The sequence below is a fragment of the Aulonocara sp. 'chitande type north' Nkhata Bay genome, linkage group LG2 (assembly GCF_057382095.1).
Source record: "Aulonocara sp. 'chitande type north' Nkhata Bay isolate Kocher_YH1m ecotype deep benthic linkage group LG2, A_spYH_male_GT1.1, whole genome shotgun sequence".
In the NCBI taxonomy this organism is placed as follows: Eukaryota; Metazoa; Chordata; class Actinopteri; order Cichliformes; family Cichlidae; genus Aulonocara; species Aulonocara sp. 'chitande type north' Nkhata Bay.
Window position 1 is genome coordinate 10,863,453 of NC_141345.1, and position 60,948 is coordinate 10,924,400.

The 60,948-nt window shown below is 40.8% G+C and overlaps 3 protein-coding genes across 3 annotated transcripts in view; 2 read left to right on the forward strand and 1 right to left on the reverse strand.

Annotated features, from left to right (window-relative positions):
• The window catches only part of LOC147337440 (uncharacterized), a 1,858-nt gene extending 1,589 nt beyond the window's left edge, over positions 1-269 (forward strand). Inside the window, exon 4 of the mRNA XM_086262516.1 lies at positions 1-269. This exon is cut by the window's left edge and continues 665 nt beyond it. The gene's annotated coding sequence lies outside the window, so the exon portion shown is untranslated.
• Positions 270-45,720: 45,451 nt separating this feature from the next.
• LOC147337441 (uncharacterized) lies at positions 45,721-49,242 on the reverse strand. The gene is made up of 4 exons (XM_086264902.1): positions 49,004-49,242; positions 47,730-48,102; positions 47,560-47,640; positions 45,721-45,774 (listed from the first exon to the last, which is right to left on the reverse strand). Exons 1-4 carry the CDS (start codon positions 49,240-49,242, stop codon positions 45,721-45,723), a joined length of 747 nt encoding a protein of 248 aa, XP_086121028.1.
• A 274-nt stretch (positions 49,243-49,516) lies between these two features.
• LOC147337442 (uncharacterized) lies at positions 49,517-57,964 on the forward strand. The gene is made up of 9 exons (XM_086305041.1): positions 49,517-49,642; positions 50,505-50,629; positions 50,905-51,238; positions 55,437-55,459; positions 55,548-55,767; positions 56,090-56,313; positions 56,489-56,636; positions 56,742-56,851; positions 57,084-57,964. Exons 1-9 carry the CDS (start codon positions 49,603-49,605, stop codon positions 57,390-57,392), a joined length of 1,533 nt encoding a protein of 510 aa, XP_086161167.1. The 5' UTR covers positions 49,517-49,602; the 3' UTR covers positions 57,393-57,964.
• The last annotated feature ends 2,984 nt before the right edge of the window (positions 57,965-60,948 follow it).

Sequence of the window (60,948 nt, forward strand, 5' to 3'; positions counted from 1 at the left end):
AAATGTTTATTAGTGATTAATAAATGTTGACATGTTTTAAACTTTACGACAAAGCTATCTTTTGTCATTTATAAATGTTTATTAGTGATTAATAAATGGTGTTATGCTTTACACTTTACAATAAGGCTCCCATTTGGCATTTATAAATGTTTATTAGTCCTTAATAAATGTTGACATGTTTTAAACTTTACGACAAAGCTATCTTTTGTCATTTATAAATGTTTAGTAGTCATTAATAAATGGTGTTATGCTTTACACTTTACAATAAGGCTCCCATTTGGCATTTATAAATGTTTATTAGTCCTTAATAAATGTTGACATGTTTTAAACTTTACGACAAAGCTATCTTTTGTCATTTATAAATGTTTAGTAGTCATTAATAAATGGTGTTATGCTTTACACTTTACAATAAGGCTCCCATTTGGCATTTATAAATGTTTATTAGTCCTTAATAAATGTTGACATGTTTTACACTTTACAATAAGGCTCCCATTTGGCATTTATAAATATTTATTATTCATTAATAAATGGTTTTATGCTTTACACTTTACAACAAAGCTCCGATTGATAGTTGTGGATATTTATAATGCATTTCTGAAGTACAATTTTATATGATAAAAAATATGTTTACAAATGCTGATTGTGCTTACAGGATAGTAACTTAGTCTAAAATGTTTAATATAGCAACTCTAGATGAAATATATAGGTGAACACATTTGGCTCACTATTTGGCAAGAAACCGGTCAGTTTTTTTCCTCTTTCTCACCCTCAACTAATGCATAATAAACCATTAATAATGGTTTATAAAGCATTTACAGATTAATTAATAATATAGCTATAAACTATTTATTAGCATCTATAAGGGGAGCCTTATTGTAAAGTGGTACCAAAAGTTTGAAACTGCTCGTTTTCAGTCATTAACAGGGATTCGTAAGAAGCACAGAAAAATATAGAAAGACACAAAGAAGCAAACATGCAGTGCAGGTTTGTGTAATAGCTCTTTTTTTATTCCTCTACATGTGAAATGCTCTTCTTCTGGGCATTAAAAATAAAGTGAAGATATTCTTTCTTTTTGCTGTTGCAGAAACTCACAGATAGACAAAATGTAAGCTCTTGACCCTGGGAACCAATGCTTTTAATGGATTTCATTTTTATAACTGAGCATGTGACTCGTCAACAGTAGTGACTAATGTCTACAAATAAAGGTGCAGACATGTTGTATTGAGCCTATAGTATTGGTTCATCTCTCTGGCTTTCCAGAACCCATGAGAAGCTCTGGTATTTTTGTGTCATTAAGAACCAAGAAGTTATATGGCCTACTTAATAGGGTAATAAATACATCTAATCAAAATATCTGCTGTTGGTTGGACCTGCGGTTTAAGTGTGAAGTTAGAATGATGGTTTATTCTGGAGTCACAGTTTTGGCAAGAAGTCCAAATACAGTTAGCATTAAGTAAGCAGTCTACAGTATGTGGGACTGCTTGACCATATATTCTGTGTTATATTTTGGCTGTCCATGGTGCACACTGTTATCCACAGTGCTTGTGATCCCCATTGATCCAGTCACATTAATTCCTGTCTCCTGCTGAAGACAATATTGCATCTATATATCAAATAGTGAGGCTTTGGCTGTGACAATAGATGCCATAGAGACTGTTGGACCGTGCATTTGGGGATTTGTGGAAAAACCTTGAAACCCTGTCAGGTCGATGAAAGAGGCAGCACCAGTCATCATTCACCTCTGAGAGCCACTGGAAATAAAAGTAGGATAGGAGAGGGGGAAAAAACTATCAGTCAATCAATATAGAAGTCATCAGATGAGTCAGAGACACATGGGGAGACATCACATATTATCTTATAAGCTTTTGAAAATGCCTTTTGAAATTGTTAAATTAAAAGTTTAATATGCGGTTTTGTTGTCACGGAATGACGATTAAAGTGATTATTTCACCTCATTTCTGAGTACTGCTAAAAGCTTTGCCAGATCCTGAAAAATTCCCATCATGTAATTTTACCACTGTCATACTAACTGGCATCATTGCCCACTACATACATGTAGCATGTGCTTCTTTGCTTTCTTAAATTTTGACATTATATCATCTTTGTAAGATTCTATTTGCATTTGGAACCAGTCTAAGTCCCTAAAAATTCAATTTTATTTTAACAGGCGTCTGTGGTGTGTGTGTGTTGCAGAAATAATACACATAGATGCATTTTAATTAATTAGATTAAATGCAGCAGTCAGTTTCATTAGATTTTGATGCAAGAAAATGGTTTGATATGGAGAAGTGCAGTTTGATCAGGCTGTTGTTTTTATCAGTAGCTTGCACAGATTAACACTTTTCAGCCTCTATATCTGTTAAGAAAAACATACCTACTGCCAGTTATCAAAGACAGTCAGTGTAGTTTTAGCATTAATCTGCCCAAGGCTGGTGTCTGATTTGTCCTTTAGGGTTATTTCTAGACACATTAAAACACATTGTCCTTGTCCAGCTTTACTTTGAACAGCATTTTGACACCATAAGTTAATGAGTAATTAGGTCTGATAAGCATTTTAATACACAATAATAAGGTTTGTTCATTTCTAATGTGCCGCAGCCTGGTGTTGCCAGGCCATTCAGAAAGTAATGCCATTCCACAACCTGCTTAGACCCTCAATATGTAGTTTTTCCTTCTCATCTGTGACCTGTGTTTATCCATACATCTATCCATGTTATTCTTTTATCATCTGCAGCTTGGTAGGTAACATACACACAGTAGGTCTTTGGTTGAATAGGAACAGGCATTGAAAAGGAATTCCCAGAGGATGCTCCCAGGTGATTTGGGTGACAGAGGAAGCCAAGTGTAGCTTATCCTTCAGGGACATGTGTAATCTCAGCAGGTATTTGGGTTGCTAGTTGCTAGTAAATCACCTTTTGTCCTGTTCCCCTCCCCTTTCCCCAAACAGTTACAGCACATGTCTGCACCTCTCTGAGCCTGGTTCTGCCCGAGGTTTCTTCCTCTTAAAGAGGAAGTTTTTTAGATAGAAAGCATTTAGGCATAGAAAAAAGTCGAGTCGGGGGTTCAAATCTGGTTTTCACCATTTGCAGAGTAGCTGATAGATAAATAAGGAAAGTCTCTGATGCTTGTACTTTCTCCCTGTGATTTCTGCATTACTGTCCTTGTACTGGTGCATGCTCTCTCAGCCAGTTCATCCTCATAACTCTCTGAAAGAAAGGCAGCATGAACCTGATCATGAGATTCTTTCCAGATTTGAATTTTGTGACAGACAACATCCCACTATGTAGTAAGGAGCACTCCATCGGTCAGTGAAGGAAATAAAGTGACCTTAAAAGCAAATTGAATTATTTGCTTTTTTGTGTGTTATTCAAATAATATGAAAGTGCTAGACTGTTTATTGACTGCTAAATCAACAAATGATTTGATTTAGCAGGATTATGTGACGTTTTGATTTATTCATTATACTGCAGTGGTGCAATCATTTGAACCAATGATTTGATTGATACAAATTGAAGGATCAGGAGTTTTTTTTAGCTTCTGAAGTGGGAAATACATGAAAAAGTTTGAAAACCACTGGGCTGGATCAAGGGTAACACTCATCAGTTTGAATTTAAGCTACTGATCCTGTTTAGCTTCACTTTTTACATTTTACACAGGCTTTGTACTGGCTGGGGGTGGTAATGCAACCATAGTATCACATACGATAAGTCAGGCTCCTTCGGAGCTCTGGGGGGTTTTTCCACTTGCTGTCAGGTGGAGTTTCTAATGTTTCACCTGGGCCTAATTTGCAAACAGTTAACAGGAGGGCTTCTTAAACCAGCTCTGCCTACTACTCCTTGCCAGTTTGTTCTGCTATCTACAGTGGTTACAGACTGGTAACACCTGTAGCCACTCTTGTTCCTTCACTGTGTTTAACCTTGTTTTCCCTGTTTAGATCTCCTCGTTCACCTTCTGGACTCACCTTCTGTTGTGATCTCTCTCCAGCACTGGGTCTCCCATTCCACTTTCATGGTCTGTTTCCTATTAGGCTCATCATTATGCCTCCTCACCTGCCTGCCACAGCACTTCTGGAAACGCAGAGAACAATCCCTCTCCTCTTGCTTTTTCCCTCCTCGCACAGGACACTTCCATGAATACCCTTCCCAGAGTTTTCCAACCCAGATCTGCAAATAAGCAAATGCCACCTCCAACATTCTCAACATAGCCTCAAACTCCCTCACTCATCCAATAACCTCTTCTCCCTCTGTTGCTGAATTCCCGTTCCATCGTTCCCATCGTTTCCATCACAACCCCTGAGATCAGTCACTCAGTGGCAAATGCTTTTCCTCCGGATTCTGCTCTCTACTAACACTTAGGGGCGATTATGGCTCAAGAGTTAGCAGTTCGTCTTGTAATCGGAAGATTGCCAGTTCGAGCCCCAGCTCGGACAGTCTCAGTTGTTGTGTCCTTGGGCAAAACACCTACCGCCTACTGGTGTTGGCCAGAGGGGCTGATGGTGCGATATGGCAGCTTCGCTTCTGTCAGTCTGGCCTAGGGCAGCTGTGGCTACAACTGTAAATTGTTTCCACCAGTGTGAGAATGAATGAATAGTGGAATTGTAAAGTGCTTTGAGAGGTCCCGAAAAGCGCTATATAAATGCAATCCATTATTATTATTACTCCTAGCTCTAGCCACATTCTCCATTCCCCCTGTGTAAATAAAGTCTTGTAAATACTTTAACCAAGTGCATTAAGTCTGCATTTGGGTCCAAGTCTGCATTTGGGTACATCTGTTAACATCTGTTAAAACTAGAACGCCCAAGAGGGTCAGAATGTCCCTAAAAGAGAACACTTCATTTTTTATTATTGAACTCTTTATTTTAGCACAACTAATAATAACTAATAATTTTCATATAAGCTTTTGCATTGTTTTCTGTACCCATTTGTTTATTAGTGAATTTTAAGCGTTTTAAGTTTATGGACAAAAATTAAGTTCTCTTTAACTTCATCTGTCCATCCATTTTCTTCCGCTTATCCAATTCACAGTTGTCAGCGAAGGCTGGAGCCTATCCAAGCTTTCTTAGGGCGAGGGACAGGGTACATGCTGGACAGGACACCAGTCTATTGCAGGACTAAAACCAAAAGCAAAACAAAATTTAAAAAAAAAACAACAAGAAAGGAATTTTTTTTTCCCTTTCTGTGATTTCAAATACATTTGTGTATTTCAGTAAATCACAGGAACTATTTCCCATTTTCCTAGCAACATTAAAAAAAAGAAAAAAGCAGAAAGTTAGGTGAAGAATTTTGCACAGTACTAAACAATATACGCTATATTTTTTCATATTACTGATCCTGACATATTTCATCCATGTATATATGCCCATCAATGGTTCCCTGTCTTAAATGAAGGACAAATGGTGCTGATAGTGGAATTTATGTGTTGCACCGCACCATGAAGTCTATAAACCTGTGCTCACTTCCTGCTTAACTCAGCCTTCAATGATCCTTACAAGTTTTTGACTGAAATCAGGAGAGGCTGAAGGTCATGGTGAAGTCACACTCAGAGATGACCTGATTATGTGCACAAAAGAAGACCAGGCTAAATTTTGCTAGGTAGACACTCACATCCCAAACCAAAGCTGGATGATTCTACACACTCACACAAACACACACCCATCCCCCTGAACAGTGTTTTGGCTGTGGGCTGTTTTACTGACAGCCTCGTCATGCGCACTGCAGCCAGGGCAAGCAAATAAAAAATAAACATGAATAAACTAAAGTGACAGTCTCTATCAAAATTCACAGCTCATGAATTGAAATATATTGTATTTCCAAGAAGCGAGTCACTTCTGAATCAGAGTGTAGGGGGTCTGGGGTGATTAAGTTCCAGGAAATAAAGTGGGTCAGCTTTAAATGACATTTAGATTGTGCAAGCACCTCATTTGGGGCAAGAGTTCAGATTTCTGAGGCATTATTCAAAAAAGTAGTAAGGGTTATGTTTGTACTGTGAAAGAGTTCTCTGAATGTTCATTTCACTCATAATAGATGGGATTGAAATGTTAAAAATAGAAAGAAAAAATAAAACAAATGCATCTCCCAAATCAACCGTACAAACTTTTATCCTTTTATATTTAATAGAAATATTCGTATGCAGTGCTGTATAATGATCCTAAAAGATGTTGAAAAAATATTTACACAAAGGAGTAAGCAAAGCCAACGGTGACTATGCAGTGACAGCATTATAGGAAAACCTCACTTAGAACTAGAACCCCAAGGGACTCTTCTTCTCTGGTCCCCTTAGGGGCTACTTCAGAGGATCATGTACTTTACCTTAGCATCCTCCTGTGTTACACCAACCCCCTGCATGTCATCCTTCACTACATCCATGAATCTTTCCTGCAGTCTTCCTCTTTTCCTCCAGCTTGGAAGAACATCTTGAATATCTTTTGTCCAGTATATCTGCTATCCCTCCTCTGTCCAAACCATCTTAACTTTGTATCTTTAAATGTTTCTTCAGCTCTGCCACCTGTCCTTTTGTCAGTGCCAGCATCCTCAACCTACTCAACATAGCAGATCTCATTATCATATTGTATTTAGCTCATTGCAGCTCATATTTGCTGATCACATATCAGCAAACATTATACCTCATGCAGACTCCTGCTGACCTCAGCTGTCAGCCTGTCCATCACTACTGCAAAAAACAAGGGACTCAGTGAGAAAATGGTGAGGTGTGCAGCAGGGTTCATGTGGGGATGGGACTACATCAGGCATCTGTCCTCATACATGTCCTGCCCCAGCAACACATTTTTGTTTAAAACTGCCAGGTTCCTCATGCAGTACCACATTTCCTCTTTTAGTACTCTATCATATGTTTTCTTTAGATTCACAACGACACAGTGAAACTCCTTCTGACCTTCTCTATACTTCTTCTTCAACATCCCAAAGTCAAACCTTGTATTGTAGTTGTCATGGGCCGCGGCCCGGTGTCCAAGGAGCTGATGGGATGCCCACGCCCACGGGTGTGGCTGTCGACTCCACACCTGTATCCCATCCCAGGCGATCATCAAGTGGACTATTTAACCCAGCTCAGCCAGCTGCTCCACGCCAGTCCGTTAGTCACCTTTCAGCGGTAACGTGGCCCCACGTGAAGGTGGTTGTGAAATTCTGACTTGCTTTAAACAACGCTAATTCTTTCCTTGTGCGCTCAGGTAACCATTTGGCGTGTTTTGAGCCCTCACCTGCCTGTCCTCCTGCCCACCTGGAGTTCGGATCACCACCGGTCTTCATCTCCTCTGTTTTCCCTGGAGCTCTCCTGCAGACCTTCACCCCTCCCTCCGGTTCCCATGGCCCAGCCTTGATCGTAAGATTAACAACTCTACCCTGCTTATGCTGTTATTTCCCCGTTCCCTAACTCTCTTCCTCTTTCTGTTGCAGCTTACCACAGTCCCGACTACGGCGTTCCTGAGTTGTTTACCTCCCGGTCCCTTGGTTTTCCAGTTAATCGGCATGTTTTCCTTTGACCCTTCCAGGACAACCTTAGTTAAAAATAAAGTTTATTTTGCGTGCACCTTGGCGTGTTGTCTCTGCTTCTGGGTCCAGCTTGTGTGCTGAACTACGGTTCATGACAGTAGTGATATTTCTTGGCAAGTCAAGTCACTCCTGATCATCACACTGATCATCTCGTCTTTTTAATTTATATTTTCGACAGCGCTTTGCCATAGATTCATGGTATAGACCGATGTTATCCCCTTATTCCAGCTTTACTTCATCCTTGTTCTTGAAAATCAGTACCACTACATTCTTACACATACTCTCACTTTCTAGGACTGGTTAAAAACGCCATCGTCTACTTTTCTAGGAGTTTCTATACTTCCACATGTTCATCATGTGGACCAGCTGCTTTTTTGCTCTTCATTCTTAGCTGCCTTCACTTCCTCCTTACTAATCCTCTGATGATGTCATGAATGAACTCAGAGAAGCAGGAAGTACAAAGTACTCCTTACATCTTCTCAACACACTTCACTTGTTAGTACAGCTGACTCATAGTGTTATAAATGTAAATTTTTAAATTTCTTCAAAATATGTGTGACTGCATTTGTTGTTGTGAATACCCCTTGAGTGAAAATGTTTTAAAATGTATTTGATGTCATATTTGATAATATGAATTATGCTAGATATAGATCAGTAAGGGAGAAACACACAGAAAATCAAAATTAACATTCATATAATATTGAATATGTATAGAGAATGGAGAGGACATTTGTACTTCATTTAAATACACTATATGGGCAGAAGTACTAGGCCCCATATAGACATTACACATACAGCAGCTTAATTTCTTTACAAACATACTCACACATGTGAAGAGAAGGTGACTGTGAAAGGATCAGGACCTCACGCAGTGTTCAGGTGACAGTTTGCAGTGCTTTTGTTTATATGACAACGTTTTTTCTTAAATTTCGATGTCAGGTCAGTCAGCTCTCCAGCTGCTTCCCCTCTCCACACCCCCTCTCCTCTCAGGTCCCTGTGTCACTGAAAAAGGGGAGCTCATGATTACTAAGTAATGTCAACTGCTTTGCCAGCCACCCTGGCACTGCCCCTTGAGCCTGCTCCCCCACTCTTTCACTGCAGCAGAGCCAGAGACCACAGCCCTGCTACATATCCCTACCGCCTGACTGAGGCCGGGACCACATCTGGCTGAACCGCGGGTAGGAGAGGAAATCGGCCACAACCACCTGCATCCCTGTGGACCACCTTGAACTTGAAGGGCTGCAAAAACAGATACCACCGTAGAAAATCCAGTGGAGTCCTGTGGCACTGCAAACAACAGAGGGTCAAGCCAGCGTTCCCAGTTACGTACGTCGTGAATGAACCTATGAATCATGGATTTTAAAGTCTGATTCAGCAGCTCCACCAGCACATCAGTCTGAGGGTGATGATGGTCTGAACAGATTTAACGCCCAATAATTCGTACATCTCTTTTAGTGTGCGAGATGCTGACTTGAGAGATGACCTGGAACAGTACCACACTCTTTGCTATAGCAGCACTGCTTCTAGGTATCAAGTTGCATAATCCACCAGAACTAATACAAAGCGATATCTGTGTGTACTCCAGTGAAATGGCAGATGAGGTCCACAAGTGCTCAAACGGGACCTCTATTAATGGCAGTGGGTGCAAAGGCGCTTTTGGAATAGCAGCTGACATGCCAGGCAGTGTTTTGCCTTTAAACTTTATAAGAAGAATGTCCCCATACACACATTTAATCCAATAATGCCCAAACCAAGGTTTGGTGAACCAGGGTCTGTGTGCAGCCCTTGTCCACCAAAGCTTGGCATATACCCCCTTGGCACCTTACTTTGAGGGTGGGGTGGGTGCTGGAGCCCCGGCCACCAGTCCCACCTCCATCAGCCGATACTCCTGCCTCAGGTGCCCCAGCTGCCTGTACGTCCAGCATTCCTGCCCTGGCGTCTGTGCTGCCCTCTGTGGCTCATGTACAGTGCTGTTCACTCCCGGAACCTGGGGAGGCAGAATGAGCAGGAACAGGTTAGTTGATTGCAGCTGAGGCGGGGCCAGGGAGCTTCCTCCTCGGTGCTGGCATGGGAGGCTGCCTGCTGGACAGTTGGCCAAACCCTCCGCTTCCTCCACCCTGGCGGCCAGCTGATCCTCAGCCAGGGTGAACACAATTTCTAGGCCCCCTGGCTGATGGCAGCGAACCCATCATGGCGTTTCCCTGGGCAGCCCATCCATGAACTGTTCAAGGACCACCTTTGCCAGCAGGCGGGCCTCATCCTCCGTTCGCATGGGCCTGGAAGCTCCAGGATACAGCTGCAAGGTGGCTGCAGCCCGGGCCATCGGCTAGTCCTCCCCCTGTCATCCTACTGGCCTTGAACCGCCGGCGATGATTTTCCAGGAAGAGCATTTAGTATTGCCTGTGAGACATCCCCGACCACCCCTCGCAAGGCTAGCGGTAGCCTCAGAGCCACCGTCTGGGCCTACTCCAACAGTAGGGACAGCAGCAGTGCCCACTCTGTCACACGAGCCGCTCCAGCACCTGCACCTGCCGCTCCACCTGGTCCCACAGCTTGTCCAGCTGATCGCTCTGGGTTGCCGCCATCTCTGCCAGCAGCTGAATTGGCTGTGCAGGTGGTGTGTGCCTAAAGGTTGGACATGGCCAACTGGGATTCAACATCAGGACTGCAGGTGGAGTCACAGTGACAAAAGACAGAAGTGAAATAATAATTATCAGGTTGAAAACAACCACTTATGACATTTCCAGTGGCTTTGCACAGGGCAGCTGTCTTGGTCCATTATTTTTCTCATTATCTGTGCTACCATTTGGCATAAGATTCATTTCTATGGTTATGGAAATAATACACAGTGATTTTTTATGTCACTGTTACCAAATGAATGAACAGATCATTTGATTTTAACTTCACAAAAACCAAATATCTTTTTTTTTTGACGTAATAACAATTGCAACCTGATTGTTCTTTCGTTAGTCACATGAACTGAAGGGATAAAATATCAAAGCTTTCCTAGGAAAATAGCGAATTATCTTTCACAGTTGATTTTTAGGCCAACTAAAAAGTCTTAGACCTTGTCTTGAGTTGCAAACCCCACACTGATTTCATTACCAAGCCATCCTTTTTTATGTGACAATTTCATGATTCTCAGTATTTTGTTAATGCATGTATTCTAGTAGGGTTAATTATTGTTGGATTAATGCAACGCTCGCTCTGAAATGTCCTTCTATTACTCCCATGTTTCTTGTCTTTCTCCATGTCTAGATTTGTCTCTCTATCCTTTTCTCATATGATTTATGTTTTACAGGGTTTTTAGGATGTTTTATTTTATATCACTTCTCCTGTCTTTAAAATTTTATGGTTCTGAAGTCTTACTCAGATTTGGAATATCTGAATAACGTTGACTTGACTTGACCTTGTAGCGGAAGTGCAATAAAATATTAATGAAAGGTGTTACACCAAACACAACAACACACTGAGTGTGTGTATGAGCCAGTTAGAGTGTGTGTGAGACAGAGAAGCCAACATTAAAGCAATGTAGTCACCATATATTTTCATACTTGTTGACTCCCTTGTTTACAGTTTTCACTTAGGTAAAACCCTGCATAGCTAAGATAAAATACCTCCAAACTGTGGATCCTGTACAATTAGCTTCTTCTATGCTATGTTAGTGCTTTGCTAAAAACCAGTTCACAGCTAGCAATGTTGATGACATAAATAAAGAACAACATAATCTTTAATAGATCGGCTGATTTTTACAGAAAGGCAAGCAGAGAACATGTATTCAAATATATTAATAACAAAATATCACTGCTAAATTAAAAGGGTTGAAAAACATGTGGGAGGGTTAACTGTCAATATCTACAGGGGCATTCAAAATATTAACAAACAAGGAAGGTTGCTGTGTGTGAAACAGCTGGTTAAACTCAATACAACTGGTCTGAGTTCTTCTCACAGACACTAGCATAATTTATGGTGTCTGTCTTTGTATTCGTTTTCATTAGGACAGGGATGTGCTGCCAGCTGCTGATTGAGTGAGAAATGAGCTGGAATAATGTAGGAATTGCCAGTTCATTGGGAATGGGGGGAGGGGGGGAGGGGGGACTACTGGCTAACGTACCAATAATAGCACAAGCAAAAGTTGTCCAAAGACTGGTTGTCCCGCATACTTTTCACACTGCCTCCACCTAGCAACAGAGCTCCTGACAGCCAGTCAGCCAATGAGACTGCCAGTATACTGTAAACACGCTCACAATCTGTATTATAAACTCTGATTGAGCCTGTACTTGTTTACCTTACCTCTTTTATTAAACTGGATTTGACGTGTCCTTTATACACCAAGATTTTCCTTACTAACATGCTAAAGGAGTTATTAAAAACCTTTTCTTACTGCATATCATCTAATCTAATCATACGTGCTGGCCAAGGTCACCAGTAAGGAAAAACTCTTACGATAATAAATTACTGAAGCTGCTTTATTTGCTAATGGTAGCACTGTTTTCACAAAGCATGATAGAGCCCGTGCTGCTTGTCTTGCTTGTCCCGACATAATGCCACTATTCGATGTATAGATCCTAATACTGGAGTATTGATCTTATTTAGTTATATTTAGGAGCTAACAGTTCGGAACCTCCGTATCTTATTCTAACCTGAATACCAAGTTGCAGACAATCTGGCAACAGGCAAAGAAAGACAAGAATAAATACACAAAGGATAATGAGAGGATGGGAAACAGGAGGGAAACACAGGTGGAGTCAATCAGACAAACAAGACGGGGCGGGAGCAAACTGAATACACTGACATGGGACACAGGATTGTCAAAGTGAAACAGGAAATGTGAGACACACGCTAAGACATGGACTTGGTACTGTGACCGGAAAAAGAAGCAGACATGAGAAAATTGGCGACTGGGGAAGATAGAAAGGAAGGACAGAAGGCAGACACAGGAGACACATGAACATGAAGACAAGGGAGACAAGACATGAAATGTGGAATACAGGGAAGGCACAGAGTAAACACGAGGACAGAGAACTAGGATAACTATGAACCTAAGATAACTAAAACCATGAATAACAATAACCAAAGAGTAATAAATCAAAAACACAAAGAATGGGTCACCAGACTCAGGGACATGACACTTTCAGGGTCTAAGGAGTACATGAGCACACAAATACACAACCATTCCTTGATACTCAAGTAAAGCAATAGGTTACTTCATGTTTTTATTCTCACTAGACTAAATATTTATTTCAGTTGGCTCAAATTTTTACTGGAACACTATGTCTGAAGAAGGACAATGTAGAAAGCCACCTTCTCACACACTCAATTAACCCTTCGTAACCCATAATAAATTGTTTGTGCATACATAATTGACTCTCTTTTAACCCTCCTGCCATCCTTTAAAAAACTCACACCCATCACCCTAGGGACCATTCTCAGCCACGCCATAAAAAGACCATATATCCATATTTTATTCCACTTTAAATTAGCCAACCTTGTAAAACTACTTCTCCCTGAAATATTCATGTAAAGTTTTAATTATATTTTCGTTGTTTTAACCCTTCAAATCCCAGTGTTATTACATGAGCGCCCTGTGTTATAAGCCCCAAAAACCAAAAAACGAAACTAAATATTTCCACAAAAAACCAGTTGAAGTAATATGTGATTGTCATTATAAGTAGGCCTTTAGATGGACCAAAGATTGGCACCAACATACATTTTGACCTGCCATTATTTTTTTTGCATTTTTTTTGCAATTTAAAAATTAAAACTTCAAGGCCCTGAGTCTTCATTGACATCCAAGAAAAGAAGAAAAAATAAAATCATATGATGATAATTTGGGGTTGAAAAATAGCGTTTATAATGGAAGTCAATGGGCAGAAAATGGTCCCCAGGGTGATGGGTGTGGGGATTTCTGCTGCTCAGCCATTTTAGGCTGATTTAAGGAATTCACACTGGAATATTAACATTGACAGGTAAAAACTATCCTGTGGCAAGTTTGGTTATATTCCACTGAACACAGTGGAAATGGCAGCCATTTAACACATAGCAGTGGCACAAAAAGGTCCCAAGAAGGCAGGAAGGTTAACACAGACACAGTTGCTTGGATGGAAATTTAATTAATGCTGATTATTGGAGTCATGCAGGATTATTTGTTAAATGGGGTGTTCAAAATGAAGAAATGAAACTTTGAGAATTAAACAAGTTAAAGGAGGCTGCAAATCTATGTCAGATAAGCACCTGTTTAATGCTTAGCTATAGAAATCACTGCTAAGCATTAAGCTGTTTTTGCAATTACTGTTGTTTCTGTTCAATTCAATTCAGTTTTATTTAGTCGCCTTTATAATGTAAGGTAGACCCTACAATAATACATACAGAGAAAGACCCAACAATCATATGATCCCCTATGAGCAAGCACTTTGGCGACAGTGGGAAGGAAAAAGTCCTTTTTAACAGGAAGAAACCTCCAGCAGAACCAGGCTCAGGGAGGGGCGGGGCCATCTGCTGCGACCGGTTTGGGGAGAGAGAAGGAAGACAGGATAAAAGACATGCTGTTGAAGAGAGACAGAGGTTAATAACAAGTATGATTCAGTGCAGAGAGGTCTATTAACACACAGTGAGTGAAAAAGTTGACTGGAGAAGAAATACCCAGTGCATCATGGGAGTCCCCCAGCAGTCTACACCTATTGCAGCATAGCTAAGGGAGGATTCAGGGTCACCTGGTCCAGCCTTAATTATATGCTTTAGCAAAAAGGAAAGTTTTAAGCCTAATCTTAAAAGTAGAGATAGTGTCTGTCTCCTGAATCCAAACTGGAAGCTGGTTCCACAGAAGAGGGGCCTGAAAACTGAAGGCTCTCCATCCCATGCTACTTTTAAATACTCTAAAAAAACAACAAGTAAGGCTGCAGTCTGAGAGCGAAGTGCTCTAATAGGGTGATATGGTACTACAAGGTCATTAAGATAAGATGGATATTTTTATTTTTAGAGATGTTGCGCAAATGGAAGAAAGATAACATAAACATAAATATTCATTTACATTGTTTTTAAAAAAATAAACTCATTTATTTTATAAATGAGTTTGTTTGTTTTTTGGTGTAGTGACAAATTACACCATGTCAATATTTATTTAAAAAAAAAATCAGAAGCAGTCTGTGAGAAATGAATTTACTTACTTCCCGTTAAAAGCTAGAGATAGTGCCACCTCACTATCTCTAGCTGTCCTTAAACCTTTCTCTCCTTAATGACATACCTACCAAAGCTTCCTCATCACCTCTGCACCTTTGAGCTACATGTCCACTGAAGTCTGCTTCAATCACCAGCCTCTGCCCCTGGGAACACTCTCTATTACTTTACTATCTATTACTTCATTCAATTTACTCCAGAATTGTTCTTCTGATATCAAACCTTTATGCACTGACAACATTAAACACCACCCCTTTAATTTATGCCTTCGATCTCATGATTCTGTCTGACACTCTCTTCATCTCCATAATGCTCCACAATGCTCTCTTTCTTTAGTAGTCTGTGTCTCTAAATTTAAACTCCTACCCTTCCTTCTCTCTCTCTGCCTCTTGGCTTCCCGTCCCCATTTTCATTTTCTTTGTCTTCAGGCAACATGACCAAATTTTCCATGGGCACCCTGTTGGACAACAACTGGCGATTGTTATTGACACGAGCCCTGACCAATCCCATACCGATTCAGTACGAAATGTCATTCCTGATTATTTGTATATTTCATTTGTTAAAGACTTGAGGCCGGATACCCCACCCCCAAACTTCTGAAGTTCTTTCAGATTGACTGTTGAGTTCTTTGTCACCTCTCTGACCAAAGCAATTGTTGTGCAGTTCCTCTATTTGACACACGGCTGTGGTCAAACAGAGGTGTGTCTATTTTTTACCTGTGACATGCCCAGGATGTATAAAAGCTTTGATGGTCCCTGCCACCCACCCACCATAACCCTAAGTTAAATAAGCAGTTAAAAATGGTTGAATGGATTCTGAAATCACATTTTCACTTTGTTATGAAATGTACCGAGAGGAAAAAACATCAATTTATAAATGAACCTTAAACATTTATAAAAAGTTAAAGGACTCTGAATACATACAATTTTACATATCATTTATCACCAGCAGTACCTTTATATGAGTACTAGAAACCATTGCATATCTGAGAAGAAAATCAATTGAATAGCTATCCATCTTCAGTGTGAGATAAAAATGAAAACATGCTTTCTGCATTTTACAAATGTGCATGACCTCCACACCAAAAGGGAAAATGGCCTCAGCCCTCGCCTTAGTAGAGGAAAAGGAAATGCTCAGTCTTTGAGAAACTGAGCCTGATTTGTGCGTACCTTTACATAATCACATCATACAGCTAACTGAACTGCAACCTCAGTGCTGCATCAATGAGAAATATTCAGGAAAAAGAGAAAATCGCATTACTTGCCACCCATATTTATTGAAAGAATACAGCTACTACTTTGTAGTTACAAATAAATGACTGGAGGCAAAAACCAAACACCATGACACTACCATCGAATTCTGTGCCAAACTGGCATTCTGTCACACAGCAGTAGCTCAAACAGTGTCTTTGCCAAGAGCTTGGTGTATTTCTTTAAGAAACATCAGTGAAACATCGACTGGAAAAATAAGTTAGAACGAACAGGGCCAGTAGTCAGTACATGACCTTCTTCTGGTCCAAATAGATAGCTCTGTCATCTACAATGTGTGTGTGTGCTTGCAAACATGTTTGTGAGAAAGTAGTATTACCCAGTATTCTGCCACCTCTGTTACACCCCACCCACACTCTTTTTCTCTTTCTCTCCATAATAGGTCTCATATTCAAGTGTTTATTCAAACTGTGAATGGTGGAAGTTAAAGAGAAATGGACAAAGTGAAAGTCAATGCATTTTGCTCGATATCACAAAGCAGTTACAATGCTCATTTGAGGCAGCAAAGGTTTGAGCTGATGGAGAATTGATGTAATAAATGGTGGTCATAATGCCTTTGTCGAACACCTAATGACACAGGCTACATGAGATCAGGCCAGTGAGCACCAATGGAAAACACTTGAAAAGTGTTGCAGCACTTTTTCAGTGAATGTGTGAAATGTGCAGAAGTGCTAGTTGATATAAATTATGAGGGTATCTTTGCTGTTCCGAGGATTGCGCTCTTCTGGACAGATTTTGAATGTTGTTGATCTGCTGGAGCCACTCACCCAGCTTGGGGGCCACTGCACCGAGTGCTCCGATTACAGGATATCTCTAAAAATAGTAGTAGTAGTGGTAATACACAGAGTACACTGTGGCGGGGTGTGGTTTGTGGTGTCGGAGGAGGCTGACTCACACACCTGATCTCATCATTTAATCATGTCTCCCCTCTAAAAGATGTTTTTGCTGGACCTGAGGTGAAGGGTGTGTGTGGCGTGTGCTACAGAAGCAGGGCAGCTGGGAAGCTGCACAGCCAATAAAGACGTGCAAAACTGCAATGCTGCTGTTGTCGAATTCGTTATTGTCACATACACACAAACACAGAAACCAAAGGAAAAAGAAATCCTGCAATAAAGCTTCTGTAAACATCCCTGTATGTCTGATTCACCTACTTCATCCCTCTGCGTGACATTTCTTCTTTAGCTTAAATACACCAGCCTTACGTGGATCAGTGTTAATCCATATAGGAGTGTTGTCTTCCCACGTTAACACATAAAACTGTGCCATCACAAGACCTATAGCATATGTCTGATAAAGTGGTGCAGTCAGTCCTAATGACAAGTTCACATGTGCCACAGTCAGCTGTCAAAAGGCTTCTCCAAGCATTTCTATTTATCATGTACATGACACTTCCCCCACTAGTAATGTATTCTACCCCCTGCTGCTCTGTTTATGCAGTGTTCGCATTCATGGTGATTTCAGATCGCTGCTTTCTGGGTGTCTATCACAGGGGACAAAGAACAGCTAAACTGGATTGTTACTCTCTGCATCAATTTTCTCCTGACGTTATCATTTCAGCACTGCTCGGCTCTTTCATATTCCCGTTCCCTCTCCCCCTCTCCCTCGTGGTTTCATTTCCTCTCCGTCATCCCTCAAACACATCTCTTTTCTTTGCCTTTTACGTGTCCTGACCTCTTAAAATTTCCCAGCATCTATGTCTGCTGCCACCACAGTGTGTGTGGGGGGGGAGGGGAATTGGAGGGCTGTTCATATATATATATATACACACACACACACACACACCTGCTGTGGCTGTGTAATATTTAATCCAGTACAGTTCAACTGATGCTCACTGCTGGCACTTTATCTCTATACATGGCTTGTTACACTGTTGACTAAGCAAAGAAAAAAAAAGACAAAATAAAAAAAACAGAGGCACTAACATCGTGCCAGTGCACTTGAAAGTCAAAGAACAAAGACTTGAGGTACTGTTGAAAGGTCTGTCAGTGGAAGATATAAGGGTGTGGGTGCAAGACGAGGGGAAAAGGCCTCTGAGGTAAAAACATCTGATTGAAGGTGAGACTTGAAACACAACAGTCAGGGTGGAAAAGACAAAGCATAGCAGAAAAAAAGCAAGAAACGCAGAAGGAGAAGGCTTTTTTTTGGGGTGAGGAGTCGACTGGAGGCGAAAGCTGTGATCCTATTTCTCTCTCTTCATGACACACTTCATGAGTTGCCAAATTAGACGTGGAAGTTATGAAAAAGCACTTGAACAGGCAATTATTTTCCCCTCGTGAAAATCCCTGTGTTAGTGTCGGCTTATTAGGAGATGAATGTGCCTGGCATTTAGCTTGTTGTGTGTTGCTCAAATGAATGGAGAGAGCTTTGGAGGGACTTTATTAGTCTCTGACACGCAAAACGCACTCACATGCTGCTTCAGAGATTAAAGGGTGTGAGAAAACTGGAAACCCATAAGCACCTGAACGTGTTCAGAACCCATTGTCTTCTAAATAAATGTATATACTCCTCATTTGTTTTCCATTTCTAAGAAACCATAATTACTACCTGGATTAAATTTACTAATGGGCAAAATACCTGACACCACAATATAAGAACTACTTCCTGGTTATCAGATTTGTGCAAAGAAAACCCTTTGTTTATTCTCACCCCCAGATTGAAAAATGATCGTTAGGTTTAGGTTGTGCTTTAGCCACATGCTATTCAAATCAGTTCATTTCACTTTCATATATATATATATATAGCACCAAATGATAACAATAGTTGCCTCAAAGCCTTTTATTCTGGTATAACGGTAAAAACCACACAATGATAGAGAGAAAACCTCAGTCAAATAACCCCTTTTGACCCCCACTTGGCGACAGTGGCAAGGATAAACATATTTTTAACAGGAAGAAACCTATAGAAGAACCAGTCTGAAGAAGGAGTGGCCGTCTGCCATGACCAGTTAGGGGTGAGGGGAGTAAGACAAGACAAAAGACACACTGTGGAAGAGAGCCAGAGATTAAAAATAACTAATGATTAAATGCAGAGTGGTAAACAGTTTAGTTTCAAAAACTAAAACATCTTACCTTTGAAATCCAATGTCTCACTGGCATCTTGTTCTCAGAGTTCTGCTGTTATAAAATATTGCATCTGGGCAAATTAAAGAGGTGAACGTTTATATAAAAGCATAAATGTAAACCTAACCCTATCCCTATTTCTCCTATGTGTCCAGGCATGTAGGTGCAGAGGTCAAAGCTGCTGACTGAGTTCAAATTCCTATTTTGCCTTGCATGTTAGGGAAATTGGTGAATGCAGATGTGAGAATCATCAGTAAGAAATAACATAATAAACAAGTAGAAGTCAAATTCAAATTAAAAGTGTCTGAATAAATTGGAATGTACACTTTTACACCTTTTTGGAAATTGTCAACAGAGGTTCAGGGTTTATTTGTTTAAGGTACAAACCACATGTGTACAAATAGATACCCCCTTCAAGGGTACCAGAGCATGGCACCCCACCTTATATTGTAATGACCCACTGACAAGAAGTTGTACCTGTAAAGGTATAAAAACTTTGTAAACATTTCTTTAGCGTTTTGTCCATTTTTCTGCAAAAGGATCAACAACAACATGAAAAATCTGAGGAACTCCTTGCACAAACCATAAAGCATATATTTCTTTGGCAAATGTTAGCTTGACTAACATCATTAATCACTGCATTTGAACTGCTGTAGCCAACAGACTTTATTGAGGTTGCTGGTGGGTCTAAAATAACCGATCCAATGCTGAAATGTCCTAAAATGCAGTGGTTGAGGGTGATAAAGCCCATGCTTTGTGGTACACATATCTTGTAACTGAAAGTGGTATAGCTATGTTATATTCGTTCTTCAGCTATAGTGTGCACAGAAGTATTGAAAAACCTGGAAAATACTTAAATCATCCTGAAGATGCTTATGGTGAAACAAATACCTGCTTATTTAAAAAAAAATGTCTATGGGGACCCATAATAAAGCTTACAGTAGTGTAATAGGCCCACTGGGAAGGTGTAGCATATTGAATAACGTGTTTTAGATCACAATTTCTTCAGTCTGGGCAAAAAGGGAAGACATTGTTCAGAAAATTGCTGAAAGCTCACAGAGGGCCTTTCTGCCTCTTAAAACTTGACATTTAGGAGAATCACTAAAAAAAAAAAAGATGATTGGAGTCTTTGTTCAACTGATTTGTATGATGCGAACATGTTCCTTTATCACAGAACTTATGGGAAACCTTGCCATACACATACAGGTTATGTAATCACAACCCTCTATAGTCATATTATAAGCAGAATAATTCCCAGGTTGTGATGTCAGAGAGACAATTCACTTTTGGATTTCTGCCTGAAAAATAAATAGGTTCTGTACCCCCTTTTACTGCAATTTCCATTTCTAATCATTTTGTTCAGGAGAGCTTATGCTGATTAATTTAATACGATGCAAACTAAGTATGTCAGACACTTTGAATCCAAGAATGAAATTAAGAAATCAACAGGGGTCTAAAAGAACCTCAGGAAATGTCATGCTGTAATAGCGGAGAAAATAAATGGGAACTGCATAATCATAAAAGTGCAGGGCAATATTTCTGAAGTACACATACTATTGTGTGTGTGTGTGTGAAGGTAGGGTTATTAGTCCCCAGAAATCATATGTGGGAAATACTTTCTTGGAAATAAACTGTTTTAGGAACTAAGTACAGTTAAAAAAGGTCATTTCCCAATGAAATCTGTTAAAAAAATATTTGATTAGCTGCACAAGTGGAACTGAATGATCTTACTTGTGTTCACAAGGATTTCCTACATAATATAAACTTAGGACAAAAAGTAAGGAAATGTTTATTTGGTTAAATCTTTCTTTGTTGGAACAACAATTCTTGGCATTAAATCTTTTAAAGCCAGTTTATTTCCCCTAAATCTATAAGGATCATTTGGAATGACCAAAGCAGCAGTTCCACTTCCATTGCTGAGGTCAGCAATATTAGATCTATAATATAATGAAGAAGTTATAGTTTTCACTGTGGACTGTAAATGAAGCAATCAAGATGTCAAGATGTGCAGGCTTTCATATTTAATTCAAGTAGTTTAACAAGAGTATTAACTGTTTTGAAGTTACAGCCATTTTTATTGCTAGTCCCCTGTTTCAGAGGCTTGAGATGTTCTGCTACACCTTCATGCAGTCTAAAAAGTTAATTCAAGGGATATTATGAACATTTTTCATTAAGTGAAAGTCTGAATTTCAATCACATCTTGATTGTTTGATTTAAAATCAAACAGCAATGGTGTTTAGAGGGAAAGACCTCAAAAACTGTGTCGTTGTCCAACAAACAAAACTGTCTTGACATCCATAGAAGACAGAGGTGATGGATGATTGTAGGATCTTTTTTTTGCATAGTAAAGAAATATCCCTTCACAACAGTCTAGCAAGCGAAGTGAAAAACACTCTTGTCAGCATATTATCATCCAAGTCTACCACAAAGAAAAGACTTAATGAAAGAGAATTCGCCACAATCAGTGATCAGCTTGACATGCAGAAACACCAGATTAGACCAAAAATGACCTAAAACCATCAACGTGGTTCTGGAACAACATTTTTTGGAAAAATGAAACTAAGATTAACCTGTACTAGTTTGATAGGAAGATAAGGCTAAGGAGCTAGCTTAGAAGCTGACTGGCCAGTACTTTATAGTACAGACGAACAATGAGTGCAAACCAGGGTTTTTCAAGGTGAAGAAGCAGAAATATTCTGCAGTGGCTAAGTCAATCCCCTGAGCTCAACCCAATTGATTATGCATTTAATTTGCTGAAATAGAAGCATAAAGCTCTGTCTCTCCAGAGAAGCCGGGGCTCTTAAGTCCATAATCTTTGTTTAAAGCTTTTGTTTACATTACATGAGTTCATGATACTGCTCAGGAAAGGAACTGAGCTGTTGCACCAACAAGAAAGACAGCATACAGTTAAGGAGAAATCAGGGTTACCCAACAGTTGTAACATTAAATAATATGAGACAAATGGACTTAAGAATGAATGAGATTAGCAATAGCAGCAATTTCTCAGCTGACCGTCAATATTAAGAAGGCATTTTTGTGGAAATAACAACCCAGAACAACAATGGAGCATAAGGAATGCTGGCTAAGAAAGGAGGAGAGGAAATGTCCAGTAATGTTAACATGCTGAAGCACAGGGTGTTTCATTGAGAATGTGGAAAATACAGTTTAAAAAAAAAATGCAAGCCAAGGCCCTTTGGTAACATTGCTTTCCTGTACTCTAAATTACATTCCCAGTTTGCTTTTACAGAAGCAAAGGACAAAAATGTCTTTTGAATGACATAAAATATGGATCCTGAAAGAGAATAGAAGACATTAGTGCAGTACTGAAAGTAACTGTAATGATGGTTGTAAATAAATTATTCTAGTTACAATGATAGAGGGAGGACATCTGAACCATTCAGATGGAGTAGTTATTTTTAGCTCCAGCTTTGTGAGACAGAGAGAGGGACTCATACCCATCCAATGACAAACATTACATATTACAGTATTTGTCTTACATGTCCTTGGTCAGGAGGCTGTCTCATGCCGTGCTTTTAACACACACACAAACACACTGCAAGCACAAACTACATCTTTGCTCCCTGCATATGTCCTTGGTGAGCAGGCTCAGCTGTTAGATCACAGGGCTGGAGGATAACATGACACACAAAGCCTTTAAGTCTATTTAAATGTTCATAGGGTGCCTGACAGTGGAGAGACGGTGTGTACATGTAGGAAGTGTGAGTGTGCGTGAATGACAGCGCATGGGGCGTATGTGAGAGAGAATCTGCATGTTGTCGCTGTCTGAGTCAGCGTGAGCATGCTTTGGTGCCGACTTTGAAGCTTAGACTTAGTAATTCTTGTGTGTCAGGTGTGTGTATGCATGTGTGCATGTGCATATGTGTGTCTGTGTGTGTGTTTATGACTTCGGAGCAGACCGCTGGCTCAGTCTCAGTGGACTTCTGAGCCACTGAGCTGGCACAGTGTGTGTCAACGGAATATAGTGATTTGAAACACTGGAAGTTGGTGGACATGTACACACAGGTGCAATCTCTTGGAACACACACACTTCACGTGCTTGGAAGTGTGTGCTGTATTTACAACAGTCTTGAGATAGTCACAATGTTTTATTTATGAAAAACAAACCTGGAAAAAGTTTGGGCGATGTATGAAATGTAAATAAAAATAAACCTCATAAACCTACAAACCAATACTTCATTCAGAATACAACCTTTAAAACAAACCTAACATTCTATGTGTGAAAAAGAAAGTCTCATCTTTATAAAAAATAAAAAAGTTCATGGCAGCAACACATCTAAAAAAAAAAATTATGGAACCAACGAAAGGAAACAGCATCTAATTAGATTAACTGGCAACAGGTAGGGATCATGACTGGGTATAAAATGAATGTTTTTCAGAAGATAAGATGTACTTAGGGTCACCAGTTCACATCAGAATGATTTTCCTTGATGTAAAATTGTGGAGACTGTAAGTATTTCATCATGTACAACACATAATATCACCTAAAGATTCCAAAATGTGGAAAGATCTCTGTGCACAAACAACAAGGCCAAAAAAATCAATATTGCATGATGTGATGAGCGCCTGATGGTATGGGGGCATAACATTACCCATGGAATTGGCAGACTGCACATCTGGAAAGTGCTGAAAGGTATATGCAGGTTTGGAGCAACATAACCTCCTATCCATACTAATAAAAGTAATGATATCTTAGATTTGTATACCATCTTTTTCAGGAAAGGCTTTGCGTATTTCACCAACACAATGCTAAACTAGTCGCATGCAGTCTAGACCATTCACCAATTGAAAACATTTAGCCCATCATGAAGTTAAAGAAATATGACAAAGAGGACCCAGGACTGTTGAGGAGGTAGATCCCTGTATTAGACAATATCCCGTTCCTGGAAGTCCAGGAACTAGTCTTCTCAGCTCCCACATGTTTACAGACTTTTGTTAAAAGAAAAAAGAATGCTATTTTACATGAAACTCATTATTTACACTTAATATAAGGTCCTTAATATAAGCACAAGACAAATTATTTTTATATTAATTTTAGAATTATTAAAATAAATCAACTACTTGGTAAAAGTTAAAGAGCAAGTTACTCTCTTAGATTTAGGGTTTAAGCACCAAAATGACACAAATGATGTAGAAAACAGAAACTACTTTGGCAGGGTTAGGCAAGAGAAGCTATACCTGAACTGAGAGGGGTAAGAAAACCCGATTTAATTGCCTGCAATCTACAGAGGTGTGATTTCACACACTGTAACTACAGACACTGCTGTTTTCCAGTCTTTGTTTTCTTGGTTTCCAGACATTTAAAACCATCCAGAACATGTGTGGTACAGATACTTTGTGAAATACACTAGATCCATACATTGGTGGTGCTGGTAACAGAAACATGTCGTTGTCTACAAACAGACAGATTTATGTCTAACGTTTTGGTTTGAAAGGGGGCTGAAGCCTGCACATTTGTTGTGCTAGTATGCATGTGGGTCTTCCCCTGCTTACAGGGAACAGCACTTACTCAGTCAGCCTGATAAAGAGAGCATTATGGAAGCAATCCATTTGTCTGGAAAAGGCTTGCAGATGAAATAGAATAGCCGGGCTGCTGGGGGAAAGAGAATACAATTTGATGCATTAGTCAACGTGTCAAAAATTATTTTTCCAATTTGTTCTGTGGAACTTTAGGGGAGTTAGAGTGGGCATTTGTTTTGAGAGCAGCCAGTGAAGCCCAGTGGTGCTGAGAGAGATGGAGGGAAGAGAAGAAAAGAGGGTGAGGAAAACTGGCAGAGACATTATGCTTGAAAAGTTGCACTAGGCAAGGTTTTTATGTTAAAAACGCCCAAGTCATAAACTAGGGCCTGGAAGAAAAACTAAACAAGCTTATCCTGCTAATAACACAAGATTGACCCTGATTAGAGCAATTTGCATACTTTAAATTTTTCTATCTTTGTGTTAATATTTGCATGTTTTTGTCACGGTTTGCCGGGGCAAGCCGTGTGGAATATGAAATAGGACCCAAAATGCGGCAGCTCTGGTGCAGGTGAGTGTTTATTTGACAACCGAAAATACAAACAGCAATGGTGTGGGTACCATGAAACAGGAAAACCTAAACTGGGTAGAACTAATAACACAAACCAGAAACGAGGATGCAGGGAGGTCCGGGGAAATACATACGGGAAGACGCAGGGAGACCGAGGGGAAACAACACAGACGAACCAGCGATTACCAAGACAGAAAATACAACTTAAATACACTCAGAGAACACGGAGATTACACACAGGTGGGAGACACAGCTGGGAGTGATTAACATGATGAGACCAGGGAGGCAAACTGAAAACACTCACATAAGACGCAGACCTTCACAATAAAACAGGAACACACGGGGGGGAACAGGGTAAACACCAATTAGAGAACCGAACCAAAATCGCGAAGAGAAAACACAAAACGCTGGGTCAAAAGGACCCAGGATCATGACAGTTTTATTTTTACTGCCAGATACTGTTGAAGCGCTAGTTTTTGAGGCACTCCATGAATTGAGATCATGTCTTTGAAGCCTTGTTTTATTTATTTACTATCATGGGAGTAGGTTTCATTTGAGCATTTAGAGGGACACGTTAAACTGGTGGTCTGGGAATCTTGCCCCGGGAATTTTTTAAGCTTCAAACACTTTATTTTCTGCATTCAGGTGATTTCTTTAACAGACATAAGTACCTTTCCTACATTTATCTGCATTTCCCACATTTCTTATCTGTGGAAAAAGAAATCATAAAAATCATGCACAAGTAAACTTTATATATACGTGAATAGAACACAGCAAGTGTCCATGTCTAACTTTTAAGAACAAACTGAATCTATCTGTAGCCAAAAGGATGCTTCATATCTCAGTGTCATTATAAAAGTGTGTGCTTTTAGAAATGACTCAGTGAGGATCCCAAGTTTAACACACTTCTGCACTGAGCTTATATATGGCTTATTCCGCCTCAAGTCAACACAGTTGTAGAACTTTTTCTGCTTGACAGTCTTTGATTTGCATAAAAGTTTAAACATATAAAATGAGTGATGTGAAATCTTAGCTTCATATATCAAACACTTATATATGTATTTTAAAAATGGTCCGTCAGCCTGAAATTTTCACTGCCCTTTCTTACCATTAAAGTGAGTAAAATCTCCAATTCACATCGGAACACACAATCAGTGACAATGACTGAAAGGTATATTTCACAAAAATACAAAAAGAAGAATTTTATGTTAAAATCGTTTTAAATGTTTTCGTCAGCTTTCATGTTGAATTGAACAAATCTTACAAGCTGTACTACAAAACCCAAATATCCATAGATACTATAATATCAAATAGATCTGGCTGCAATTTCTTGTTTTGACAGTACATTTCACAGTGATTCATCGCTCTCTTGCTATATATTTTCTCTAAAATGTGTAATAACAAAGAAGCAGAGAAACAGAAAAAGAGCAAGGTGAGAACAAAATAGAATTCAGGCTATAACTGTATTTGTTCCTTATTTCATTTAGTTACTCTCAGCAGGCGGGCACAGAGCAATTACGTTGCAAATATTGAGCACGTTTGATGAGGACACATCTCCCTCCAGATACGACTGCAGCAATCAGGAACAGCAGGGCGCTGACCTTCTCCCAGCAGGGCGTCGATGAGGCATCACCGACATGTGAAGACTGACTTTTTTAACTAGAACACATCTGGAAGTCACATTTTATTATTTCAGAAATACTAAAGCACACTCAAGCACTGCGAGTGATTTGGGCCTTTTCAAGTTGTGTGTTTTGCTTTGAAGAGCCAATCTAAAACCACCGTACAGCATGGAGAAACGTGCTATACTACAGGCCTTCTTCACAGAATTTTTCTCTGTCGTTCTGTGTGTCACATCTGTGTTTGTGTTAGTTTTGGGGGGTTTGTGTTCTGTTTTGTTCATCCTTCTCAAGTATGGTTTTTATGAAAGGATGCTGCAGCAGCTTACTGTTATAATGGCCTTATGTCCAATTATTTTTGCACTTGACTATGAAATAGTAGATCACTACTGAGAGACGAATAATACATACAGTGCATGAAGTAATAATAAAAACTCTTGATGTCCTACTACGCAATCCTGTGAGACAAAGCCTGATCCAACTCTCTGTACACTAATGACCTTAACTCTAAATGTCTTTATACACCGTGCGTGTAGAGGCGTGTTTTGGATCAAACTCAGATTTTCCAATTTTTTTGTCATGTCTGTTGTCCTCTGTCTGCCTCACATTAAAGGGTGAGTATGTCCCAGAACAAAGTCACACTGTTGGTATACAGTGGGGCAAAAAAGTATTTAGTCAGCCCCCGATTGTGCAAGTTCCCCCACTTAAAATGATGACAGAGGTCAGTAATTTGCACCAGAGGTACACTTCAACTGTGAGAGACAGAATGTGAAAAAAAAATCCATGAATCCACATGGTAGGATTTGTAAAGAATTTATTCGTAAATTAGGGTGGAAAATAAGTATTTGGTCAATAACAAAAATACAACTCAATACTTTGTAACATAACCTTTGTTGGCAATAACAGAGGTCAAACGTTTACTATACGTCTTTACCAGGTTTGCACACACAGTAGCTGGTATCTTGGCCCATTCCTCCATGCAGATCTTCTCGAGAGCAGTGATGTTTTGGGGCTGTCGCCGAGCAACACGGACTTTCAACTCCCGCCACAGATTTTCTATGGGGTTGAGGTCTGGAGACTGGCTAGGCCACTCCAGGACTTTCAAATGCTTCTTACGGAGCCACTCCTTTGTTGCCCGGGCGGTGTGTTTTGGATCATTGTCATGTTGGAAGACCCAGCCTCGTTTCATCTTCAAAGTTCTCACTGATGGAAGGAGGTTTTGGCTCAAAATCTCACGATACATGGCCCCATTCATTCTGTCCTTAACACGGATCAGTCGTCCTGTCCCCTTGGCAGAAAAACAGCCCCATAGCATGATGTTTCCACCCCCATGCTTCACAGTAGGTATGGTGTTCTTGGGATGCAACTCAGTATTCTTCTTCCTCCAAACACGACGAGTTGAGTTTATACCAAAAAGTTCTACTTTGGTTTCATCTGGCCACATGACATTCTCCCAATCCTCTGCTGTATCATTCATGTGCTCTCTGGCAAACTTCAGACGGGCCTGGACATGCACTGGCTTCAGCAGCGGAACACGTCTGGCACTGCGGGATTTGATTCCCTGCCGTTGTAGTGTGTTACTGATGGTGACCTTTGTTACTTTGGTCCCAGCTCTCTGCAGGTCATTCACCAGGTCTCCCCGTGTGGTTCTGGGATCTTTGCTCACCGTTCTCATGATCATTTTGACCCCACGGGATGAGATCTTGCGTGGAGCCCCAGATCAAGGGAGATTATCAGTGGTCTTGTATGTCTTCCATTTTCTGATGATTGCTCCCACAATTGATTTTTTCACACCAAGCTGCTTGCCTATTGTAGATTCACTCTTCCCAGTCTGGTGCAGGTCTACAATACTTTTCCTGGTGTCCTTCGAAAGCTCTTTGGTCTTGGCCATGGCGGAGTTTGGAGTCTGACTGTTTGAGGCTGTGGACAGGTGTCTTTTATACAGATGATGAGTTCAAACAGGTGCCATTCATACAGGTAACGAGTGGGGGACAGAAAAGCTTCTTACAGAAGACGTTACAGGTCTGTGAGAGCCAGAGATTTTCCTTGTTTGAGGTGACCAAATACTTATTTTCCACCCTAATTTACGAATAAATTCTTTACAAATCCTACCATGTGAATTCATGGATTTTTTTTTCACATTCTGTCTCTCACAGTTGAAGTGTACCTCTGGTGCAAATTACTGACCTCTGTCATCATTTTAAGTGGGGGAACTTGCACAATCGGTGGCTGACTAAATACTTTTTTGCCCCACTGTATATTATATAGAGCCACTGAGCAGCAGGGAAACGCAAACTTCCTCAAAGACAAGCCAGTAGAAGAGGAGATCGAAGCCAGGTATATAGAATCTTCAGTGAGCCTCACATATGAATTACAGATAATTAAGACATTCAGAATGATATTTTTGTTTAAAATGAACATAAATAGAGGTGACTGGAAACATGCCTGTTGGCAGTGTAAAACTAGACTAATTTTGTTCATGACTGTAACGTGGTGGTGCTGTGAGGTTCAGCACCAGCAGGTTATGCTCATACACACTTTATGACGATGTGTATGAGCGTATGTGGCCATTTCCTTTAAAATCATTGCGGCACGGCTTCTTTCTTTCACACACTCCCACTTCCTCCCGTTCTCTCCTTCACACTCACTCACACACAGTACACTCAATTACGCAGCACTTGATCATCAAGGCTTCACATATAACACCCTCTCATCGCCTCGACACTCGCTCTCCATCACACGTACACACTGGCACTACTTAATCATCACATACCACGCAACACACACACACAAACCACACACACTTATCAGCCTCTCATCATTTAGAGTGGTGTAAAGTGGGTTGGAGTTGTGATATTAGTTTCATTAAAGCAGCCGCTAATTACCGAGGCCTGAGAGACAACAGAGGAAACAATAATATGAGGAAATGTGGACATGAACTCTTCGGAGACTCTGAGATTGCTGCGTTCTACACCAAGTGGCAGCTGATGAGCGCACAGACATAAATACAAAAGCTTGGGAGCTTACACAAATTCAATCATTTACATACACTGTGCGCCACCTTTAAAATATGCACACACCTCCTCCTATATCCCATATATATTAGGAGTCTGAAAATTAAAGGGCAAAACGGTCTAATGTTCACACGGTAAAGTGTCTGTTCCTGCCTCATTTAAATAATGTTGAACTGACATATTTTTCTAAACATAAAGTTACTGCTTCATAAAGTTGATACCACATACAGCATGGACATGGTTGGTTGGTCTCTGCAGTCCCATTTCGAAAGCTCAACATGAGGATTTTTTTTTCCATTGCCATCTTGGCAACCTTTGGTACCTCAGCCAAATCTCCATTATGAACAAGACTTGCAAAATAGACATTTTATTAAAAACAACCCCGAATGAGTGACTGGGCCAATAAACTCAGCAGGAAAGAATTCACAAAAGTCAAGCCAGAAAGCTGTGTTCTAATGGAAATATTTTGAAACTATAGACATTTGATGGCTTTCAGATAGAAAACAGGTTACTTGATTTGACATTTCATACTGGTTACGGTTGGTATCTACATACCGATGTTACTACCAACCAGTGTTGGGGAGTAACGGAATACATGTACCGGTGTTACACAGTTAAAATACAAAATATGAGTAACTGCATTTCGTTACAGTTAAAAAGGTGGTATTCAGAATACAGTTACTTTGTTGAAATAAATTGATTACATGGCAGTCCTTTCCTATTTCATATGTTAGGCTATGTACTCTTTTGAAAAATTCCACGCCGGTGTAAACCTGAACAACACACAAATTAAGAGGCTCTAATGCCTGTGTCTCAATCTCGCGGCCCAAGTCACCTCTACCCGCATAATGACGGAAGAAATATTTTTAAAAATTATTGTTCAAAAAATTATTTAATATGAAGGCACTAGGCAGTGTGTTACAGACATAGCATGTATGAAGCATGTAAATATAAAAATAACCACTTTAGCCAAAAAGAGTGCCTGACAAGCCCAGTTATAAGATTTGTAAGATACAGTTGTAAAATATTAAGACTCGACTGTACACTGTGTTCATGTTTTCACCAGAAACAATAAGTTCTGTTGGAGCAGCCTTTCAACGCCCCTCTATGTCTCTCGCTAGCAAAGTTGACCCAGACAACAAAGTAAAGCTAGTTTTTGGCTATGAGCCCGACACGAACCCGACGTATTAGCCAGAGGTTGCTTATTAGCCAGAGTGTACCGAAGCTCCCTGAAATTAGCATGTATTACTAGCAGTGATGGGAATAACAGCATTACAAGTAACGACACTACTTTTTTCAGTAACGAGTAATCTAATCAATTACTATTCCTATTGTTACAAGTTACCGTTACTAACAAGGAAATGTGGTGGCGTCGCGTTAGTATTTTTCAACAAACAGACGGTTGAAGCTGTGTTCAGCTTACCGTATCTTATATCAGTAGCACGGAAGTAATCTGGGAGCTAAAGCTTTAAGCAGCTGCGCGCGCTCCTACTCTCACTGTATTTGCTACAGTGTGTTTCCCTCCCAAGCTAAACGAGGATTTTTGTTGTTCTGTGTCCTGTCATGTTATTTTGCTGGGTGACTTTAATATACATGTGGACAATGTCACTAATACTCTTATGAGGGATTTCTCCTCATGTCTTTGGTCAGCAGAGTGTTGATTTTCTCTGGCGTTACTCCTCAGAACTGTCAGCACCAAATCAGGAGATGGTAACCTTTGAAGTCCAGTTAATATTATCTAAGTTCAACTCTTTTCACTCTATAATATTAAAAACATTGTAAGTTCCATGGGAGAAGGCAGTTATGCCAGTCTTCCCAGTAGAGACAATGTATCTACTCCTGATGAACCTGTGTCTCACTACAGTGATGGACTACACAGACTTGCTCCCTGGTTCACCCCAGAGTTACCCCAACTTAAAGGTAAAGGTCGTCGCTTGGAAAATTTATCAATTTTCCTTCTGACGATGCTGTCTGTGTTGAGCGCTCAGTGAATCTGTGTTCGACTACTCCGCCTAGGCTGCACTGTCGAGCGCAGATCCACTGAGTGCTCAACACAGACAGCATAGTCAGAAGGAAGAACGCAGGGCACCTCCCCCACCCTCATTCAGTTCTGGCGTTTGGAATTATTTTGGTTTTCATGTGACGTATGACCCTGAAGGTAAGCGAGTCATGGACTAAAGTAAATCAGTATGTTGGATGTGCCATGCAATGCTCAATTACATTGGTGTGAACTAGTGTGCTAGCGCAGTTAGCTCGTTAACGTGTTGGCCGTCTAGCCCCATGCACGGAGCGATCGGCGGTAGCTCGTTAACGGAGATTTGCCGTGTTGTGGCGTTAAGGTCATTTCAACGAGATTAACCTGAAAGCACTAGTGGGAACACGACGAATATGACTGCACATTTACGCCGACATCATCCTAGTGCAAAGACAAATAGATAACTATCATATCTGATATCATATCTCACAGTACAATAATATTGAATGGGTTGCATTGTTGTATTTTGTCATGTTTCTCAGGTCTTTGTCTGAATTTCTACGAACATTATTGCTAAGGATTGTCTTATTGCATTGGAGTCACACTGGGTTAAATATGTACACTTGGGTTTTAAGGGGTATTTATTATTTTCTTCTTTTTTTTGGGTTGTATGGAAGCCCCAAACGCAATTTCATTGTTCTTGACAATGACAATAAATAAATAAATACTAAATACTAAATACTAAGTGGAAGCAGACAAAAAAAAAGCAAGCATGCTACTAACTTTAGCCGAGTCATTTAGACAGCTGTTAGCACATGATTCTCCTTATGCTGCTGAGAATATAGCCCAGAAGAAGCGGATAGTATAGCTTTTATTTTGGAAAGAGCCATTTCTCTGTAATAAACTCTCTTTTCCAAAGATGAGTGATTCCTCAATCAGATACAGGGCTCGCAATATCGCTAGCCCGACGTCCCGGAGCTAGCGATTTTTTCAGTCGGGCTACCAAAATCTATCTCTTCCCTGCCCGTCGGGCTATTGTAGGAAAAATATATGTCAATGCTTTTGCATTCTTTCAGAAATGTAGCTGGGTAATTATGTCATTGGCATCGGTGAGCCACTGTCAATATGTGACATATTGAAGTCGCGTTTGAATTTGCGCTTGTTTTTTTGCTTTCACTTTGCAATCGTGCGAACTGTGTATAGAGAGCGACAGCACTGATCTGTGAGTGATGATAATTTGTGCACCAATTCCTCTGACATCGTCTTATTAATCGTTAGCTTACTATGCAAACATGACAAGTGAAATCTCCCGCAGCAAGCTTAAACATGTCAGAGGTTGATCGCGCAGAGAATCGCTGAGCTTATGTGAGTGAGTGTGTAAAAGCATTTCAGTTCTGCTGAGCCAAATAAGACAGGTCAGGGTGAAGAAGTGACAGCCAAAGAAAAGCTTACCACAAAACGGAGAAGTTATGACAAATCAGACTATAAGGCAAAAAGAAAGTGCAGCTTTATGGTTTCATGGACAAAAGAATTTCTGTGGCTGCAATATGACGAGCTAAATAACCAGGGCTGCACATAAGTGGTCCGCAGGTGCGCATTCGCTGTCAAAATAAAAAACACGCACAAGGGTTAGGGTTAAATTTAAAAACTGTACTTTTGAGTTAAAATATATATTTATAATTTTAATAAATGACAAATTAAAAATGCATGAACATTTTTTTGTATCGAAAAAATATCGAACCGTGACACCAAAGTATCGAACCGAACCGTGAATTTTGTGTATCGTTGCACCCCTAATAAATATATATATATATATATATATATATATATATATATTGGATTTATATAGCGCTTTACAATGCCACTATTCATTCACTCTCGCATTCACACACTGGTGGAGGCAAGCTACAGTTGTAGCCACAGCTGCCCTGGGGCAGATTGACAGAAGCGAGGCTGCCATATCGCGCCATCGGCCCCTCTGGCCAACACCAGTAGGCGGTAGGGTAAAGTGTCTTGCCCAAGGACACAACGACCAGGACAGAGAGCCCGGGGATCAAACCGGCGACCTTCCGGTTACAGATACGCTTCCCAACCCCCTGAGCCACGGTTGCCCTTGTTACGGTGTTTCTTGGCTAAAACAATTATCTTCTGCTCGTTGCTTTTGCTTAGTAGTGGTTGTACTGGAACTGTTTGTATGTTATTTCTCCAGGCCTATAGGGGGCGCAGGTTTGCACAGTTTGCTATGTTGAGCCAATTAGTCACTAAAAGAAGTGTGATAGGAAGTGTTTGCTCATGAGTAAAGCAAGACATGGTGTGTTTCTTCTGATCCAAAGCCATCCACTCCGTTAAATCCCTTTGAGTGGCAATATGAGTAAGTTTCTTAATTGTGTTTACCTTTAAGACAGGGTATATGACATTATTGAAGCGATTTGGAAACATTTGATGTGTTTTATATGTCCACTTAAGTTCAACCCAAGCTAATGTTTATGTGACATTTCTGTATTCTGTATCATTTCAGTTTCACACTTATTTGCATTAAATCCTGCAAAAAAGTCGAGTGACAGTTCTACTCTAACATGGAGAAATCAGAGGCTGAAGGTCAAAACGACGAGGAAGCAAGGTCCACTCGCTCAAGAAGGTCCTCAAAGTCTTCAGGAAAACTGACTGTTAGATCATCTGCAGCATGTTCAAGCAGGTCATCAGCATCAACCCGAGCCAGTATGGCAGCAGCGCTGGCACAAGCAGAAGCTCCGCCTTCAGCTCTCCTCCTCACCCTTATCTTCCCTGCTTAGCCTCTATGTCCTTGTCTTGTCTTGTGTGCATTACTTTCCCTGGAATAGCCTCCCACTGTCGTTCTCTAAAACCTAAAAGAGAACTATGGATTTGATCAACTGGTCTCTGAATGCTATTGACACCCTTTTCTCAACGAGAAATCTGGGCTCGGGAGAGCCTGAGTGCCCTGGAGGAACTTTCCCTGCCGGATACACGATGGACGGGTGGCAGAACTGGAGGATCATGTGCCTGGCGGGACTGTCGATCGAGGACGCTGAAGATATCTATCTATTCGGAACCATGATAACAGGGTTCATGCTGATCGGAGTTGGCTTAGCCCTGGTTTATCGGAGAAATAAGAGAGCGGAACCGGCTGTTCAAACCCCCCCAAGGCTGCCCGCTTGAATCGAAATGGAACGAGGCGCAACCTCTCACAACGAACGTAATATGGTCAACATCTTGGAGACGTTTTGCAGCTGCTGTGAAGGCTCAAAACAACACCATTGAGCGTATGAGGGGAAACATCAGAGAGAGGCCTGCTCAAAATGAGACCCTTGAGCGACAGTTGGAAAACATCGCGGAACGGATCACTGCAGTTGTGAGGTCTCAGAATCAAAAGAATGATAACACCATGGAACAGAAGTTTGATACCATCATGGGGAGGCTCGCAACTCTCCAACGGGAGATCGAGAGACCAGTGTCGGAGTGTTAAAGAGCAGCCTGAAAATTCTCCTGGGCTGCTCGCATGGAAATTAACAAAATCAACATGAACATTGCGGACCCCCATAACGCGCCAGCTGCAGGCCCAAGGCTGGAGCCGAACAATCACTCCCTGATAACGACTGTGTTACGGCTATTCTTCCCATCCCATGCAAGGACACCTGGATTGGCTGGAGGACTGTTTACTTAGCCTGATAGGCCGAAGGACACTGTCTCAGCTGAACTATGGACACGCACACACATACACTTACACTGATAGGCACTCACTCATCCCCCCTCCCTTTCCAACGCCTTCGATGCTTGTTTCCTGCGAGGGAACGCGGCGGGCTGTGTGCCGCGCTGGAATGGTAGCGCTGTGCAGGGTGGCTGCTGTGTTCGCTTCGGATTACTCCTCACCCCCCACTCACCCCTGTGGCTTGTCATGTCTTCACAATGTTGTGCTGTGGACATTTATGTGCTTTTTTGTGCAAAGGAGGTTTTTTGTTTCCTGTTCTCATGCTGTCCTACCATGGAAGCACAGCATGAGTAGGGGTCTCTTTTTCCTCTTGTACTTTCCCCACTGTAGTGTACATTTCAATGTTTTTTTCTCTGATTCTACCAATCTCCGACCTGTATCCCCATGTAATGTTTGTGCTATATGTGTAAGGTCGGGGGGGGTCCCATTTCACTGCAGGGCAACCTGCATGTGACGAATAAAGCTTTGATTGATTGATTGAAGCAGCAAAAGCCAGATTAGCTTACGCTGAGAAGGAGATGAACATTAAAGTAGAAAAGGCCCGCCTAGAAGCAACTCTGGATGTAATCAACCTCCAAAAGGAAGCAGATGCAGCCTTGGCTAAAGCAGAGGTAATGGAGTCAGCAGCAGCTCAATTTGACAAAGCTGAATCAGGGGAAGAGTGGCCATTGTCACCCCTACAAGTAACCCCAGAGCAAAAAGTGAGTGAATACATAAATAAACACAGCCACACTGACCTGGCTCCAGACATTACATCTCACCATGACGACAGTAAATATAAGAATGAACAATCCAAACAACCAGTAATGTACACACCTCTTTGTCCCAAACAAGAGCCAGTGCAGTACTCATTCCTGCCACAAGATGGGGCAGAGAGACGACTACAAAGAGATGTAAGTCCACAGACTCTCCACGATGCATTACAACTGCAGCACGGATTAAGCTCAAATAATAATGCAGACACCATAGCAAGTGACCTCGCCAGATTCTTAGCTAAGAGTCAGCTAATAACTGGAGGGCTGTCTAAATTTGACGACAAGCCAGAAAATTACCTTAGTTGGAAAGCCACATTCCAGAGCACTGTTAGGGACCTTGGTCTAACAGCCACTGAAGAAATCAACCTACTCATTAAGTGGCTAGGCCCAGAGTGTTCTGAACACGCCAAGAGATTAAAAGCTGTCAACATAAAGCATCCACCTGCCAGTCTGAACATGATATGGTTGAGACTAGAGGAATGTTACGGCTCACCAGAAGCAATAGAAAACTCCCTGTTTGCCCGAATACGGGACTTTCCAAAGCTCTCCAGTAGAGCTGGGCGATATAAGATTTTTTCATATCACGATATGTTTTTTTCATTTCAGGCGATAACGATATCTATCACGATATAAGCCAAATAACTATATTTGTAAGATTTAAATGTGCCGTTGCTCACAAGTAAAATGTGAAATAATCAGCAGCTTGTTTTTATTTAAATATTTATTTCCCATAATAAGTTCATCCATTAAGCGGACGTGAATGGATGGATGAAGTTCAACAGGGTAGATGTACTTAAGGACAGAGGTGTGGACTCGAGTCACATGACTTGGACTCGAGTCAGACTCGAGTCATTAATTTTATGACTTTAGACTTGACTTGAAATAATGTTCTAAGACTTGTGACTTGACTTGGACTTTTACACCAATGACTTGGGACTTGAATTGGACTTGAACCGGTTTACTTGAAAAGACTTGATATTTTACCCCAAATATAAAATTTAACATGCATATTATATAGAGATTGAAAATGTGACGTCATTCACGGGTAGAACCGCAAAGGATTCTGGGAACTCGTGGCAAGCGGTACTAGCGCACGCAGGCTTTCAATTGAAACCAGTCACACAGCGATAAAAAGAAACACAAAAATGTCAAGAAGCTGTTGTGTTATTAACTGCAATAGCTGGTCGCATGACAGCCACGGGAAGCCGACGGGTAAAGAGATCGGTTGTTATCGGATTACGTCGTTGAAGAGAAATTGTTCGAGCCATGTTTCCGAAGTAACAAAGATGCGACTGGATTGCAGCCATTCAAAGACCAATTATAACGTCCCAGAACCCTCCAGCTCACAGGTTAGTCTGCTCCAAGCATTTCCACAAAGGTCAGTCTGCTGTTGTAGTTAATGCGTCATTTTTCTTAACATAATTGGTGATATAGGTTACAAGCAAGTCTGGCGCTGAACAGAAATTGTCGCGCTATGCTCCTTTGTTTATTGTGCATAAATAGTGAATTGTCCTGACAGAATATTGTGTTTCGCTTCTGTTATTATGGTACATTGACAAAAACATATACTTTTATTCACAGGGTAAAACAGTTGTTTTGTATCACTAATTGTCCAGTGCGATTACAGCATACAATATTATTGTCACTGCTACATTTCTGTGATGCTACCAGAAATTATTTCCACTGCTAATTAACTACCGTTGAGCTCAAAGGTCCTATTAATAAACGGTTAACGAATGTGTATTTATGACGACGATTTGTGAGACTGGTAAACTTATGATACGTACGATGGTCTTTACTTTCTACACGGTGCATTTCAAGGTCCTGCACCCATCCGTCGGTAAACTGTACCTGGGCTTGTTGCAGTGACCGGAAGTTACTAAACTTCATGAGTGTATGCACTCACTCCAAGAAGCGTATAATTATAAATATGCATATAAATATGCTACGATGAGATAGCTGACTTCATCTAACTAGCAAATGTTTTCCAGGCTACGTTGGTGATGCAGTTTTTTTTTAATTATATTTTTTTTAAAATATCATTTATTTATGTATGATATTTTTGTCATGCGATTTTAAAGCCGGTCCTACAAGCGCATCCAAGAATAACATGCAGCTTATCTCAGAACTGTCGGTGAAAATTATTCTTGGAGCTAGGTTTAATTGAGCTGCATTTTAAAGAGGTGCAATTTCACAATTTGTGTATATTTTCTAAGTTCACTATTTTGTCATGTGTTGAGAAAAACACAGATTTAAAAATTACATGGTCTAATATTTACATTTAGCATATAACTGCAACATGCTTTTTTTCGTTTTTTTTTTAAAGACTCAAAAGGACTTGAAATTCAAAATTTCAGACTTGTGACTTTACTTGGACTTTTACACCAGTGACTTGAGACTCGACTCTGACTTGCCTGACATTACTTGAGACTTGACTTGAGACTTGAGGATAAAGACTTGAGACTTACTTGAGACTTGCAAAACAATGACTTGGTCCCACCTCTGCTTAAGGAACATGAGACTTTTTCAGATAAATAAAGGCAAATATTGCAAACTACACAAAAGGCAGCCGCTAAAGCGTTTAAGTTTCAAAATAGAACAAACGAAACAGACTAAATTGTCAATTCCACTTAGAAACAAAATATTAATTCTAAAAATAAATCTTAGTTTGTTTTACAGAAGAAAAGACAAAACTGACTAACTTTTGTCAATATCAAATAAACTGAGAACTAAAAGGAAATCCTCAATCTCTCCTTGTTGTATAGCTTAGCTTTTCAAACAGTTTTAACAGTTACTTTAGTCTGACAAAAGCCGAATGACGAATTAGCGCTTCCAGTCAGAGACTGAGGCTACGTCCACATGTACACGGGTACTTTTGAAAACGGAGATTTTCCGTTTCCGTTTTAAAAAATAATCCCGTCCACACATAAAGGCAGAAATGAAGGAAAACGCTGCTATGAACATGCCAAAGCAGCAGGTGGAGCTAGATTCCTAACCGTGCAGAAATGTTGGCCAATCAGAAGTCTAGAAGCCTCGGTGGGAAAAAGTAAACAAAGCTGGGGCATAGAAGCAGAACCGAGTCGTATATGTGGAGGGACAGTAACTGTGTGTATATGTAAGCATTTAAACACTGCAGAGAGTAGAATTAACAGTATTGTAGAAATTCATTTCACCGAAACAATAACGTGGCGCACAGTGTGACGCATGCACCAGTTTATTGACCAGACTTGCTTTCGGCACAATTTACAGTGCACGCTACTCTTGAAATACTCTTGACTTGAAATAGCCGAAATACCTTCACACTACGGAACTTCTATGGCTCTTCCGTTCGACAATCTCTCCGGCATTGGAACCATCATCTGTTTTCTCTTCGGTAACCTTCGGTCACGCTCGGTTGATTTTTCTAGTCGGCACACTCATTTCCTCCATTACCCGGGCGGTACGGTGGCTGGCTGCTTCCCAAACAAATACACATGTGCGGCTTGGCACTTGTGCTGTACGTAACAAGTCACGCGACGTGATGCTGCGGCTGTGATTGGTTCGGCTCTGCGCTACTTAATTTGGATTGGCTGTTCTTTTTTTAAAAAAAAAAAAAGAGGACAAGAGCGGCGAGGTCTATCGCGATAGTTTAATTTCTCTATCGAATAAAAGTTATATCGCGATACATATCGTTATCGTTCTATCGCCCAGCTCTACTCTCCAGTAAAGAACCACATAAGCTTCGCGACCTATCAGATCTGCTGTGTGAACTCCAAGCTGCAAAGCTAGATGGTTATTTGCCTGGTTTAAATTACCTCGACACAGCTAGGGGAGTACATCCAATTGTGGAGAAGTTGCCCTTCCATCTTCAAGAGAAGTGGACAATGGTAGGGTCAAAGTTTAAAGAAGACCACAATGTTAGCTTCCCACCATTCTCATTCTTTGTTGAATTTGTGAAACGTCAAGCAGAAGCAAGGAATGATCCAAGCTTTACCACACCTTTCAACATGACTCGTTCCTATGCCAACCACATGTCCAGCTACAGAAAAGAAAAACCGTTAAGTAACCACAACCAAAGGTCATCAGTTACAGTGCACAAGATGGACATATCATCAGAGGGATCAAAGGTAAAAAAAAGCCAGTGAAAGACAGTGCCCCATACATCACAAACCCCACCCACTCAAAAGATGCAGGGGCTTTAGAGTTATGCTGCTTGAGCAGAGGAAGAGGTTCCTCAGAGACAATAGCATTTGCTATCGCTGCCTTGCTTCCACCGGCCACCAAGCCAAAGACTGTGCAGTCATGATTAAGTGTGAAGAGTGCAATAGTGAGAAACACCTGGCAGCTCTTCATCCTGCCCCAACACTGCAAATGCCCAGGCCTCCTTCATCTCCTGAAGTGCACGGCGGGGAGCAAGCAAATCCACAAGACCCGGATGTTACTGCCACATGCACAGAGGTATGTGGAAACAAAATCACAGGGAGATCCTGTTCTAAGGTTTGCTTAGTGCAAGTCTATCCCAAGGGTCAGCGAGACAACGCCGGAAGGATGTATGCAATAATTGACGATCAAAGTAGCCAGTCACTTGCAAAGACAGAGTTTTTTGACATATTTAACATACAAACCACACCTGAACCATACATGCTGAAAACTTGTAGTGGTGTAACACACACGACTGGTAGAAGAGCATGTGGCTACATGGTTGAGTCATTAGATGGAAAAATGAGTTTCCCTCTCCCCGCGCTCATTGAGTGCAATGCCATCCCTAACAACAGGGAAGAGGTGCCAACTGGAGAAGCTGCTTTACACCACCCGCACCTGAAAGCAATAGCTGCTCAAATACCACCTCTCGACCCAAGTGCAGACATTCTGTTGCTGATAGGACGCAACCTTCTAAGAGTTCACAAAGTGAGGGAGCAAATCAACGGCAGAGATAATGACCCATTTGCACAGAAGCTTGACCTGGGCTGGGTTATCATTGGCGATGTGTGTCTTGGTAATGCCCACAAGCCAAGCAAAGTGAATGTTCTGAAAACCTATGTATTGGACAATGGACGCCCAAGCTATCTCACTCCCTGCGACAGTCACCTTAGTGTAAAGGAGGACTTCAGTCTGAGCCAAACCAAAGCCATCTCCAGTCAACCGCCATCTGCTCTCTCACACCAAAGGCCCACAGCTGAGAATTTGGGAGACTCTGTGTTTTGTCACACCAGTAACGACAACCACTTTGCTTATTCAGCTAAAGATGTAATCTTTTTGAAAAAGATGGCAGGCTTCTTCAAGGACAATACAAACAGCTGGGTTGCACCACTCCCGTTCCGAACCCCCAGATGCAAACTCCCGGATAACCGGTCCTACGCCTACCAACGGCTGATGTCATTACGACGTACGCTCGACAAGAAACCAAAAATGAAAACACATTTTGTGGAATTCATGCAGAAAATGCTAGATAACCAACACGCAGAGCTCGCACCACCTCCCAATAGAGACAAAGAGAACTGGTATCTCCCGATTTTTGGTGTGTACCATCCCCAAACGCCAGGGAAGATACGCGTTGTGTTTGATTCGAGTGCACAGTTTGATGGAGTGTGCCTCAATGAGGTGCTGCTTTCCGGCCCGGACCTGAACAACACACTTTTGGGTGTGCTGCTTCGCTTCAGGAAAGAACCAGTCGCAGTCACAGCTGACATTGAACAAATGTTCTACTGCTTTGTGGTCCAAGAAGACCACAGAGACTACCTTTGCTTTCTTTGGTACAAAGACAACGACCTTGGCAAAGACGTAGTAGACTACAGAATGAGGGTACATGTCTTTGGTAACAGTCCTTGCCCTGCAGTGGCAATTTACGGGCTGAGACTGGCAGCAAGGAAAGCAGAAAGTGAGTATGGAACTGATGCCCGAGACTTCGTAGAGCACGACTTCTATGTCGATGATGCATTAAAGTCTTTCCCAACTGCAGCTGAGGCTGTTGATGTCCTACAGAGAACTCAGAAAATGCTTGCCCTCTCAAATCTACGTCTCCACAAGATTGCTTCCAATAAAGTGGAAGTGGTGAGTGCATTCCCCCCTGAGGATAGGGCCAAAGATATCAAAGATCTCGATTTAACAACAGATGAGCTTCCAGTCCAGCGCAGCTTGGGGGTAAGTTGGAACCCTACAACAGACACGTTCACATTCCATGTTCCACAAGAGCAAAAACCCTTCACTCGCCGGGGCGTACTCTCAACAGTGAACAGCTTGTTCGACCCTCTTGGTTTGCTTGCACCTGTAACCATCAAGGGCAGACTTCTTCTCAGAGAGCTCTCCAGCAGCAACCTTGAGTGGGACAGTTCCTTACCCCAAGACATGTACGATGGCTGGAGAAGGTGGCATGACTCGCTACGAAGTCTCACAAACCTGCACATTCCTCACCACTACGTCACGTTCTCCATCTCACAAGCCACATTCATCGAACTTTGTGTTTTCTCAGACGGTCCAGTGAAAGCCATCGCTGCGATAGCTTACCTGATGGTCACACATGAAGATAGGCACAGTGAGGTCGGATTCCTTATGGGTAAGGCCAAACTAGCTCCTGTATCAGAACCGACCATTCCTCGATTATAGCTGTGCGCTGCAGTGCTTGCTGTGGAGATGTCAGAGCTTCTCACAGTAGAACTAAACGTAAAGATTGACAAGACAACATTCTACACTGACAGTAAAGTGGTGTTAGGATACATTAACAATCAAAGCAGAAGATTCCATGTATATGTGAACAATCGTGTACAGAGAATCAAGCAGTCTTCCCTACCAGATCAATGGAGATACGTCCCATCAGAGCACAATCCTGCCGATCATGGCTCTCGGTCTGTACCAGCAGACAAACTCTCTGGTACTTCATGGTTGTACTGCCCAGCATTTCTTCTCAATCACGAGATTCTCTCCCCAGAAAAGGGTCCATTTGAACTCGTCGATCCAGAGTTGGACATTGAAATTCGACATAACGTCAATGTGCTTGTGACCACAACTGCTCCAGGTGCCTTGGGTTCATCACGCTTTGAAAGATTCTCAAAATGGACTTCCCTTGTCCAAGCAGTGGCCTACCTTCGCCACATCTCCCACAGTTTCAAGTCTAAAGATGGTGGTGCCTGTAGCGGCTGGCATCTCTCACAGCCTCTGCGTTTCTAAATGGAGGGACAGTAACTGCGTGTATATGTAAGCGGGTAAAACCTTCAGATAGTCAGATTAACAGTAACAGTATTTACTGTCATTCTGCAATTCATCTCATGTAAACAATAACGTGGCGCACAGCATGACATGAAAAAGTAATATAAAAGTATCTTACTGTATATTTTACAGTTTTGTACTGTCTTTCCAGAATATCATTAAATTTACATAAGTAGACTGTGATTTTACATGTCAAATGTAAAATAACATAACATCACTGTAAATGTAATAAAACACAATTTTCTTGTTTTTTAAATATTTGTTTTGTACATATGCATATTTAGATTGTAAAAATACATTCAGAAATGTATCATAATTTCACAAATATTTGTCTGTTATTTGAGAGATTGATCTGTTAAATTCAAATGTAATACTATGGAAAAATATATAAAATGATCAAAAATTAATGAGAATAATTAATAATTAAAAGAGTATTTGAATTATAATTGTGCTGAAAATTTCATGCCATCTAGGTCTGATTCAATAATTCAGAGGTAACAAGTGAAAATATAATTAATAGGAATAAAAACAAAAAAAAAACATAAAACATTGCACGGCCACGCTGTGCTATTTATATATTTAAAAAAATAAATGTAGAGGTAGGAATTAATTAGCAATTAATATAAATCTCAAAGTATTCACAATATTCCTGAACAGAAATAGGCCTCTGCACCTGGGGTGAGGGCGTGGCCATGAAAACAATGTGACATGCCATTGGATGTTGGGATACATAATAAAATGTCGCTAAGCATTGTCCAATGAATGTGAAGTAACAACCACAAGGTCGCGGGTATGGCTGTGGAAAGTAGTGATGGTAAATTTAATTCTTTTTTTCCTAAATCGAGTTTGAATGAGTCACTCACCAAAGTGAACTGGGTTTTTTGAGTCATTTGAGTCACTTGACCAGAGTGCAAAAGATGTACATTTTCACTCAAACTTAATTTGTTTCTCTTATTATGTATATCCTACTGCTAAGATGAGTGATTGAAAAAGAAAAACAACTAATTTGATGGAGCAAAAAAGAACAAAAAAATTTCTAAAGGGAACATTTATTTTATTTATTTTATTTTATTAGTATTTTCCTCAAGTGTGTCAAATATATATTTTCTCATCTAAATGTCCATTGAGCTGTGAGCAGGGGACAGTAATGCGCCTTAACATTGGTTGCCAACCAAGGAGAAGAAGAAGCTGTGAGCCAGGAGGGAGGGGGTGAATAGCTCAAATGTGCTGTTAGCATGTTAGCAGAGCGATGCTACTGCGAACCGAGGAGCTATTGTCTTGATGTGAGCTTGTACTCAGGGTTTTTTCTTCCAGTTCAGAGCAGAAATGCTTGTTGTTAAGAAACTGTCTGTTGTTTTTTTCCCCCACAGTTTTAATTATAAGCTAGATATATTTCTACTAATGAAATTAGTTTGCTAAGAGCAAAAGGGATGAGTCAATTGGGCTTGTGAATCATGATTCACGAGTCAGTAAAGTGATTCTCAAGTACTGAACAATTCGTTCATGATTCGCGCATCACTAATGGAAAGTGCGGTGGAAGAGAGAGGTTGGTGAAAGATCATCCATGCAGTGCTGCAAGGCAAGTATATCAAACTCAGCTTAGTAGATTTAACTTGGAATTGCTTGACCACTATGGCTCGTAGTTTACTGAGACGGTAAAAGGCATGGAATCTTTAGCTATGAAGGCAAAGGACGTCGTCTGTCAGTATAAGGTGCAGTTAGTATACAGCTAGACCAGCTGCTATCTTGCTGGCCAGCAGAGTTGTTGTTCGCTAATTTGTTAGCTGCCAGCTTTCTGTGGCCGTGTAAACACAGCAGTTCCTACGCGGATCGTTTCTACACCGCTAATACCCGTTAGGGGGCCCGCGATGACAGCTGCCACTGATGCATTTGTCTTAATGTGAAATTAAGTATACAACTTAAGAGCTAATAAATGGTAAATGGTAAATGGCCTGTATTTATATAGCACTTTACTAGTCCCTAAGGACCCCAAAGCGCTTTACATATCCAGTCATCCACCCATTCACACACACATTCACACACTGGTGATGGCAAGCTACATTGTAGCCACAGCCACCCTGGGGCGCACTGACAGGCAACCTGTTCCAGTCTAGCAACACACCTGCACTCTTGTAGAGAGCTCGTGCGTGCCAAGATGTGCTGTGTGATGAAGTGAGAGAAATAGGAAATAGAAGTAGCCCACTGTGCTAGCTTTGCCCAGAAAAATGTAATGGACATGTAAGCCAAGTATTTCCTTCTATTTTGTAGAAGGAAGTAGGGCTAAAGCAGCTGAGGCGAATTATTTGACTACATTTAAACGTACATTGCATACATGTATTTGGATTTTGGCAGGTTTCATGATTCATAAGGTTTTTTTTATTCCCCTGCAGATTAGTAGCGTGAGTTCTCAAATTTATTCAGTAAGCAGTAAAGGTGAGTATTGTGCTGCAATTAAGGATGTCAAAAGATTACACCTGTCGCAGTTGTGGTGCTTTAATGTAAATGTTTGGGCACCCATGGTCAACATTTAAGTTCATGTGAACAGTTAAGCAAGTAGAAGATGAAATAATCTCCAAATGGCTTAAAGTTATAGATGACATTTAATTTTAAATAAAATCATTTTCATATTTTTTTAAACAGAAAAGGAAAAGGCCCACAGTTAAAGTTTGGACACCTTGTAGTTGACCGTAGGGCCCAAACTGCATGCCAGTGTATGTAATTGATATACATCAGTTGTAACATTGCAGTTAGTTGTTTGAGTCATGTGTGGACTTGTTTTTTTGTCCCCTTGTCTCTTGTTCATGTACACAACAGGAAACTCTACTTTGGCAGCCGAGCACTTCATGTTATCTGTGGACCAGGCAATTGCGAATGGCCATATCACTATCTTCAGCGACGCACTTATCCTGATTTGTGGCTCTTAATACTGCACGAACATTTCTTATCCAGTAGCCCAGGCAGCAACCTTGGAATTCTTGCAACGGTAAGGCGGCACCAGTCAATTTTATGCATTGAGACATAAGAATGATGAGACAGTGAAATCTAAAGTTATGGCTGTCTCTGAAATATTCTTAATTCATGCTCATGTCAAGTTATAGATAGAGACCTTTGAGTAGTAGATGCTCACAGATGTTTCACTACCCTCAAACAGCATTTGCAATAGACTCACAGGTTAACCAAACATCTTTGCATCACCCCTCTGTTCCACAATGACCTCTATGTCCAAACACGCACTCAAAAGCAAGCTCATTCTACACTTAGATTCATTGCAAATGTAAAAAAACACATACAGTCCAGTCCTCAGTTTCTTAATGAAGTTGTTGTTTTTCACTCAACAGATGCCTTAAGATTAACCCCGACAAGGGATCCAAAGTGGAGTGGAACACGTCTAAGAAAAACCTTGCAGTCAATCCAAAGGTTCTGACGTTGATCACCAAAATTGCGGACTATGAGTGGAGAGCATAAAAAGTTCTCATTTTTATCCTGAGGATAACCTTATCTGTTGTTCACTAGCACTGGTCTCTGGTTCATGGTCAATGTCAACAGCACGGGTGGCCCGCTTTATAGGGGAAAAGTGAAATATAGGCTGCAAATCCTATTCACATTTAGCTAGCATTAGTGCTAGCCAGTTGGTAGGTTACTGTCTGCTGACAGGCTCTCTGTCACTGTGAAAGGACAAACGACATCTTAGTTGTTTGCTATTAAAAGAGATTTATTTTTAGCGAATAGACAACTTATAATGTAAGGACTAATAACGTACGTAGCTCTGCAACCAAAAAAACTGCATAGAATTATTTGACTGTTTCTTATAGATTTTTTCCCTCACTGAAACTGAAGAAAAAAAAAAAATTTTTTAAATTCCTTCTCGGATTTCTTGCAAAACTCAAATTTTTAGTTTAATTAAGATTACAATTTTCCTTTTTAAACTGAGACTAAGAGTTAGGTGGCAGAGGAAGGCTTGTGATGGGAGCAACCCTGAAAAGGATAGGCGGAGGCAAATGGATGGATGGCTGGAGACTATGACTGCCTTAGTTTACCTAAGGCAGTCATAGTCATTTGTTGGAAAGTTGGAGGCACATACAAGTGATGCTCGGTTTTGCATAGTTACTATTAGGATAATCAGAATGAATTAAAGGCTGTTACAGTTTAGGGAAATTGTTAATAATAAATGATGAAAAAAAATAGAGCCACATGTTAAAATAATCATTCTAATTTTGTATGAGCACAAACCTGTGAAAGACGATGTTTCTCTCTTGCAGTCAATACAAGAGCTGTTGCTTGTCTGGTAAGAACATCGTGGCAGGAGTCATCCTTCAGAAAAGAGAAATAAATATAGGAATGTTATAAACTGGTAAAATGTTTTATCAAAAGAAGTTATTGTTCAGTAGTGATAGACTCACCATAGATTGGGATGATGCTACTCCATCTGCGAACCCGCTTGGACAAGCTGCTGAAATGTTTGGAGTCGAGGTATCATTGTTGGTCTGGGATGGAACAAGGGGCCTTTGCGAGATATGGGCACCATCATCGAAGCCAGAGTACAATGTCTTATTATTGTCAAAAGTACCAAAATGTTCGGGGCACACACTGTCTGGATCATGCTGTATTGTGTTTTGATCAATCACTGCATCTTCTCCTGAGTTCAATCTGGTGTCTACAGCTGCATCCATTGTTGGCTGGCTTGTTGGCTGGTTTTCGACCACTGGATCAGTCCTGTAGGCCCACATGTTACTCAGACTTCTGTTCTCCGCTGATGAGGGTTCCCTCCTAGAACTGCAATTGAGATTAATTGATTAATTGACTAGTTAAAGATATTAATTACAAGCTACACTGATCATTTCTAAATAATTCTATTCTGCATTTGATAATTTACTCCAAAATATGTATGTTTTCAGACTGAGTTTAATAAATTGTTACTAATTTATTGCTGATTGATATTTGGTAGCTTAACTGTAGTTTAAAAGCTTTAAAAATCCTCAAAAACCTAAACCTGGAAAGCTAAACTAAAGAACACAGGAAACATTGAAAATGTTGCAAAAACCTTACAACCTGGAGCAAGGAGCATGAGACATGAAAACCTGAGGGAGGGAACACAGATGACACAGAGGAGAAAATGCAGACGATCCGACAAAGAACAGAGGGAAGCACACACTAAATATACACACACACAGGGAAACGAGGAATTGGCAGACAGGTACGAAACACAGCTGACACTAATCAGATGAGAAGAGACCAGGGGGAAGGGCAACAGAATACACTGATGCAGGGCATGGGACTATCAAAGTAAAACAGGAATAAACATGAACATCAAACCAGGGACACTTGACTCAAGACAAGGGAGGCACGGAGAACACCTAAACACAGGAAATAATTAACAAATAACCAGGAAACTAACTGAAACAATGAATATTAATAAACACAAGCAACCAAGGAGACTCTGGACCATGCCCATTGGTTTATTTAAAACAAAAGTAAAAAAAATAAATAAAAATGGTGTTTTCTCTATTAGGAGAAATTAAGCACTCAGAAAAATTGTTTAGAAATAGCATTGATGTGGATCATAAGGAATTAGCATTAACATATCTACTGTTAAGCTGTAAACACAAGTAGGAATCTAACATGAATACTTTATATGATTATTTTCAAAGATATCAAAGTATATAGTCAGTCTCACCTTACAGATTTTTGTGTCCTAGTCGATCCGCTGCATCGTCCATTGCCAAGGTGGTCGGAGTGTGTTCGACGAATGTGATACCAAAATGAATTGTAAACACGATATTCTTTGACACATCCATCTATGCCACAAACTACACGGAAATCTGGACTATGGCTATGTGCAGAATTAATATGACTCAGTAAGGATTTGAGGGTCAGACCCACAAAAACGAAGCAGATAACACAGCGCCAAATCATTTTGTTTCACTGGTCTGTGAACCGTTTTTCCCATAAAGCCAAAATGACCAGGATTATTCCATTAAGGGGTAGGAATGGCTATCCTAATTCGGTGCCTTATAACAGCTGTACTAAGTAATAGTACCGACATGTCAGTATTTACTTAATATAATCTAACTAAATAGTTAAATCCTTAAATATATAGAATTTTATAGATATAAAACAGCGAACTAAACCATTTCTGTACACAACCCCATACTCCTGAGTTGGTACAGTCCAGCTTCGCGCCTCTAGCTTCGCGCCTCAAATTTGGATTGCAGGATTAGTAATATTTTTGGGTCCGGGATACAGTGGTACAGTGTGAAGAAATTAAGGCATGCTATGGAGAAACTGGACGAAATAACAATTGCCACCCTGAAAGGTATGTGACTGTTTTGTTTTTTCTATGTTTTGTGTTCTGCTATGTTGCATGGTAAGTCGCTAGCATGGCAGGCTATACCCGGTTGTTAACTTAGCTTGTGCGGTTAGCTTAGTTGCATTAGCATATTTAAATATGCTAGTGCTATTACACTACATATACATGGGTATTTCTGAAAACTGAGATTTTCCGTTTTCATTTTAAAAATAATCCCGTCCACACGGAAACGCAGAAATGAAGGAAAACGCTGCTAGGCACATGCCAAAGCAACAGGTGGCGATATATTCCTAACCGTGTAGAAATGTTGGCCAATCAGAAGTCTAGAAGCCTCGGTGGGAAATAGTAAAGAAAGATGGGGCATAGAAGCAGAACCCAGTCTGGAGGGACAGTAACTGTGTATATGTAAGTATTTAAACACTGCAGAGAGTACAATTAACAGTAACAGTATTGTAGAAATTCATTTCACCGAAACAATAACGTGGCGCACAAGGCCCACACCTTTGACGCTGCGTTTTCTCCGTTTTTCTCGTCCACACCTAAATGCAAAAAAGGAGTTTTCGAAAATATCCACCCTGGCAAGCGTTTTTAGAAATCTCCTTTTTCAGTGACTGAAAACGCTGTTTACGTGTGGACGAAAGGTGCAAGCGAATCACAAATATAATACTTTTTCCAGTCAATGGGAGGAAGGTAATTTAGAACCTGTGGAGCAGTCAGGAGGGAATATAATGGAATAGAGTATTGTTTTTAAATGGTAAATATTAAATTATGTTTCTTGTGTATCCTGTTTGTTACCCAAGCAAAGCTGTCAGCTGGCTTGCACATGAGGATGATGCAATGTAGTGATAATTGGAAACTCCTATTGCAGAAGCAAATGTTGGAGAAGACCTGCTCTCGTCACTTTCACGAGATGACATCAAAGATCTGTTTCCTGGTCCTGAACATTTCCTCAGGCGTCGGGCTCTATGGCTTGCAGTGCACAAATGTGAAGAAGTAAGTTCTGTCCTATCGCTGTGTGACAAAACTGAGAACACACCAGCTTGTTTTATGCAGTTTCAAGTAATTCCACCAATACTCACTTAACAGATAGGCAGTAGAATCTTCTTTAGTTTTGATTTAAATCAAGTGGCCCACACATTTATTAAATATACATATTTTTTATTGTTCAACACTTTACTGATATTTTGTTGTACTTTCTTTCATGTGTAGAGACCTAAAGTTCTTGTGCAATTTTATGTGAAATTAGCCCCATGTACACTGTATTTTAGAACAAGACTGCTGCTGAAAAAATGCTAACAACTACTGGAGATGGTGACTTCTCCAGAGAGGAACCCAGCACTTCTAAGTTTGTGACTATGTCCAACCCAGAGTACATAGTCTTCACAGACAGTGAACTTGAGCAAGCTCGACATTCCTACTTTGAAAAGAAGCGGCTGGGGACAGAGTGTGCTGAACCTTTGTCAAAGGAACTCTTTTGTCGACTTGTAAGAAACACCATGACAAACATGATTTCGATAGCAAGAGCAGCTGAAGACTCCAGATACCCCAGCAAACATGAGGTTGATGCCATGGCAAAGCGATTAATGGAGTACTACCCAATGCTTAACACTTACACCCCCGGAGAGCAGTCATTTCGGGGTAGTACCTTAGACCCCCGCGGAGTCATCATTTTGCGTTTCTACCTTTAAAAGCCGGAGAGCAGTCAAATGCTGGAAGTGGAAGCTAAATTGGCTAGTCATTCATATGTATATTGGGTCGTTACCTAGGAATTCTGGAGGGAGGGGATTGGGGGAGAAATCAACACACATGAGTCTAGGTCCTTTGTTGCTGACATTTATTGATAAAAACAGTAGTTTCATTTCATGTTATTTCCTTTTTCATTTCAAGCAAGGAAGTGGATGTAGTTAGTAAGTAAGATATTTCAGACATTATTCTGACACAGAGGAGGAGATACTGGAATTAAAATTAGTATCTATGCATGCATTTGTGATTTTGTTTGACCTTCCCATTGCTCACAATTTGAATTTGTTCACACTGCAGATGAGTGTCTCAGTCCCCAAACAAGCTCTCTTTTTCGGTGGAGAAGCAGTCTCCTCATCCGCAGTGAGTGTGGAGAAATCAACACACATGAGTCTAGGTCCTTTGTTGCTGACATTTATTGATAAAAACAGTAGTTTCATTTCATGTTATTTCCTTTTTCATTTCAAGCAAGGAAGTGGATGTAGTTAGTAAGTAAGATATTTCAGACATTATTCTGACACAGAGGAGGAGATACTGGAATTATAATTAGTATCTATGCATGCATTTGTGATTTTGTTTGACCTTCCCATTGCTTACAGTACAAAAAACCAACCATTTGTACACATATGTACTAATAATAATAAAAAGTGAGTGCAACACTGCAACCCGTCACCCCGTCGTTCAGTGGTCGTTGATCAGTGGTCCATTGTGGCACCATTCAGAGCACTGGTACAATAGTACCAGCAAGATATGGGAAGACATTGCAAATGTACTTGGATTTTAGGTTGCAAGCCACCCAAAACTTGATCCCAAACTTGTCAGGTTTACTTGCAAACACTTGGAGTGTTTCAGTATGCCATCTTAGGGAGAACTCAACACACATGTAGGTCCTTTGTTGCTGACATTTATTGATGAAAATAGAAAAAAAACCAACCGTTTGTACACATGTTTACAAATAATAACAAAAATTGAGTGAGTACATTACAACATTTTCAGCAATCACTCACAATCCTGGCACTGCCACGGTATCTGTCGCCTGCATTTACCACATGTGTACCTGTAGCAGTGAACACATCGCACAGTGGCCTGATTTTTTTTGCATCTGTGTTTGACCTGACACGTGGCCCTTTTTCCAGGGCTCGGTGTGGAGGGTTGTGTCCGAAGCAACTGTTCTTTTCTTTCCTTCTTCGCAGCTACATGAGAGTGAGCCAATTCGGTTGCAAGGGCTACCAGGAAGTCCACCCGTCTTTCCTTCGTCCCGGTGCATTCTTGATACAGCACATGTGCATTCAGTGCTGCCATGTCAATCATGTTATAAAACACGGCAACTGGCCAGCGCCGTGTTCCTTTGCGGACAGTGTACTCCCGAACCATCTGGTCCATCACATCCACGCCACACTTTGTCTTGTTGTAAAGGGTGACAGTGTTTGGCTTCCTTTTGGTAGTGTTTTCGGTCTGAACCACGCTGTGCATGCTGCTAAGAATATATACTGTCTTCTTCCGTTTGGCCGCATACGCCGTCAGCGTGGCAGCAGAGGTTGAAAACACCTAAGAAATAAGATAAATTGTTAATTCCATAGCCCTTTTACACACAATGAAACACATAAACATAGAACCACAAAAGACCTGCAACATACCTGAGTGGTGAATTCATTGCGATCTGTCTGTCTAGTGGATTGAGGAATTTCCCTGCGAATCTTGTTGACTGTGCCGAGGATGGTGGTTTTCCGTCTAAGAAGTTTTTGCGCAAGTGAAAGCGATGTGAAAAAATTGTCAGTGGTAACATTTCTGCCCTTGTCCAGGAATGGTTCCATCAGCCTCATAACTACATTTTCGGAAAGTCTCTCCCCAGTGGGACGATTGGGGTCCTTGCCAAGATATGGGAAGACATTGCAAATGTACTTGGATTTTAGGTCGCAAGCCACCCAAAACTTGATCCCAAACTTGTCCGGTTTACTGGCAATATACTGCAGGAAACTGCACCGAGTTTTTGATGGGAAAAGCTGTTCATTGATGGTGATATGTAGACCAGGGTTGTAGCACGTGATGCAGTTGGTGACAAATGATCCCCACACACTGGAAATTGCTGCGAACTTATCAGTCTTTGCTCGATCACAGCGGGTGGACTTGTCATCAAAGCGTAGGTGTTGCATGATGTCTTGGAAGCGGTTTCGTGCCATAGTTCCAATTATCTGTGGGTTTCCCAGGTTTGCTGACCAGCAGTCATTTACAGATGGAACCCTGTAAACCCCCCGCAAGATGACAATAGCAATAAATGCCATTAGTTCAGGGAGGTCCATGAACCAACAAACATGCTCCGTTTGCTGTGCATGTTGAATAGTCCATTCTTGAATGCTACGAAGCATGTCAAGAGTGATGAAACACAGGAAGCTCTGAAGGCGACTCAAGATACTTCTCCTGGCCTTAGCCGTTGGCTCTCCATCTGCAGCGTACGGTTCTATAGGGGTGAAAGGGAGACGGGTCCCCACATGTTCTTCACGCCACACTGTGCCATCTTTCGCTGTCTCAGTCCCCAAACAAGCTCTCTTTTTCGGTGGAGAAGCAGTCTCCTCATCTGCAGTGTGAACAAATTCAAATTGTGAGCAATGGGAAGGTCAAACAAAATCACAAATGCATGCATAGATACTAATTATAATTCCAGTATCTCCTCCTCTGTGTCAGAATAATGTCTGAAATATCTTACTTACTAACTACATCCACTTCCTTGCTTGAAATGAAAAAGGAAATAACATGAAATGAAACTAACCGGAAGACTGATCAGACAGCTCTGAGTCCGAATCCGGCTGAACTTCTAGGTCTTCTCCATCCGAGTCACAAGGGTCGACTTCCGCCAGGATCATTTCCAACGCCTGCTGGGTGGTGAGTCTTCTCTGCATTTTCTTTCCTTGGAGAGGAGGTCCGTACACCACAGGATTCTTCAGGGCAATGAAGGGTTAGGCTAAGTGCAGTGAGATTGTATCATATATATACCCTTGATCACAATTGATCAGTGGGGTCAGGTCACACTGATCAGCGGGGTCACACCCCCGTCGTTCAGTGGTCGTTGATCAGTGGTGCCACAATGGACCACAGAACGACGGGGTGACGGGTTTCCTGCAGTATATTGCAAGTAAACCTGACAAGTTTGGGATCAAGTTTTGGGTGGCTTGCAACCTAAAATCCAAGTACATTTGCAATGTCTTCCCATATCTTGCTGGTACTATTGTACCAGTGCTCTGAATGGTGCCACAATGGACCACTGATCAACGACGGGGGTGTGACCACATAACAATGCAACCCGTCACCCCGTCGTTCAGTGGTCGTTGATCAGTGGTGCCACAATGGACCACAGAACGACGGGGTGACGGGTTTCCTGCAGTATATTGCAAGTAAACCTGACAAGTTTGGGATCAAGTTTTGGGTGGCTTGCAACCTAAAATCCAAGTACATTTGCAATGTCTTCCCATATCTTGCTGGTACTATTGTACCAGTGCTCTGAATGGTGCCACAATGGACCACTGATCAACGACCACTGAACGACGGGGTGATGGGTTGCAGTGTTGCACTCACTTTTTATTATTATTAGTACATATGTGTACAAATGGTTGGTTTTTTGTACTGTAAGCAATGGGAAGGTCAAACAAAATCACAAATGCATGCATAGATACTAATTATAATTCCAGTATCTCCTCCTCTGTGTCAGAATAATGTCTGAAATATCTTACTTACTAACTACATCCACTTCCTTGCTTGAAATGAAAAAGGAAATAACATGAAATGAAACTACTGTTTTTATCAATAAATGTCAGCAACAAAGGACCTAGACTCATGTGTGTTGATTTCTCCCCCAATCCCCTCCCTCCAGAATTCCTAGGTAACGACCCAATATACATATGAATGACTAGCCAATTTAGCTTCCACTTCCAGCATTTGACTGCTCTCCGGCTTTTAAAGGTAGAAACGCAAAATGATGACTCCGCGGGGGTCTCAGGTAGAAGCCTTCTTGACTTGACTGCTCTCCGGCTTTTAAAGGTAGAACGGTAGAAGCTGGGAATTCCAGTTAAAGAAACGTGTGGTGAGTGGGTAAGTAGCATTTGCTCAATACCACTCTGTGTTAATCATGAGTGATGTATCTTATCATCTTTTAATTTTTACCGTTTGTACCTGTTAGGAGCATGTTGCTAAAAAGCTAATGAAGAGACTCTCCAATGTCAAAAGTCCAAGGAAGGGCAAAAAACCTCCTGCGAAGAAGCCAAGAAAGGATGGGAATGAAAGCGTTGCAAAAAGTGACAGCAGTGGGGAGTCCAGTGCATCAACTATTATTCTAGATAAATCACCAGTTAGATCGATGGGCACCCCAGTGCACCACCAGGATGGCAGTGATGAAGAATGTAAGTATAATATAATGCACCCTCTTATTACAGCCTGAGTGTAAATGTGGTTTGGACGATACTTTTTGTTTTTTTGTTAAAAATTCTGCTAACAATGGAACACAACTACTTCACTGTTTATCTTGGAATCTTTGTGTTCCATTTAATAGTGACAACTTCACAGGATTAATGAACAATTTTAAGATAGGTGGTTAGTTAATTTGTTGATCTAATTTACAGAAATATTTTGGTATTTTTGTATTATTGTTTTGCACCAATAACAGATATATAAAGCCTTACTGTGGCAATAAATGATTTACACACCTCTGCTCTGTGTGTTTAGCTGGTTCAGCTGACTTCTTTGACAGCCAAAAAACCCAGGCAAGACACTACAAGACACTTCAAGAAATATACAAGACCAAAAAACCGAACAAAGCTGCTGTTACCCAACTGCTGAACCTGGAGTTTGAGTCTAGAAGACAATTCATTAACTCTGATGCTATAAAGGAGCAGGACAGAGCAGTGAAGATACTAGAGGCATATCCTTGTTTCAGAGAACTGGACCATGTAAGCAGCACTTATTTCTTTTAGCCATCCTGTTATTCCTTTGGGGACATTTTGATATGATTTTCAAATTTCTTAAATACTGGCCCTCATGTTTAAATTGTTATCACTTATTGTCAAGACCAGATACAGAGCTAGACAGATCTATCTCAGTTGGGTTTCTGTCTGTATTTTTCAGGTCCTTGATGAGCTGCGGAGAATTATTCAACCATCCAACTTGAAATACATTTCTGAGATGAAGGATAGATGGGAAATCTTCTACTCGAAGGTGCAGTTTTATGGTGTCATGAAGAAAGTTATGAAGCCGCCAAAAACTTTGGATGGAGGTAATGCTACAGTATCTTGATTTGTCTACATTTATGCTTTGCAGATTACATTATTTGCAATGCTTAATGGTGTTGCCCTGTCTTATTTTTCTTTTTTCAAACCAGTGGAACATGCAGCAGCTGTGTTCAGAGCCCTTCCCGTGCTTTTCCCTTCCAGCACAGTACCACCTAAGAAGCTGGGCATCTGTAGTGAGGCTTTTTTCCATGTCCTAAAGGTAAGGCTGCAATATTCTATGTGTATATATTGTTGAATTTTGCAGTTACTCATGTTTTCATTTTATATATTTTACTGTGGAGTCAGTCAAATATTCTTAAAGTTCAGATCCCCATAACATGTTGATGTTAATAAAACCTACAAAAAAAGTTGATCTATTTTAAACTGTAATGCAACTCAAAAATTGTATTTCTTACGGTCTTGTTCTAATCCTCTTTTTTTCTGTCATGTAGACTTCAGAAGACCCTGAAGGCTACCTGCGTCAGCGACCCCTGGCTTGTCCAGTTCTGCTTGTCTCTGAAGGCAACTGCATGATAGCTGTTGGAACCACACCAGTGAGCACTTTTGACCGGAAGGATCTTAATGAGGGACTGCTCTATCTGATGGCATATTACTATGCCCTCCACCTCACATATCCAAAGTGCATTTCCACGCTGCTGTCTGTCTTGCAAACTGAAATACTCAAAGACTCCATCCATGACCGAGATTCAACCCCCTCTTACAAGAAGGCGCTTGGTGAGTGGAAGTCATTCATTGAGTGAGTCTCTCAGATGACAGACTCCATCTGCCTTGTTTATCAGACTCAGTGTTGGTCAGTGAGGTTGTTTTTTTTCTCTCTAGAAAAGTTGTTCAAATGTAAAACACATGTTTGTTTGTGTGGTCGTTAAACTTGTTCTTCTAAAATGTTATGTAATATAGGATTTGAAATAGTGATTGTTTTAAGCTTCAGCAAAATTTATTTTTGATACCAGCCATGAGTGTGTTATACTGTTATTATTCATGTTAAGAGTATCTGGAATATGCACTTCTTATATTGGCCATGTTACACAGTACCCTGCTGAAATGTATAATTTTAGACATGATTCTCCTGGAACAGACCTCAGTGAGTTACTGACCCATTGCTGTGTCAATAAAAGCGCAAAATCTAAGAGTGCTTTTGCTGTCTTAATTTAAGATGAATTCCCTTATTTTTAGTAGCTTTTTGAAGAGATGGTGTCTTATTCTCAGGAATTTTTGCTGATTATTGTTCTCAGAGTCGAAACATAATTCTTATAGTTAGCTCAATCAAGAAAGAAACAATTCAGTTTTAAGAAAATTTGTCCTATAGTAAGGTGTTTTTTTTATGTGAAAAATCTAAATTAAGGTGTCGAATCTTAAAGTAAGCAAATAATTCTTGAAAACAGCTTGTTCAAGAAAGCATAATACTCATTTTAGGTACAGATTTTCTAAATATCAAAGTATATTTTACTTATAATAAGTCATATTTTCTTCAAATAAGCATACATTTTAGACAATTTTGTCTAGTTAAAAGGCATATGGCAGTTAGATTAATTTGCTAGTTTTAAGAATTCTAGTCAAGCAACTTTTGCTTACCCCATTGGCAGATTTTTTGCTCAAAACAAGAAAATTTTGTCAGATTTAAGAATATTTGGCTTGTTTCAAGTATAGCTGTTTTTGCAGTGTAGGTTTTAAGGACAGGGGAGGCTTAGGCCCCAAGAGATGCACACGATATGAACGAACGTAGTGAATGAGCATAAAATTTCACAAACAGAAAACAAAGACTGAGAAATTGTTTTCCTACTTTTTTGGACAGATTAAATATCCTAGGCCACCAATAGATCTATTGTTTTATTTCAGTCTGTTTTATAATACAGTACAACAAGAAAACAGAGGAAATGTGTTTGCTGCATCAATAACAAGAAAAAAACTGAAAATAAAAAAGTACATCATTTTTATGGCTGCAATCACCAGTTACTTGGTGGGTGGAAGCATCAAAGAATGATGTCTGTTTTTAAGAGTGGCAAATCGGTCAATCACTCTGTTGTGACTCAGATGCTGAGTGCGTCTTTTTTCAATAGACATGACTGTGAAGTCTTTTCTGACCCATTGTTTGACGCAGCCAGGAGTGCAGCCGACGCAGTGCACTAAAGGACCTTTCGCACGAGCAGGCACTGTTAGGGCAACTTGGATGGTTGCCTTCAGAGAGGGAAACATGTCTGAATCAAGGAGGTTGTACACAGACAACATATTTTTGGGTGGAAATCCAGCCTCTGTTTTCCGGGTAAGAAAGTTTCTGGCCACCAGAACCTCCTCTTTTTTCAGGTCAAGTCTGTAGTGCTTTGCAAGTTCATTCAAGTGTGGTTCACTCAAGAAGTTCTCAGATTTAGGACTGCATGCCTGGATGCCTTTTAGCAGCCCTGCATCTACACTGCAAAATCTTTGATCAAGCTCGCCAACCATCCGATCCACACAAGTGAAAAGTAACTCTCTTTTCAATGTGTCCGAGTTGTTAATTCAGTGCGTGAACCCACAGTTGCCTCCAGGACAAAATCCTCCATCATCTGTTTGTGCCTTGTCTTGGCACCTGGTTCAGGGATACTGTGGGTGTTACACAGGGCCTTGGTTTTCTCATACAACTCTGAGTGTTTGCCCTTTGGTGTGTCACACACAGCTTGTTTGCAGATAAAAGCTTCTGCCAGGTCTAAAGTCTCTTTCTGCAGGAATTTGTGGAGTCCTTCGGTTACAGACAGAATCGACTGAAACATTAGTAGTGCATAGACTGCTGAGAACTTGTAGGGCTTTGCTTTGAGACCAACAGCTATGGGGGATCCAATTGCAGATAGGCACTCCAAAATGGCAGGCAATGTTTCAAGAACTGCACTGATTGATCGCAACTGACATGCCCAGCGAGTGTTTGGAAGTTGCACAAGCTCAGTTTTTGTCAATCCAAGCTTTGCCTGAGTCTCCATGAACTTATGATGATTAACTAGGGAGGTGCTGAAGAAAGAATACACACACTCCAACAAACTGAAAAGCTCCACAGCCTCTGGGATAGCCTTGCAAGTATTGCACAAAACCAGGTTGAGTTGATGAGCATAACAATGCACATAGATAGCCTCAGGATGGAGCCTTCTAAAATGTGCTTGTACACCTCCAGTGGAGCCACTCATAACGGCTGCACCATCATATGTTTGTGCTACACACTTAAGCTCTGCAAGACCATTGTTTTGGATTTGCTGCTGAATCTCATTTGCAATGGACTGGGCATCAATGATGTTATCTCTGCAAGTGCAAGGAAACGCTCCTTCACTGCACCCTCTGACATGTACCTGACACAAATAGCTAACTGCTCTGCCTTTTCATCCCTTGCCTCATCTGCCATGATGGAATAGACTTTAGACTTTGTCATTTCAGATACAATGACACTAGTAACCTCCTGGGCACAACAGTCAATCATGTCATTCTGGGATGTTGGCGAGATATACTGTACATTTTTGGGGATTATGTTTTTGAAGAAAATCAAACTCCTTCAAAATCTCTATGCACGCAAGAAAATTCCCTCTGTTTGGGCTGTCTTCACCTTCATCATGGCAACGAAAAGGGAGTCCCTGTCTCCCTAACATAGAGGTTACTGCAACAATTCATCTGAGATACTCTCTTCTTTCGACTATCTCACTCACATTTGCAGTTGCTATCATCTGTGCAACGTTTCCCTGTTTGCTAGTTCCCTGGTAGCTTTTCCATGTGACAACACTGTCCTTATGTGTTTGTGCCATCTCATACTTGCCAAAGATGACTAAAGTTTTCTTCCAGTTCTTGTAACCGCTACTGACCAAACTATCATATTTGATGTTTTTGCAAAACATTCTACATGGGAAGCAGAAAGCTGCATTCTGGCTGACTGAATATTCTAACCAGTTGTGCTTTTCAAAACAGCTGTGGTTAAATGCTCACTTCTGTGTACCAAAAGTATCATGTGGATAGCTCTTCAGCTTTACCTGTCTGGGCTCTGTGTCTTTGTCACCTAAATCAAACCCTGTAGTAGAATGAGTTGCTCCAGCTGCTTCATCATTTTCCCTCTCTTGGCCTGTTTGCTCTCCTCTCTCTGTAATAACTTGATCTTCCTCTGCCTCTCGATCCATTTGCTGCAGCTCCCCTGTCTCTCCTTGCTCTCTCTGACTTGAACTTGCCTTTTGACCTTTTTTTTCTCCTTCTGCCTCACCCTTCAAGATACATTAAAACATACAGAATTGTAATGTAAATTGCTAGTATCATGACTTCTGCTCACACGCCACAGTAATTTGTTGCTCCCAAATA

Coding starts and splice junctions, on each gene's coding strand:
- LOC147337441 (XM_086264902.1), bottom strand. CDS start 49,242: ATGATTTGGCGCTGTGTTATCTGCTTCGTTTTTGTGGGTCTGACCCTC. Junction 48,103..49,003: donor AGGACACAAAAATCTGTAAG/GTGAGACTGACT, acceptor TCTCAATTGCAG/TTCTAGGAGGGAACCCTCAT. Junction 45,775..47,559: donor AGAAACATCGTCTTTCACAG/GTTTGTGCTCAT, acceptor CCTTAATTGCAG/CACAATACTCACCTTTACTG.
- LOC147337442 (XM_086305041.1), top strand. CDS start 49,603: ATGGAGAAACTGGACGAAATAACAATTGCCACCCTGAAAG. Junction 49,643..50,504: donor AACAATTGCCACCCTGAAAG/GTATGTGACTGT, acceptor CTCCTATTGCAG/AAGCAAATGTTGGAGAAGAC. Junction 55,768..56,089: donor GGATGGCAGTGATGAAGAAT/GTAAGTATAATA, acceptor CTGTGTGTTTAG/CTGGTTCAGCTGACTTCTTT.